The sequence below is a fragment of the Lolium perenne genome, chromosome 2, assembly GCF_019359855.2.
Source record: "Lolium perenne isolate Kyuss_39 chromosome 2, Kyuss_2.0, whole genome shotgun sequence".
Lineage (NCBI taxonomy): Eukaryota > Viridiplantae > Streptophyta > Magnoliopsida > Poales > Poaceae > Lolium > Lolium perenne.
In genome coordinates, this window is record NC_067245.2 from 279,114,936 (window position 1) to 279,187,024 (window position 72,089).

At 43.8% G+C, this 72,089-nt stretch overlaps 3 protein-coding genes and 1 long non-coding RNA gene across 5 annotated transcripts; 2 read left to right on the forward strand and 2 right to left on the reverse strand.

The window, feature by feature from the left end:
* Positions 1-18,144: 18,144 nt before the first annotated feature.
* LOC127336501 (aspartate--tRNA ligase 1, cytoplasmic) lies at positions 18,145-23,554 on the reverse strand. The gene is made up of 16 exons (XM_051363316.2): positions 23,320-23,554; positions 23,174-23,239; positions 22,906-23,094; positions 22,662-22,790; positions 22,136-22,275; positions 21,297-21,380; positions 20,329-20,739; positions 20,135-20,239; positions 19,939-20,052; positions 19,565-19,861; positions 19,375-19,485; positions 19,233-19,286; positions 19,067-19,146; positions 18,845-18,978; positions 18,628-18,742; positions 18,145-18,534 (listed from the first exon to the last, which is right to left on the reverse strand). The coding sequence occupies exons 1-16, from the start codon at positions 23,351-23,353 to the stop codon at positions 18,408-18,410; spliced, it is 2,190 nt and encodes a 729-aa protein (XP_051219276.1). The 5' UTR covers positions 23,354-23,554; the 3' UTR covers positions 18,145-18,407.
* A 15,876-nt stretch (positions 23,555-39,430) lies between these two features.
* Positions 39,431-45,798, forward strand: LOC127336500 (uncharacterized). Its single transcript, XM_051363314.2, has 9 exons — positions 39,431-41,104; positions 41,213-41,323; positions 42,332-42,613; positions 42,686-42,796; positions 43,015-43,068; positions 44,640-44,719; positions 44,801-44,916; positions 45,063-45,177; positions 45,435-45,798. The coding sequence occupies exons 1-9, from the start codon at positions 39,734-39,736 to the stop codon at positions 45,514-45,516; spliced, it is 2,322 nt and encodes a 773-aa protein (XP_051219274.1). The 5' UTR covers positions 39,431-39,733; the 3' UTR covers positions 45,517-45,798.
* Positions 45,799-47,650: 1,852 nt separating this feature from the next.
* On the forward strand, positions 47,651-50,417 carry LOC127336503 (uncharacterized). 2 transcript variants are annotated; one of them, XR_007873347.2, is made up of 6 exons: positions 47,651-48,145; positions 48,300-48,494; positions 48,698-48,782; positions 49,620-49,705; positions 49,845-49,945; positions 50,033-50,417. It is a non-coding gene; the product is annotated as an uncharacterized lncRNA (long non-coding RNA). The 2 variants fall into 2 exon arrangements; XR_007873348.2 differs by having other exon boundaries at positions 47,651-48,003.
* A 5,513-nt stretch (positions 50,418-55,930) lies between these two features.
* On the reverse strand, positions 55,931-57,027 carry LOC127336502 (probable E3 ubiquitin-protein ligase ATL44). Its single transcript, XM_051363317.2, has one exon. The coding sequence runs from the start codon at positions 56,793-56,795 to the stop codon at positions 56,202-56,204; it is 594 nt and encodes a 197-aa protein (XP_051219277.1). The 5' UTR covers positions 56,796-57,027; the 3' UTR covers positions 55,931-56,201.
* Between the last annotated feature and the right edge of the window lie 15,062 nt (positions 57,028-72,089).

Below are 72,089 nucleotides of genomic sequence, written 5' to 3' on the forward strand. Positions count from 1 at the left end.
TTGATTTCATCAGAGACGATGAAGAGGCTTGCATTTGCAAGAAATTAAGTGGGAGCGCTAAGACATATTTATAATACTTTATGTAGGTGACATATAGTTGGTTATAAATAATGTAATTAAATACTTGATTAAAAAGGTTTCATTGAGAAATTAACTTCAATGAAAAGATATGAACTGAAACAAATTTAGTGTCAAGATCTATGAAGATAGATTGAAACACAAAATAAGTTTAAGTCAAAGTACATAGAATGGATATTGAAATAGTTCAATATAGAAATATTAAGAAGATGTTCTTGTCATGTGAAGTTTTAACAAGACTTGAGTGTATCTGACACTCAATGAGTAAAAACACATGAGTGATTATAGATCACGAATAATATGTACACAATCAGATATCCTATGCTCTAAGAGTGTTATGAGCATGATTCATGTGATGATCACTGAAAAACAGTAAGAATATTCTTGAGTACTTAAGAAGAACCAAGTATATATATATATAGTTTTATATGGACAAAACAAATCGTTGTAAGGTGTTGCACCGATACTAATTTTGTCACATATGAAAATAAAATTTCAAATCTCAAATTAGACTAAGTGTTGTTTAAAAGGTAGCACAATGAGCTAGAAGTTGTCTATGCTAGATTTAGAAGAATTCTAAATATTGTGACGGATTCTACAAAAGAAGGCAGAGTATGTCATTGTTTTGACAATGACAAAGGCTGTTAAGTCAAGAAGTTCTTTGAGAACTTGGTGTAGTTCCGATAATGTCAGAACTTTGAAGCTATATTGTGTGTGACAATATTAGTGACATATTTCAGACCGCGGAATTAAGGTTCCACCAGAAGACCAAACATATTTAAATGCCGACTCATTTGGAAATGAGTGATGCGTTGAGACGCAAATGAATTACAAAATACATACGTTTCTGAGCGTGTCAAATCCGTTGACTAAAAACCTCTCCCGTGAGCAATACATGATAAAGCACCATAAGGCCAAGGTGTTATATCTTTACAAATGTAAACTAGATTATTGACTCTAGTGCAAGTGGGAGACTGAAGGAGATATGCCCTAGAGGCAATAATAAAGTGGTTATTATTTATATCTTTATGTTTATGATAAATGTTTATATATCATGCTATAATTGTATTAACCGAAACATTTGTACATGTGTGATATGTAGACAAACAAGAAGTCCCTAGTATGCCTCTTAAACTAGCTTGTTGATTAATGGATAATTAGTTTCATAATCATGAACATTGGATGTTATTAATAACAAGGTTATATCATTATATGAATGATGTAATGGACACACCCAATTAAGCGTAGCATAAGATCTCGTCATTAAGTTATTTGCTATAAGCTTTCGATACATAGTTACCTAGTCCTTATGACCATGAGATCATGTAAATCACTTATACCGGAAAGGTACTTTGATTACACCAAACACCACTGCGTAAATGGGTGGCTATAAAGGTGGGATTAAGTATCCGGAAAGTATGAGTTGAGGCATATGGATCAACAGTGGGATTTGTCCATCCCGATGACGGATAGATATACTCTGGGCCCTCTCGGTGGAATGTCGTCTAATGTCTTGCAAGCATATGAATGAGTTCATAAGAGACCACATACCACGGTACGAGTAAAGAGTACTTGTCAGGAGACGAGGTTGAACAAGGTATAGAGTGATACCGAAGATCAAACCTCGGACAAGTAAAATATCGCGAGACAAAGGGAATTGGTAATGTATGTGAATGGTTCATTCGATCACTAAAGTCATCGTTGAATATGTGGGAGCCATTATGGATCTCCAGATCCCGCTATTGGTTATTGGTCGGAGTGAGTACTCAACCATGTCCGCATAGTTCACGAACCGTAGGGTGACACACTTAAAGTTGGATGTTAAAATGGTAGTACTTGAATATGGAATGGAGTTCGAATATTTGTTCGGAGTCCCGGATGAGATCCCGGACATCACGAGGAGTTCCGGAATGGTCCGGAGAATAAGATTCATATATAGGATGTCATTTTATGTGAAATAAAATGTCGCGGAAGGTTCTATGGAAGGTTCTAGAAGGTTCTAGAAAAGTCCGGAAGAAACCACCAAGGAAGGTGGAGTCCACATGGGACTCCACCTCCATGGCCGGCCAGCCCTAGATGGGGTGGAGTCCCAAGTGGACTCCACCATAGGGGCCGACCACCCCACATGGGAGGTGGAAATCCCACCTTTGGGTGGGAGTCCTAGTTGGGCTAGGTTTCCCCCTCTTATGGAAGGTTTTGGTTTCGGGTCTTATTCGAAGACTTGGACACCAACACTTGGGATCCACCTATATAATGAGGGGCCAAGGGAGGGGGCCGGCCACCCCAAGACCACAAGCTGGCCGCCCCATTGAAGTGGCCGGCCACCCCCTCCCAAACCCTAGCCGCCCCCTTCTCCTCCATATCTCCCGCGTAGCTTAGCGAAGCTCCGCCGGACTTCTTCACCGCCACCGACACCACGCCGTCGTGCTGTCGGATTCAAGAGGAGCTACTACTTCCGCTGCCCGCTGGAACGGGGAGGTGGACGTCATCTTCATCAACAACCGAACGTGTGACCGAGTACGGAGGTGCTGCCCGTTCGTGGCGCCGGAAGCGATCGTGATCAAGATCTTCTACGCGCTTTTGCAAGCGGCAAGTGATCGTCTACCGCGGCAATAAGAGCCTACTCTTATAGGCTTTGGAATCTCTTCAAGGGTTAGTCTTGATCATCCCCTCGTTGCTACCGTCTTCTAGATTGCATCTTGGCTTGGATTGCGTGTTCGCGATAGGAAAATTTTTGTTTTCTATGCAACGTTTTCCTACAGTGACATAGGCTGCAAGTTAATTTCTTGCCCTTGAACTCCAAGTGATATGTATTGGCACGGCCATTGTGTTGCACAGAACGGTCATAGAGCCATGGTCGATCCAACAGTAGGTGACAAACCGTCATAGGAACCACATCAAAATCAATGGAATCCTTATACGGTCCAATCTCAAACTCAACACGCACCATGTGGTTTACCTTCATCTCACCATTGTCACTCAACCACTGAATATAATATGGATGTTGGTGTGGTAGATACTTCAACTTCAGCTTGGTACACAACTCCTTGCTTGCTAAATTGTGGTAACTCCCGCCATCAATAATGACCTTGCAAGCCTTGTCAGGACCAACTAAAGCCTTTATTTGGAACAAATTGCAGCGCTGAGTAGATGCACTTGGAAACACATTAAGAGCACGCTGAGACACAACAATAGTGTGAGCTTCAGACGGAAAAGCATCTACACCATCACTGTCATGTAGTCATCATCATCTGGAGAATATGGATCCACATCATCTCCAGTCTCATACTCATTGTCCTCATTAATAATCATGACCTTGCGGTTAGGACAATCTCTCTTGAAGTGACCCTTGCCACCACATGTATGGCAATTCATATCGCGGTTGCGCGCAGTAGACATGCTAGAACCACTCGTACTTGCAGCAGGTTCGGGCTTCTTTGTGTTGGACACATTGGAGACCGGCTTGCTAGACAGAGTAGAATAAGGTGCGGAGTGCGAAGATGGCGTCGGCGCCATAGATAGAGGCTCCCGAGGCGTGTAGCGCCCAGCTCTCATAGCACGACCTTTGATTTGCGCTTCTTCAGCCAACTGTGATTCAGCTTCTCTTGCATGATGTAGCAACTCATTCATAGTGGTGTAATTGTGATGAAGAACAATGCCTTTGATATCATACTTCAGACCATGTAGAAAACGATGCATTGTCATCTCAAGTGACTCACGGACATGGCCACGCTGTATAAGCATCTCCATCTCCATGAAATAAGTATCAACAGTCTTCACACCTTGTCTCGAGAGGGTCAACTTATCATATATTGTTCGCAAATAATTAGTGGGGACAAAACGAGCTTGCATAATGGCCTTCATCTCGCGCCATGTAAGAACTAGAAACTCGTTGTCTTCTTGACGAGCACGTGTAACTCCATCCCACCAACGCAAAACATAACCATCAAATTCTGAGGAAGCGAGTTTCACCTTCCTATCTTAAGTATAATCATGTAAGCGCGATAACTTCTCAATCTTCAACTCCCAAGTGAGGTATTCTTCAACATCAGCTCCTCCTTCAAACTTGGGTATGGAGAACTTGGGCTTACCCAAACCATCGTCTTGTTGTTGTGGAGGACACGGCGAGCTCCGAGTTCAACAAAGCCACGACCATGGTTACCACGTCCAACACCATTACCAACACCGCGTGCTTCATCCTAAAGCTCAGGGTCTTCTTCTTCTGGTTGTTGTTGTTGAGTGAGATTATCAACAGCTAGTTGCAAAACTTGAAGACTGCGTTGGATATCCATCATTTGATCTGTCATAGTAGTGACGGTCTCATTAGTAGCATCCAGCTTCTGGGAGATCTCCTGAACAGACCCCCTAAGCTCATCATCCTGAGTGTGGAATTCACGTTGCATCTCATTACGAAGAGCTTCATACTCCCTCCATGTCATCACATTAGCGGAGTTCTTGCCTTTTCTGGTTAACAATTTTCTCATCACTAGCAGATATGGTTAGTAGATTAGTGCACTAAATCAAAAATATATATGGTGGTACTCTCACAACTCACTCAAAACTGATAAGAAAAGGAAATCTTACCGCTCCAAAGTGAATTAGTATTGCTTACCACTTGTAATGACAACTAGTGCATGGATGTAGCAAAGCGAATATGAAGGGTATAAGAACAATCACACGACAAAGTAGGATATATGTGGGGCTGTAGGTAGGCTACCTATTTGCACCAATAACAAGCTCTAGCGTTGACCGTAGACAACCAATGATACTCACACAAGGCGATAAATGTGGCAATGCAACTATATGGGTGAAAGGTTGCAATGCACTGGAGAGACACTAGCAAAGCTCAACGAAACAGTCACAAGATTGCTCAACTACAAGTGTAGAAAAGTAAACAAGGCCTTCACTTGAATCTTACTAGCACTTCACTTTTATTTTTGGATTTTCTTTTTGTAACACACGCAGCTATGTAGCTCTTTTTGCTTCTTTTCTGTTTTCTCTTTTTTTTTCCTTTTTTTATGCCTCAACTCGTTGATAACACGGCCAACAGAAATTGCAAAGCACCAAAACCCTAACGAGCAGCCTGTCGAGCGGTAAAACTAGTCTCTTCTGGGGAAGTTCCTAGTCACTTTATATTGAAAGGTTGTGTCTATGGTTGGGACAAGCACACTGTACGCTATATAGACTCGGAGAAACAAAAACTGAAACTAGATGATAGCGGAGACTCAAACCCTAACAATACTAGATGGAAGAAAAAGATACGCAAAAACAACTACGAAAAGCAACTAAAACTCGAAATTAGTGCAATCTAAGGCTATGGCAAACCCTAACTTTTTATGGCTTTTTCTGGATAGGAAACACTCACAACTCAACTATGGGGTGGATTGCGGATGGCTTACCGAGGAAACACTGAAATCTGATACCAAGTTGATAAGGGGTGGCCCGATCTTCTCAGTAAGCAACGGTGGTGATGATGATCACGAAATGAACACAGCGGAGATAACTTGATGATAAAGTGGATGATAAGTTGTATGACGCAACGAGATCTCTCGATTCGTCCATGTCGCCAATGCACCAGCTCTCAACCCTGCAAGATATTTGCAACTCCACACACCTGCGCACGTAGCCACCGACCACGAAGCGGTAAGTTGCAACCGTCTAATTCCCAATGGAACAGCAGATCACACAAGACTTTTCAGGGGTTCAACACCAAATCAATGCAATATGGTGTAGAGATTAAATAGAGTTGCAAAGCAATCAACTATGAACTAGGTTTTATCTTAAACGTGGTCTAAACCTAATTTGGGGGCGTCCTGGGCACTTATATAGGGGTTCAGGACGACCAGGGGTCGAAAAAGTACATAGAAAACCGACCCAGATCGGATCTGGTCGAGACAGACTCGGAGTCGGCCGGTCATATGGCCGGTCGACCGGGCCTGGGACCGGGCTGGTCCGGTTGGAACCGGGCCTGGCACCGGGTGGTGACCGGGCTAAGCCTCCAGGCTTACTGGATGGTGTCCGGTTGGCACCAGTCGTGGATCCGGTCGGTGCCAAGCTGGCCTGGCGTGGCGTCCAGTTGGATCGGACCTAGGAGCGGACGCGCCGGCGTGGCGGCCGGTCAAACCGGGTCTGGAGCCGGCCTGAACTTCTGCTTCTTCCCTCGTGCATGTGATACGTCTCTAACGTATCTATAATTTCTGATGTCCATGCTTGTTTTATGATAATACCTACATGTTTTGCTCGCACTTTATAATGTTTTTATGCGTTTTCCGGAACTAACCTATTAACAAGATGCCGAAGTGCCAGTTCCTGTTTTCTGTTGTTTTTGGTTCCAGAAAGGCTATTCGGCAATATTCTCGGAATTCGACGAAACAAAGACCCAATATCTTATTTTTCCCGGAAGATTCCAGAACACCGAAGGAGAGTCGGAGGCGGGCAGCAGGGGCCCACACCATAAGGCGGCGCGGGCCCAGGCCTAGCCGCGCCAGCCAATGGTGAGGGGGCCCCAGGCGCCTCCTTGCGCCGCCTCTTCGCCTATAAGACCCCTTTCGACCTAAAAACGCGATACGAATTGAAGAAACTCCAGAAAGACTCCAGGGGCGCCGCCGCCATCGTGAAACTCCAATTCGGGGGACAGAATCTCTATTCCGGCACGCCGCCGGGACGGGGAAGTGCCCCCGGAAGCCATCTCCATCGACGCCACCGCCTCCATCATGCTCCGTGAGTAGTTCCCCCATGGACTACGGGTTCTAGCAGTAGCTAGTTGGTACTCTCTATCCCATGTACTTCAATACAATGATCTCATGAGCTGCCTTACATGATTGAGATCCATCTGATGTAATCGGTGTTGTGTTTGTTGGGATCCGTTGGATGATACATTATGATTAGTCTATCTATAAAGTTTGTGAAGTTATTGTTGCTGCAATCTTGTTATGCTTAATGCTTGTCACTAGGGCCCGAGTGGCATGATCTTAGATTTAAGCTCTATAATTATTGCTTGGATTGTATCTACAAGTTGTTTGCACATATTGTTGTCCGGAACACGAGGCCCCAAAGTGACAGAAATTGGGACAACCGGAGGGGAAGGCTGTGATATGAGGATCACATGTTTTCACCAAGTGTTAATGCTTTGCTCCGGTGCTCTATTAAAAGGAGTACCTTAATAGCCAGTAGATTCCCTTGAGGCCCGGCTGCCACCGGCTGGTAGGACAAAAGATGTCATGCAAGTTTCTCATTGCGAGCACGTATGACTATATATGGAAAACATGCCTACATGATTAATAATCTTGATGTTCTGTCTTAATGCTTTCAATCCTATCAATTGCCCAACTGTAATTTCTTCACCCAACACTTGTCACTTGTTATTAGAGAGTTACCACTACTGTAGATCGCTGGGAACCCCGGTCCATCTTTCATCACCATATACTCGTTTCTATATGACATTGGAAGTAGTATCAACTATTTTCTGGTGCCATCGCCTCTGTGTTATTGCTACTGCTGCTGTGCTACTGTTACTATTGCTCTCATATTACTGCTGCTTTCACATCACCCCTGTTACTAGTGCTTTTCCAGGTGCAGCTGAATTGACAGCTGAATTGACAACTCAGTTGTTAAGGCTTATAATTATTCTTTACCTCCCCTTGTGTCGAATCAATAAATTTGGGTTTTACTTCCCTCGAAGACTGTTGCGATCCCCTATACTTGTGGGTTATCAAGACTATTTTCTGGCGCCGTTGCCGGGGAGGCATAGCTCTACTCATAAGTTCACCTAGGGAGTACACTCTACCTCTCTCTCTGTTTTTATTTTATTTTGTTTTGTTTTTCTTAGTTTACTTTTGTCTAGTTTATTTGTTCTTAGTTTATTTCTGTCTAGTATTATTTTGCGTAGTTTATTTTTGTCTAGTTTCTTTTTGTTTTGTTTTGTTTCTCTCATATACCCAAAAATCCATAAAAATTTGAAAAACCAAAAAATTAAAAACTGTTGTTATGGGAGAACCCACAACCTATTTGGAGCTTATTGAAATATATAATAACTATAGAGAATCAAGAACGGGTAAAGTCATGAGTGTTGTGATAGAAAAATTGAATACAATTGCTATAATCTTGCTTAAACGCCATGATATAAACTGTTGCTCTCAACAGGATACTAAACATCTGAAATTCCAATGTGGCTTTAGTGAAGAAGTTTTAATTATGAACTACAATTGGAATAACTATATTCATCTTGGGTTCGAAGAAGTAGAACAATTTGTCTTATTTATGGGAGCCTCTGAGATAGAATCCTTCATGGCTAAAAATTATGAAACTTGTGTTGTTTGTAAGGACCTTAAAGATTATGTCTCTTCTATCCTTAATTTTTGCGTAGAAATTTACAGTGATAATCCTTATATCATTGATTATAAAGAGAGACTCATTAATGCACAAGAATGCACTCACAATTTGCAGGAACCTGTGAAAGAAGAAATTGATGAACCTGAAAGCTCATTGGATGAAAAAGAGGAGAAAATTGATGAACCTGAAAGCTCATTGGATGAAAAAGAAGAGGAGAGTGATGAACAAAAGGAGGAAGAATGGATTAGCTACCCATGCCAACCTTCTAATGAGAGTAACTCTTTATCTCTTACACTATTTGATTGTCCTCCATGCTTACCAAAGGAGGTTGAATGTTATGTTCATGTGGATTCTCTTGAAATATTTCCTATGAGTAAAACTTGTGAGAATAATTATGCTACTGTTATCTATGATAATCCGTGTTATTTTGATAAATCTTATGATAATGCTTTGTTTGTGCCTGATGTCGAAATGCATGGTACTAAAGAATTTTGCGTAGCAAATATTTATGATAAAGCTCTAGATGATGGTCCTATGTTACTTGATAGTATTAACTGTACTACTAATGAAAATGGGATTGGAGAGTTCTTGACTTTATGTAGGAGTCCCATATCTTTTGAGATTGATCAATCATCTTGTTATATTATTGATAAAAGTGGGTTTGAAAGTTTTAATCCCACTATTTTTGAGCTTGATAAAAATTATGTGTTTATGGATCATGAAAAACATGATTTATGTTATAGTTATATTGTTGAGTTTGTTCATGAAGCTACTGAAAATTATTATGAGAGAGGAAAATATGGTTGTAGAAATTTGCATGGTACTAAAACACCTGTGTGTACGCTGAAAATTTGGAGGTTACTCTTGTTTTATCTTCCTATGCTTGCCACTTTGTTCTTCATGAATTTATTTGTGTACAAGATTCCTATGCATAGGAAGTGGGTTAGACTTAAATGTGTTTTGAATTTGCTTTTTGATGCTCTATTTTGCTTCAACTCTTATTTCTTGCGAGTGCATCATTAAAATTACTGAGCCCATCTTAATGGCTATAAAGAAAGCACTTCTTGGGAGATAACCCATATCTTTATTTTTCTACTGTTTTGTTGTGTCTTGGAAGTTGTTACTACTGTAGCAACCTCTCCTTAACTTTATTTTATTGCAATGTTGTGCCAAGTGAAGTCTCTAATAGAAGGTTGATACTAGATTTGGATTTCTGCGCAGAAACAGATTTCTATCTGTCACGAATTTGGGCAGAGCTCTCTGTACATAACTCAGAAAAATCTGCCAATTTACGTGCGTGTTCCTCAGATATGTACGCAACTTTTATTAGTTTTGATTTTTCTGATTTGAGCAATGGAAGTACCTCTTAAAAATTCGTCTTTACTGGCTGTTCTATTTTGACAGATTCTATCTCTATTTTTTGCATTGTCTCTTGTGGACTTTAAGTGAGGCTTTCTAGACGTGGAGAGCTGTAGCTAATGTTTTATTGAGTTCTTGCAATGTGTCACTATAGGACTAAAGTGGATTAAAGTTTTTTGAGTACTAACCCCTCTAATGAAATTTATGAGAAGTTTGGTGTGGCAGAAGTTTTCAAGGGTCAAGAGAGGAGGATGATATATGATCAAGAAGAGTGAAGAGTCTAAGCTTGGGGATGCCCCCGTGGTTCATCCCTGCATATTTCAAGAAGACTCAAGCATCTAAGCTTGGGGATACCCAAGGCGTCCCCTTCTTCATCAACAACTTATCAGGTCACCTCTAGTGAAACTATATTTTTATTCGGTCACATCTTATGTGCTTTACTTGGAGCGTCCGTGTGTTTTTATTTTTGTTTGTGTTTGAATAAATTCAGATCCTATCAATCCTTGTGTGGGAGAGAGACACGCTCCGCTTTTTCATATGAACACTGGTGTTCTTCGTTTCACTTTTAATGTTCATGATAAAAGTTGGAAGCTATTGCACTTATTGTTATTTGGTTGGAAACAGAAAATGCTTCATATTATCTTGAATAATTTGATACTTGGCAATTGTTTTGAGCTCTCAAGTAGATCATGATTAAGCTCTTGCACCATGTAGTTTAAACCTATTAGTGGAGAACTACCGTAGAGCTTGTTGAAATTGGTTTGCATGATTGGTCTCTCTAAGGTCTAGATATTTTCTGGTAAAAGTGTTTGAGCAACAAGGAAGATAGTGTAGAGTCTTATAATGCTTGCAATATGTTCTTATGTGAGTTTTGCTGTACCGGTTCATACTTGTGTTTGCTTCAAATAACCTTTCTAGCCAAAGCCTTGTACTGAGAGGGAATGCTTCTCGTGCATCCAAAACCTTGAGCCAAAACCTATGCCATGTGTGTCCACCATAACTACCTACTATGTGGTATTTTTCTGCCATTCCAAGTAAATACTTCATGTGCTACCTTTGAACAATTCAAAATTTATCATCTTTTATTTGTGTCAATGTTTTATAGCTCATGAGGACGTATGTGGTGTTTTATCTTTCAATCTTGTTGGGCAGATTTTCACCAATGGACTAGTGGCTTCATCCGCTTATCCAATAATTTTGCGAAAAGAGCCGGCAATGGGGTTCCCAGCCCCAATTAATCAACTTTCATTAATAATTCTCTTCACGTGTTTTGCTCTGATTCATCAGTAAGCAACTTAATTTTGCAAATAGACACTTCTCCATGGTGTGTGAAATGTTGGAAGGCACCCGAGGATTCGGTTAGCCATGGCTTGAGAAAGTAAAGGTTGGGAGGAGTGTCATCTCCAAATAAAACTAAAATAAATAGACACTCCTTCATGGTATGTGAATGTTGGAAGGCACCCGAGGATTCGGTTAGCCATGGCTTGAGAAAGCAAAGGTTGGAAGGAGTGTCACCCAAAAATAAAAATAAACTAAACTAAAGTACATGTGTAAAAAAAGAGAAGAGGGATGATCTACCTTGGTGGTAGAGATAACGTCCTTCATGGGAGCCGCTCTTTGAAAGTCTGTTTGGCAAGGGGGTTAGAGTGCCCACTACCATTCGTTGACAACAACAAACACCTCTCAAAACTTTAATTTTATGCTCTCTATATGATTTCAAAACTTAAAAAGCTCTAGCACATGATTTAATCCCTGCTTCCCTCTGCGAAGGGCCATTCTTTTACTTTATGTTGAGTCAGTTTACCTACTTCCTTCCATCTTAGAAGCAAACACTTGTGTCAACTGTGCATTGATTCTTACATACTTGCTTATTTGCACTTATTATATTACTTTGCGCTGACAATTATCCATGAGATATGCATGTTGAAAGTTGAAAGCAACTGCTGAAACTTATATCTTCCTTTGTGTTGCTTCGATGCCTTTACTTTGAATTTATTGCTTTATGAGTTAACTCTGATGCAAGACTTTTGATGCTTTTCTTGAAAGTACTATTCATGAAAAGTTTTGCTATATGTTATCTATTTGTTAGCAAATATAGATCGTTGCCTTGAGTCACTGCATTCATCTCATATGCTTTACAATAGTATGATCAAGATTATGTAAGTAGCATGTCACTACAGAAATTATTCTTTTTATCGTTTACCTACTCGAGGGCGAGTAGGAACTAAACTTGGGGATGCTGATACGTCTCCAACGTATCTATAATTTCTGATGTTCCATGCTTGTTTTATGATAATACCTACATGTTTTGCTCGCACTTTATAATGTTTTTATGCGTTTTCCGGAACTAACCTATTAACAAGATGCTGAAGTGCCAGTTCCTGTTTTCTGTTGTTTTTGGTTTCAGAAAGGTTGTTCGGGCAATATTCTCGAAATTCGACGAAACAAAGACCCAATATCTTATTTTTCCCGGAAGATTCCAGAACACCGAAGGAGAGTCGGAGGCGGGCAGCAGGGGGCCCACACCATAAGGCGGCGCGGGCCGAGGCCTGGCCGCGCCAGCCTATGGTGAGGGGGCCCCAGGCGCCTCCTTGCGCCGCCTCCTCGCCTATAAGACCCCTTTCGACCTAAAAACGCGATACGAATTGACGAAACTCCAGAAAGACTCCAGGGGCGCCGCCGCCATCGCGAAACTCCAATTCGTGGTACACAATCTCTGTTCCGGCACGCCGCCGGGACGGAGAAGTTCCCCGTAAGCCATCTCCATCGACGCCACCGCCTCCATCATGCTCCGTGAGTAGTTCCCCCATGGACTATGGGTTCTAGCAGTAGCTAGTTGGTACTCTCTACCCCATGTACTTCAATACAATGATCTCATGAGCTGCCTTACATGATTGAGATCCATCTGATGTAATCGGTGTTGTGTTTGTTGGGATCCGATGGATGATACATTATGATTAGTCTATCTATAAAGTTTGTGAAGTTATTGTTGCTGCAATCTTGTTATGCTTAATGCTTGTCACTAGGGCCCGAGTAGCATGATGTTAGATTTAAGCTCTATAATTATTGCTTATATTGTATCTACAAGTTGTTTGCACATATTGCTGTCCGGAACCCGAGGCCCCAAAGTGATAGAAATTGGGACAACCGGAGGGGAAGGCTGTGATATGAGGATCACATGTTTTCACCAAGTGTTGATGCTTTGCTCCAGTGCTCTATTAAAAGGAGTACCTTAATAGCCAATAGATTCCCTTGAGGCCCGGCTGCCACCGGCTGGTAGGACAAAAGATGTCATGCAAGTTTCTCATTGCGAGCACGTATGACTATATATGGAAAACATGCCTACATGATTAATAATCTTGATGTTCTGTCTTAATGCTTTCGATCCTATCAATTGCCCAACTGTAATTTGTTCACCCAACACTTGTCACTTGTTATTGGAGAGTTACCACTAGTGTAGATCGCTGGGAACCCCGGTCCATCTTTCATCATCATATACTCGTTTCTATATGACATTGGAAGTAGTATCAACTATTTTCTGGTGCCATCGCCTCTGTGTTATTGCTATTGCTGCTGTGTTACTGTTACTATTGCTCTCATATTACTGCTGCTTTCACATCACCCCTGTTACTAGTGCTTTTCCAGGTGCAGCTGAATTGACAACTCAGTTGTTAAGGCTTATAAGTATTCTTTACCTCCCCTTGTGTCGAATCAATAAATTTGGGTTTTACCTCCCTCGAAGACTGTTGCGATCCCCTATACTTGTGGGTTATCAGCATGCCTCCCTCCCCTCCCTCGCGCTTCCATGGGATATCTTCATGTTCAGCTTCTTGGCCAGCTCCATGTCCAGCTTCACGTCCAGCTTCTTGTCCAGATGTTCCTTTCCTCCTCGTGCGATGCTTTCTCCTTCTTCATACCTGATCATACATAAGTAATAGGACTTAGGCAGTATAAAGTTCTCGTCAATCAAAGTATCACTTAGGAACAATTTCACCTGTTGTTTGAGTAGCTTCGCACGAGCTCGTGTCATTGGTCCAATCATGACTTCGTTGGACTTGAGCTTCACAACAACATCGTCTTCATCTTGCAATGATGGAGGTAGTAGTATAGTAGTAGGGATGTCCTCATCACTAAGCTTTTCAACCTCATTTTTCGGTCAAACAAGATGCCTGAAGAATGAAAGTGGAGTATTTTAGTAGCAATCTTCAAGAATATGGGGGATTTTCAAAGTTGTAGTAATTACCGTGGAATCAAGCTAATGAGCCATACTATGAAGCTATGGGAGAGAGTCATTGAGGACCGCTTAAGAAGGTTGACAAGCGTGACCAAAAACCAATTTGGTTTCATGCCTGGGAGGTCTACCATGGAAGCTATTTTCTTGGTACGACAGCTGATGGAGAGATACAGGGAGCAAAAGAAGGACCTTCATATGGTGTTCATTGATTTGGAGAAGGCCTATGATAAGATACCTCATAATATCATGTGGTGGGCCTTGGAGAAACACAAAGTCCCAATAAAGTACATTGCCCTCATCAAGGATATGTATGATAATGTTGTGACAAGTGTTCGAACAAGTGATGGCGACACTGATGACTTTCCAATTAGAATAGGGCTACACCAAGGTCAGCTTTGAGCCCTTTTCTTTTTGATTTGGTCATGGATGAGGTCACAAGGGATATACAAGGATATATCCCATGGTGTATGCTCTTTGTGGATGATGTAGTGCTAGTCGATGATAGCCAAACGGGGGTTAATAGAAAATTAGAGTTGTGGAGGCGAACTCTAGAATCGAAAGGTTTGAGGCTTAGTAGAACTAAAACTGAATACATGAGGTGCAATTTCAGTTCTACTAGGCACGAGGAGGGAGAGGTTAGCCTTGATGGGCAGGTGGTACCGGAGAGAGAGAGACTTTTCGATATTTGGGGTCCATGTTGCAGAAGGATGACGATATTGATGAAGATGTGGGCCCCGAATCAAGGCTGGTTGGATGAAGTGGCGCCAAGCTTCTGGTGTACTCTGTGACAAGAGAGTGCCATAAAAGTTAAAAGGCAGGTTTTATAGGACAGTTATCCGACCTGCGATGTTGTATGACGCGGAGTGTTGACCAACGAAGGGACGACATATCCAACAGTTAAGTGTAGCAAAGATTCGCATGTTGAGATGGATATGTGGCCACACAAGAAAGGATCGGGTACGGAATGACGATATACGAGAGAGAGTTGGGGTAGCACCGATTGAAAAGAAGCTGGTCCAACATCGTCTCAGATGGTTTAACATATCCAACGGAGACCTCTGGAAGCGCCAGTGCATAGCGGACGGATAAAGCGTGTTGAGAATGTTAAGAGCATCTCCAGTCGCGTCCCCCAAATGAGGTTTGGGGGACCGCGGACAAGAAATGGGGAAAAAACTGTCCAGTCACGTCCTCCAAAGCTAATTAGTGCCTCATTTTGTGTCCGGCGTCATAGAGTCTCTACCGGGGACACCGGACACAAAAACAGCGTCCACATGCATGCATGCATGCAGCTCCTAGTCCCCACATATCATTCTCTTTCCCCACACTTTCTCTCACCTACTTTTCCCACATGGGATGGTCCCCTCTATTAAAATGCATGCATCCGGATGCTGTTTGAGGGACGCGGCTGGGAAGGGCCTCTTTTTTATACAGATTTTTGGTATCTTTTTGTCCGGCACGGTCCCAAACATGCCCCAAATCATTTGTGCCGGACGCTTTTTGAGGGACGCGCTCTAAAAGGGTCGTGGTAGACCAAACTTGACATGGGAGAAATCCGTTAAGGGAGACATGAAGATTTGTAATATCGACAAAAATTTAGCCATGAATAAGGATGCGTGAAAGTTAGCTATCCACGTTCCGGAACCATGACTTAGGTTCGAAATTTTATACGCCGCACTGGGGAGCCAGCTTCCAACGTGCCGCGGCGGGATCGGGCCGCGCGCCACAGCGCTGGCAGCGCTCGCCGGCCGGCAGCCGGACGCCCAGTACAGGCACTTGTCGACGCAGAGGGCGTGGAAGGCGTGGCCGCACTGCGGCAGCACGCGCATGGCCTCCCCTTCCTCGAACTCGGCGAGGCAGATGTCGCACTCCGGCGCTGCGGCCTCTTCATCCGTTGCCGCCGCTTTGCCGGGTGGTCGGTCGGTGTAGCCAAAGACCGTGGGCGATGGCCCCTCGTCTGAATCCTCCTGAAACTAGTGAGTGGTAGGCAACTGCTAGCGTGTCTACCTACCTCTACCTGAACCTTTTCTTTTTCTCAAGATCAAGCACCAGCCTAATCATGAACTGAGCGGGCGCGGCTGCTGGCGCTGGAGGGCGATTGGTGGCGAGTGGCGCGGGGCGGAGCTGGGCCAGGGGCAGAGGGCGGCCGGCGCTGTGTAGGTCGTGGGCGAGCTGTCCGGTAGTGCCGGGTTCCTCGGTCGGTCGTAGCAGGTCGGGATGAACTCCACGAACTGCAGCAGAAATCCGAGTGGAAACTCATCGATTCACGTAGATATACAAGGAATTGGGGCTAGAAGTCTTGAGAGAGTGTAGATCAACACCTAAGAACACAGCTGTGGATCAAAACCATAAAAAACACAACAAATTCGGTGATCAAATTTCGAGCTATTTCTAAGGAAAAAATTAGACGAAATTGGCGGGTTTAATACATGTGCCCTGCTACTATGAAGAGGTCTTAAGTCTCGATTAGTGGCTCGATCTCACGAATTGATGAAAAACAAGAGGAGAGAGGGATGAACACCAACAACATGAAGAACACGGCGAAAATCACGATAAACGCACGTAACATAACCCGATATAATTCCGATTTACTCCCGATAGCCCGAACCACTATCTCGATAGAATCTCTCGATGTAAAGATACGAGGTTGAATCTTCGAGATAAAGACTGGTATACAATCTATAGAGTCACATGTGTGAGAGACCGGTGGTAGAATCACATGTGTGAAAGATAAATCATATAAAAAGTGTCTTGATACAACTCATAAATTTGTGTCTAAGAGAGGAGGGTGTTTCCCTAATCCCAAAGAAATGGTGGTGGCATAAACTCGAACATTTTTTAAGCGCGAATATTTTCTAAATGGGAACATTTTCTCGGTGCGAACATTTTTAAGCACGAACAATTTTTAAGCACGAACAATTTTTAAATGCTAAAAAAATTAAGCCCGGTAAATCTTTCAAACTCATGAGATATTAAAATCCATGAATATTTTTTAATAATCTATCCTTTTTATTTACCAAAAAAAATTAATAGAAAGTACCTAACATTTCTTTTCATAATAGCTGCAGCAAGCGAGCGGAAAAGTTAAAAAAGAACTAACATGATAGTTCTATTATACGAAGAAACAGCCAATGGACTAACCCCAAGCATCACGGAGGGTGCACCAACATCGTCACTTGACGCGAGAAGACGTGCCCAGGAAAACGCAGGCGCGAGCGCCAAGCGACGCCGTTTCACGTAGGCACATATTTTTTGCAGGTGGGGTAGGGAACAACTAATTATACACTGGGAAATAAATAATCTATGGTACTAATTTTGTAGAGTTAAAAGGAAGAAAGCTTTCTAAAGGAAAATTTAATATACACTATGGAACAACAAATTATTAACCGAAGAACAACTAATATTATACCAAGGGAAACAAAATTAGTGGAACTAAATTTGTAGAGTTAGAGTGGCAAAACTTTCCGCGTGAAGGAGCAAATAATTATTCACTGTGCAACAACTAATTATACACTCAGGAGTAAAAAAGAATTAATGTAACTAATTTTGTATAGTAAGAGGAACACAATTTTTTAAATGGAAGAACAAATAAAAATACACTGGAGAACTACTAATTGTAAACCATGGAACAAAAAACAAAACAGAAAACAGTTTAGAATAAAATATTACTCCATGGTTTATTCTAAACTTCCCACGCTCCATGCTCGGCGTAAAACGTTTACATTTTAGTCCTTCTAAATTCAGAAAACGTTGGATCCATGCTCCGCGTGACACGTGCGTCGCTTGGCATCGCGCCAGTCAATACGTGGGAAGTAACAGTTACGTACGCTGTTGGAGTACAATTTTTTTAAAAATGAAATAAGAAATAGAAATCAAACTTGAATTAGAACCCCAAGAAATAAAACAAAGAAACGTATATACAGGGTACACAACCAGACTGCGAGGAAAACAAATTAAAACGAAACCAAAAGGTTAAAATCATAAAACACGTAAACATAGTTTTAAAAAGATATGAAAATAGAAAAGGGGGGAAAAGTTGTTAGAAAACATAGCAAAAAAGTTAACAGCCAATTAAACATATATAGAAACAAATCTCGACCGGAACGAATGAACAATGCTACCCGAACCACATCTAGCAGAAGACATGCAAAAAAGTTCGTCTGAGGTGCTCAGATCTCACGCTGTAAAATACATCAAAAAGGCTGTTGCACATTACAAATCAACACAGAACCAGCGCAGCAGCAAGCTCCCCCTATTCCATGCTCGACAAGCAGACTTCAATTCCCAGCGCAGATCATAGCGGTATCGCAGTGGCAGAGCACAGGTACATTTTACAGTAAAGACTTAAGGTATATAGCTACACTAGAGCATTCCAGTTCAGACGGTTGCAAGGATTCTACTATGGGAGTTAGGGCACGAAGCGTTGGCAATCGCGTGGAAACATCGATGCCATCTTAATTTCTGGCAAGCCCAGGTAAAGCATAACGAGACGCTCCAGCCCAGCTCCAAACCCACCACGGGGTGGTGCACCACACCTGCAACAAAAGAACAAGATACTGCATTCAGTTATTGCCAATGCGGAAACAAGACTAGCACTACTGTATTGCATGCCAAGGAAATACACTTACATGAAACTTTCAGTGAACCAGAAAAACGAATCAGGGTCCAGCTTACATTGCGTCATCCTTTGAATAAGGAAATCATGGTTGTGGATCCTTTGAGATCCTGATAGGACCTCCTCACCTATATCAAACACAAAAAATTACTCATCTCAATTAGTATATAGCTAACATTTGCCAGTCCCTTTTATATGTGACTAATTTAGTCAATAAGCAGTTGGCATACCTCTTATAAATGCGTCAAAAGAGTTACTATATCTGTGACCAGGATCAATATCCACCTTCTCAGCACATGGCATTGTATAGAACGGCCTTAATGCGAGCGGATACTCATATAAAATGAAGAAGTCCGTGCCAAATCTACAATAATGCATTTGTTTGACAAGATAAATCAGCAACAGCATCCATTAACCAATAATTCCTGAAAACTGTGGCTGACATGATGTACCTATCCAGGACCAGCTTTCCAAGCTTTTTCTCAGCGATATTATTCAAATCATCGAATTCCTCAATCTTGAACCCAGAGTTCTGCAAAAGGAAGAACCAGAAAGTATGAAGATACTCATGAAAACTGATTCACCATAAAAACAAGTTTGAACTAGAATATGCCCCACCTTAAGCATCTGTATCCCCTCTCTGTACTTCAACATCACTGTTTTGGGAAGATACTGCAGAGGTAAGACATACTAAACTCAGCAACACATTAATATGACATCAAACAAGCAGATAATTGGTTATCTATATTAATACATTTACCTTAAGGTCTGTACAGGGATATTGTTCCCTTACATGATTTATTTCCTCTTGATAGTTGTGTTTTAGGTAATCAAAGACCCGAACAAATATCGAGCCAACCAAATAGCACACCTATAAACTCAGTAGCATAAATATCGACAATAATTAAGATAAGTAACGTGAAATAAGTGGTATTAACTAGTGGCTATACCTCAAGATAATTCTCATCAATTTCCATTTCTGCATGAAGCCCAATGTATTCACATAAATGTCGATGAGTTTTAGACTTCTCTGCCCGGAACACTGGCCCGATCTCAAACACTTTCTTGTAGCCACCATTAATGGCCATTTGCTTGTAAAGTTGCGGAGACTGTGCCAATGCTGCAGTCTTACCATTGGGATATAGCAGCTTGAAAACTGCTGATCCTCCCTTGCTGCTGATCTCTGATGTTATCTTAGGACTGTGCATCATCATAAAATCACTGCCTGCCATGATTTCAACGAATTTCTGCATAAAGAAATAATGTGAGTGTCCCACTCAGACAGAGTAGCATATGTACGTAAAATTGGCATCACAACACTTACTAATGTGACTGCGCTTTGGATACGAAAGATTGAGCGTGTAGGGTTGGTTCGCAAATCCAGGAACCTTTTGTCTAATCGATTGTTCAATGCAACATGTGGAAGCTTCCTCATATTCTGAACATTAAATATTGGTTTAGTGAGACTTCATTTCCAATAAAATAAGAACTTTAGCACATTTGGAGTAGCAATACATCACCTGGTCAAATTGCACATGAGCTCCTCTAGCAGCATCCTCAAGAGGGAAAGGTAATTTAGGTAAGGCCCTTGTGATACAGTAGAGGTTCCGCACACTCAACTCGATCTGTCAAATTCTCAAATTAAATAGAGCAGAGGATACAGATAACATGCTGACAAAAAAGGGCAGCCGTGGCAGTATGAGAATTCACCAACCTCATGGCTTGTATCATTCAGCCTGAGCTCGCCGTGTACCTCTACGTAACTTTCTCTTTCAAGTTTCCCAGCAAATGATACCATATAATCAGTTGCACCAACCGTATCTGCAGAGATGACGCACTTGAGGGTGCGCGGGCCATCACGCAAGACCACAAGCGCCAACTTCTTTCCCTTCTTACTAGCACTTTGGACAAAGCCTTGAACCATAACTATGCCTCCAGCTTCTGGGCTGAGCTCTGAAAGGTCTGCCCTTGGCCTTTTGAAGGCCCGCTGACGCTGGAATATCGCTTCTGGAAATTCCCCACAACACTCAGAGAAGATCTCTGAGTCCAGGGCCGCATTGTTGTCGGTGCCAGGCTCAAACAGGCGCTTCTTGGTATGGTCACTCCCCTTGGAGACCTCCTCCGCCTGAACATAAAAATGGTCTTGCTCACATTTCGATGACTGCATACTTGTGAGAATCTGAGCATCTATGTGCAGTATTAAAACAAAGAATTTACCGCCTAAATTGTCAACTAAAACTTCGTGATACCATGCTAACTACTGATATCAACATGCCACATTAATCTACCTACAGACAACCTCGCTAGCCTAGCAGTTTCCACCAGCCATACACATGAATGGGGAAGTCACACACTCCATCATAAATAAGATGTAAAATGGTATTGATTTTCTTCATTCACTTACCCATGCACATTTTTGGACACCATCTTAATACATAACCATGATATAAATTTGTTTCAAGTTTCAACTGATTTTGCTAATTGCATATGAAGGACATTGCTGCCAATCATGTAGTAGAGTTCTCTTTTGGAAAGAAAAAAAAAATGGTGAAGTTTCTACTGCAAGTGACAAATTGCAGCATCCTACGACCACGGCCAATGTTCACTAAACAAAACATAGCATAGGAAGGTAGCAAACGGACAATTAAGGGACATGGCAAGACTAAGATGAGTGAACAATACCCTTGATAGGAGAAGCATGCAGTCCGTTGAGCCAGCATCTCTAGCAGCTGCGAGAGGTGTCTTATCATTTACCATTATGCTGAACTGGTGAGAAACATTTAAGATATCAGCTCCTATAGTCAAAACATTATCAAGGGATAAAGGTACAAAGAGATGCATATATAGGTCAATAAATTTAAGCAGATTTCATTGCATGAGAAAATACAGAAGCACAGTTCAAACATATAGATACAAAATATTACTAACATTTGGTCAAGCCTTCAAATTTTGATAAGCACTTATAACTGAGCATCAGTACAAAAGAAAGAAGATAATATCATGGCAAATATGCAAAAAGGAAACTGCATAAAGAGGCCACGTTTAATGTACTGCTGTCGACATTTTACATTTTGGAGACCTGAAGTGGAAATATGTGCAGTGGTGTATAGCTTGCACTCCATAAAGAAAGTCAAGTATAAACGTATAATGTTGAATGCACTGCAAACAAGATAGATCCTAGATTGACAATATATTAATTTGAAAATATAGAAGTGGATGAACCACTTCAACACTGGATACAGTAGTGGTTACAGTAAAGCAGTCTGAACCATGGAACAGAGAAAGAAGCATGTATTCAAGATTTCAATAGCTCATTATGCTGAACAAGTTAGCTAACAGTGCTCAGTACCATGATTTAAAATGTGAAGATAACAAAACAGAATTAAGAAACATAGAAAAGAGAAGTTAATGGGGCATTAGATAGAGAGCTCATGGGTTTTCTTTAGCACACCAGGAGAAATTTAGTTTATTGTGTCCAGTGTGCAACTTTAGGCAAAAAGATATACATTTCAAAAACTTACATCTGCATTATAATTCAGCAAAATCATGATAGTGGCAGCATGGTTTTTGGTAGCAGCGCAGTGGAGTGGTGTCCCACAAGACCCTACTGCATCAACATCAGCAGTATACTCAAGCAAAAGTTCGACAGCTTCAGGATCTCCTGCAAGAATCCACAAATTAGCTGCATAAATGATATGTATTTATGTTACATTCTTCTTCTTAACAGAAAATCAATCCATGAATTTATTAGAGAAGAGGGAAGATTTCTGCCACATGTTTTTTGCAACAACATCTTACAAAAGAGGGAATTCGTTCACATTGACCATGAGACATAAACATCCTACTACTTTTATGGATAGGAAGGAACTAAAGTCACTGGCTAGATAATTAATTGCTATATGAAACAAAGGGAAACATAAATCCTAGTAAGAAAACAATATTATAGCACACCATATTACAAACTGAAAGAGAATTTAAGAAAAAAAATGCATGGCACGACAAATGGAAAACAGAGACATGGTCATGTTGCTTAAATTGAAGGTAGACCTGATCCGGCGGCCAAGTGCAAAGGAGAAATCCCATCCGTTGTAGCTTTATTTGGGTCAGCTCCTTGGGTAAGAAGATACTTGGCAGTATCTACACCCTTAAGTACCGCCAAAAACAGAGGGGTTCTACCTGTCAATCACATGAAAACGCAATGAGGTCTCCCCATTAACCTAGTGCAAATGCAAGATAGCACTTGCTTTAAATGCTTCCAAGACGGGTCCAGGTTTTAAGAGGGAAAATAAACCTTCATGGTCGATGGCATTAACATCAAATAGAAGATGCTCAATCAGGTACACGCAGACCTCCAGACTCCCAGTCGATGCAGCAGCGTGAAGGACCCCTAGGCCTTCCAATCCCTCTACCTCCTGGGACCTGAGCAATTCAATCGACTCTCTGGGGTGGCCCCTGCCATCGTCCAGCACCGTAACCAGCCCTGCAGGACAGAAATGGAGCAAATAATTAGCACCCGATGCCCCCGACCAAAGATCTGAAACAAGGATAGGGCTAAGTACCTTCGAAGAGGGAGAGATCGTCTTCTGCGGCGGCCTTGAATAGTACTTTGAGCATCGTCGCGCTGACTGCGGCATGGTGAAGAAAAGCATTGTTAGGGTTTTGGGTTGGGGTTGGGGTCAGATGTGGCCGACGGGTAGGGGGTTACCTCTGGAGGAGGCAGTTGGGTCGGGCGCCGCCATGGGGTCGATCGAAGGCAGCGGCTAGGGTTTCGGTGGGGAGATCGAGGAGCAGGACGAGAGGAGGCCTAGGGCTTTGCAAGGGGAAGGGGAGAAAGCTGCCGTACGCGGGAATGGGGAGATGAAGGGGAGGAGATGGTGCTTGTTCGGGACTCGGGACGGGAGCGCTGCCTATACACCGCCTCTTGCGGCGTTGAAGGAACTCATCGCGTTGGTTGGTCGCGAAGGCGAACCCTCTTTAATGGGCTCAGCCCAATTCCTGAAGAACTCCCCCGCACTGTTTCTGGTGATGCTTGATTTGGCCACAAGTGCCATAGTGAAATTAGGAACTATACGAAAATAGGCAAGTATTAGCCATATCGGGTAAACCAACATAGATCATTGTAACCAACCCGGGTACAGACTCTGAGACCTAGCCCACTATATAAGGGTTGGGAGGAGCCACCAGGAGGGCATCTAAACTCTTGTAACATCACGCATTGTTGCAAAACCTAATTCCAGTATAATCTCGGCGACTTTAGCCTCGAATATGTTTTTCATTTGATACCTAGTTTGTCAGACAAGTATTCAAAACCACCAGCTCTCTCTTTACTAAAAACTCAAGTCCATATTTATGGGCATTGTCGTTGTTAACCCTTGTCAATTGGCGCCGCCTGTGGGAAGCTTGAGCGCTGGAAGCATGGATTCGACGACTTCATCATCAAGCAACAACTCGACGACTTTGGGTAACCAGGTGCGCTTTAGATCAATAAATTTTCTTCCGCACCCACCCGCCCTTCTCCCGGCTTTCGGCAACTTTGGTTGGGGGTTGGATCTGGCAATCGGAAGCCTCGACTTCCACGTCGGCACTCAAGAAGCGCCAGGAGGCTGCCACACCATACCTGGGCGCGACCCAGCCCCTGGTCGCGCCTAGGGGTGGTGTGGGCCCCTCGGGCATCCAATAACATCGCTCTTCCGCCTATAAATTGTCTCCCAACGTGAAACCCCTAAATCAATCAGCTTCCATCCACGAAAAGTTTTGTAGCTCCGCCGTCATCGAAGACAAGTTTCGGGGAGCAGAAGTCTCTGTTCCGGCACCCTTCCGGGACGGGGAATTGCCCCTGGAGCCATCTCCATCGACTCCACCACCATCTTCATCGATGTTGCTAACTCCCATGATGAGGAGGGAGTAGTTCTCCCCCGAGGCTGAGGGCTTTACCAGTAGCTATGTGGTCTATCTCTCTCCCATGGTGTGATCTTTATGTGATCGTGAGCTTTGTAATCTAGTTGAATAGGTAGATGTTATTCTTCATCTATTATGATACTTGATACGTCTCCGACGTATCGATAATTTCTTATGTTCCATGCCACATTATTGATGTTATCTACATGTTTTATGCACACTTTATGTCATATTCGTGCATTTTCTGGAACTAACCTATTAACAAGATGCCGAAGTGCCAGTTGCTGTTTTCTGCTGTTTTTGGTTTCAGAAATCCTAGTAAGGAAATATTCTCGGAATTGGACGAAATCAAAGCCCAGGGGCCTATTTTTCCACGAAGCTTCCAGAAGTCCGAAGGAGAGACGAAGAGGGGCGACGAGGGGGCCACACCCTAGGGCGGCGCGGCCCCCCCCTTGGCCGCGCGGCCCTGTGGTGTGGGGCCCCCGTGCCGCCTCTTGACCTGCCCTTCCGCCTACAAATAGCCTCCGTGACGAAACCCCCAGAACCGAGAGCCACGATACGGAAAACCTTCCAGAGACGCCGCCGCCGCCGATCCCATCTCGGGGGATCCAGGAGATCGCCTCCGGCACCCTGCCGGAGAGGGGAATCATCTCCCGGAGGACTCTACGCCGCCATGGTCGCCTCCGGTGTGATGTGTGAGTAGTCTACCCCTGGACTATGGGTCCATAGCAGTAGCTAGATGGTTGTCTTCTCCCCATTGTGCTATCATTGTCGGATCTTGTGAGCTGCCTAACATGATCAAGATCATCTATCTGTAATTCTATATGTTGCGTTTGTTGGGATCCGATGAATAGAGAATACTTGTTATGTTGATTATCAAAGTTATACTTATGTGTTGTTTATGATCTTGCATGCTTTCCGTTACTAGTAGATGCTCTGGCCAAGTAGATGCTTGTAACTCCAAGAGGGAGTACTTATGCTCGATAGTGGGTTCATGCCTGCATTGACACCGGGACGGTGATGAAAGTTCTAAGGTTGTGTTGTGCTGTTGCCACTAGGGATAAAACATTGATGCTATGTCTAAGGATGTAGTTGTTGATTACATTACGCACCATACTTAATGCAATTGTTCTGTTGCTTTGCAACTTAATACTGGAGGGGTTCGGATGATAACTTTGAAGGTGGACTTTTTAGGCATAGATGCGGTTGGATGGCGGTCTATGTACTTTGTCGTAATGCCCAATTAAATCTCACTATACTCATCATGATATGTATGTGCATGGTCATGCTCTCTTTATTTGTCAATTGCCCAACTGTAATTTGTTCACCCAACATGCTGTTTGTCTTATGGGAGAGACACCTCTAGTGAACTGTGGACCCCGGTCCAATTCTCTTTCTTGAAATACAATCTACCGCAATACTTGTTCTACTTGTTTTCTCGCAAACAATCATCTTCCACACAATACGGTTAATCCTTTGTTACAGCAAGCCGGTGAGATTGACAACCTCACTGTTTCGTTGGGGCAAAGTACTTTGGTTGTGTTGTGCAGGTTCCACGTTGGCGCCGGAATCCCTGGTGTTGCGCCGCACTACATCCCGCCGCCATCAACCTTCAACGTGCTTCTTGGCTCCTCCTGGTTCGATAAACCTTGGTTTCTTTCTGAGGGAAAACTTGCTGCTGTGCGCATCATACCTTCCTCTTGGGGTTGCCCAACGAACGTGTGAAATACACGCCATCAAGCATATTTTCTCGGGCGCGCGTTGCTTGGGGAGATCAAGACACGCTGCAAGGGGAGTCTCCACTTCTCAATCTCTTTACTTTGTTTTTGTCTTGCTTACTTTTATTTACTACTTTGTTTGCTGCACTAAATCAAAATACAAAAAAATTAGTTGCTAGTTTTACTTTATTTGCTATCTTGTTTGCTATATCAAAAACACAAAAAAATTAGTTTACTTGCATTTACTTTATCTAGTTTGTTTTATTTACTGTTGCTAAAATGGCCAATGCTGAAAATACTAAGTTGTGTGACTTCACAACCACAAATAATAATGATTTCTTATGCACACCTATTGCTCCACCTGCTACTACAGCAGAATTCTTTGAAATTAAACTCGCTTTATCGAATCTTGTTATGCGAGAGCAATTTTCTCGTGTTAGTTCTGATGATGTAGCTGCCCATCTTAATAATTTTTTTTAACTATGTTAAATGCAAAAATATAAAGATGTAGATGGTGATATTATTAAACTAAAATTGTTCCCTTTCTCATTAAGAGGAAGAGCTAAAGATTGGTTGCTATCTCTGCCTAAGAATAGTATTGATTCATGGACTAAATGCAAGGATGCTTTTATTGGTAGATATTATCCCCCTGCTAAAATTATATCTTTGAGGAGTAGCATAATGAATTTTAAACAATTAGATACTGAACATGTTGCTCAAGCTTGGGAAAGAATGAAATCTCTGGTTAAAAATTCAACCCATGGACTGACTACTTGGATGATCATCCAAACCTTCTATGCAGGACTAAATTTTTCTTCACGGAATTTACTGGATTCAGCTGCTGGAGGTACCTTTATGTCCATCACTCTTGGTGAAGCAACAAAGCTTCTTGATAATATGATGATCAACTACTCTGAATGGCACACGGAAAGAGCTCCACAAGGTAAGAAGGTAAATTCTGTTAAGAAACCTCTTCCTTGAGTGATAAGATTGATGCTATTATGTCTATGCTTGTGAATGATAGGACTAATATTGATCCTAATAATGTTCCATTAGCTTCATTGGTTGCACAAGAAGAACATGTTGATGTAAACTTCATTAAAAATAATAATTTCAACAACAATGCTTACCGGAACAATTCTAGTAACAACTATAGGCCATATCCTTATAATAATGGCAACGGCTATGGTAATTCTTATGGGAATTCTTACAACAATAATAGGAGTTCACCCCCTGGACTTGAAGCCATGCTTAAAGAATTTATTAGTACACAAACTGCTTTTAACAAATCTGTTGAAGAAAAGCTTGGGAAAATTGATATACTTGCTTCTAAAGTTGATAGTCTTGCCTCTGATGTTGATCTTTTGAAATCAAAAGTTTTGCCTAATGAGAATCATCATAATAAAATTGTTACTACAGCAAATGCCATTCAAGTTAGAATTAATGAGAATATAAGATTAATGGCTGAACTGCGTGCTAGGTGGGATAGAGAAGAAAATGAAAAACTAGCTAAAGAGAAGAATGTAGCTAAAGTTTGGACTATTACCACCACTTGTAATGCTAATGCTACACATGTTGCTGCACCCACTACTAATACTAATAAAAGAATTGGTGTTAGCAATGTTTCCACTTCTAATGCAAAGCTAAATCATTGAAATCGCTGTGATAAAGCTGCTGAAATTTTTTCCAACATTGGGGATGATGATCCCATTGCTTTAGATTATAATGGTTTGAATTTTGATGATTGCCACATCTCTGAAGCTATAAAGTTCTTGCAAAAACTTGCTAAAAGTCCTAATGCTAGTGCTATAAATTTGGCTTTCACGCATCATATTACAAATGCTCTCATAAAAGCTAGAGAAGAGAAACTAGAGCGTGAAGCCTCTATTCCTAAAAAGCTAGAGGATGGTTGGGAGCCCATCATTAAGATGAAAGTTAAAGATTTTGATTGTAATGCTTTATGTGATCTTGGTGCAAGTATTTCTGTTATGCCTAAGAAAATTTATAATATGCTTGACTTGCCACCGCTGAAAAATTGTTATTTGGATGTTAATCTTGCTAATCATTCTACAAAGAAACCTTTGGGTAAAGTTGATAATGTTCGCATTACCGTTAACAATAACCTTGTTCCCGTTGATTTTGTTGTCTTGGATATTGAATGCAATGCATCTTGTCCCATTATATTGGGAAGACCTTTTCTTCGAACTGTTGGTGCTATCATTGATATGAGGGAAGGTAATATAAAATATCAATTTCCTCTCAAAAAAGGTATGGAACACTTTCCTAGAAAGAGAATGAAGGTACCTTTTGATTCTATTATGAGAACAAATTATGATGTTGACACTTCGTCTCTTGATAATACTTGATACACACTTTCTGCGCCTAGCTGAAAGGCGTTAAAGAAAAGCGCTTATGGGAGACAACCCATGTTTTTACCTACAGTACTTTGTTTTTATTTTGTGTCTTGGAAGTTGTTTACTATTGTAGCAACCTCTCCTTATCTTAGTTTTGTGTTTTGTTGTGCCAAGTTAAGCCGTTGATAGAAAAGTAAGTACTAGATTTGGATTACTGCACAGTTCCAGATTTCTTTGCTGTCACGAATCTGGGTCCACCTCCCTGTAGGTAGCTCAGAAAATTAAGCCAATTTACGTGCATGATCCTCAGATATGTACGCAACTTTCATTCAATTTGAGCATTTTCATTTGAGCAAGTCTGGTGCCATTTTAAAATTCGTCAATACGAACTGTTCTGTTTTGACAGATTCTGCCTTTTATTTCGCATTGCCTCTTTTGCTATGTTGGATGAATTTCTTTGATCCACTAATGTCCAGTAGCATTATGCAATGTCCAGAAGTGTTAAGAATGATTGTGTCACCTCTGAATATGTCAATTTATATTGTGCACTAACCCTCTAATGAGTTGTTTCGAGTTTGGTGTGGAGGAAGTTTTCAAGGATCAAGAGAGGAGTATGATGCAACATGATCAAGGAGAGTGAAAGCTCTAAGCTCGGGGATGTCCCGGTGGTTCACCCCTGCATATATCAAGAAGACTCAAGCGTCTAAGCTTGGGGATGCCCAAGGCATCCCCTTCTTCATCGACAACATTATCAGGTTCCTCCCCTGAAACTATATTTTTATTCCATCACATCTTATGTGCTTTTTCTTGGAGCGTCGGTTTGTTTTTGTTTTTTGTTTTGTTTGAATAAAATGGATCCTAGCATTCACTTTATGGGAGAGAGACACGCTCCGCTGTAGCATATGGACAAGTATGTCCTTGGTTTCTACTCATAGTATTCATGGCGAAGTTTCTCCTTCGTTAAATTGTTATATGGTTGGAATTGGAAAATGATACATGTAGTAATTGCTATAAATGTCTTGGGTAATGTGATACTTGGCAATTGTTGTGCTCATGTTTAAGCTCTTGCATCATATGCTTTGCACCCATTAATGAAGAAATACATAGAGCATGCTAAAATTTGGTTTGCATATTTGGTTTCTCTAAGGTCTAGATAATTTCTAGTATTGAGTTTGAACAACAAGGAAGACGGTGTAGAGTCTTATAATGTTTTCAATATGTCTTTTATGTGAGTTTTGCTGCACCGGTTCATCCTTGTGTTTGTTTCAAATAAGCCTTGTTAGCCTAAACCTTGTATCGAGAGGGAATACTTCTCATGCATCCAAAATACTTGAGCCAACCACTATGCCATTTGTGTCCACCATACCAACCTACTACATGGTATTTTCCGCCATTCCAAAGTAAATTGCTTGAGTGCTACCTTTAAAATTCCATCATTCACTTTTGCAATATATAGCTCATGGGACAAATAGCTTAAAAACTATTGTGGTATTGAATATGTAATTATGCACTTTATCTCTTATTAAGTTGCTTGTTGTGCGATAACCATGTTCACTGGGGACGCCATCAACTATTCATTGTTGAATTTCATGTGAGTTGCTATGCATGTCCGTCTTGTCTGAAGTAAGAGAGATCTACCACCATATGGTTAAGCATGCATATGTTAGAGAAGAACATTGGGCCGCTAACTAAAGCCATGATCCATGGTGGAAGTTTCAGTTTTGGACAAAGAATCCTCAAATCTCAAATGAGAAAATTATTAATTGTTGTTATATGCTTATGCATAAAAGAGGAGTCCATTATCTGTTGTCTATGTTGTCCCGGTATGGATGTCTAAGTTGAAGAATAATCAATAGCGAGAAATGCAATGCGAGCTTTCTCCTTAGACCTTTGTACAAAGGCATAGAGGTACCCCTTTGTGACACTTGGTAAAAACAATGCATTGTGATGATCCGGTAGTCCAAGCTAATTAGGACAAGGTGCGGGCACTATTAGTACACTATGCATGAGGCTTGCAACTTATAAGATATAATTTACATGATGCATATGCTTTATTACTACCGTTGACAAAATTGTTTCATGTTTTCAAAATCAAAGCTCTAGCACAAATATAGCAATCGATGCTTTTCCTCTATGGAGGACCATTCTTTTACTTTCAATGTTGAGTCAGTTCACCTATTTCTCTCCACCTCAAGAAGCAAACACTTGTGTGAACTGTGCATTGATTCCTACATATTTGCATATTGCACTTATTATATTACTCTATGTTGACAATATCCATGAGATATACATGTTACAAGTTGAAAGCAACCGCTGAAACTTAATCTTCTTTTGTGTTGCTTCAATGCCTTTACTTTGAATTATTGCTTTATGAGTTAACTCTTATGCAAGACTAATTGATGCTTGTCTTGAAGTGCTATTCATGAAAAGTCTTTGCTTTATGGTTCACTTGTTTACTCATGTCATATACATTGTTTTGATCGCTGCATTCACTACATATGCTTTACAAATAGTATGATCAAGGTTATGATGGCATGTCACTCCAGAAATTATCCGTGTTATCGTTTTACCTCGCTCGGGACGAGCAGAATTAAGCTTGGGGATGCTGATACGTCTCCGACGTATCGATAATTTCTTATGTTCCATGCCACATTATTGATGTTATCTACATGTTTTATGCACACTTTATGTCATATTCGTGCATTTTCTCGGAACTAACCTATTAACAAGATGCCGAAGTGCCGATTCTCGTTTCTGCTGTTTTTGGTTTCAGAAATCCTAGTAAGGAAATATTCTCGGAATTGGACGAAATCAAAGCCCAGGGGCCTATTTTTCCACGAAGCTTCCAAGTCCGAAGGAGAGACGAAGAGGGGCGACGAGGGGGCCACACCCTAGGCGGCGCGGCCCCCTTGGCCGCGCGGCCCCGTGGTGTGGGGCCCCGTGCCGCCTCTTGACCTGCCCTTCCGCCTACAAATAGCCTCCGTGACGAAACCCCCGTAACCGAGAGCCACGATACGGAAAACCTTCCAGAGACGCCGCCGCCGCCGATCCCATCTCGGGGGATCCAGAGATCGCCTCCGCACCCCGCCGGAGAGGGGAATCATCTCCCAGGAGGACTCTACGCCGCCATGGTCGCCTCCGGTGTGATGTGTGAGTAGTCTACCCCTGGACTATGGGTCCATAGCAGTAGCTAGATGGTTGTCTTCTCCCCATTGTGCTATCATTGTCGGATCTTGTGAGCTGCCTAACATGATCAAGATCATCTATCTGTAATTCTATATGTTGCGTTTGTTGGGATCCGATGAATAGAGAATACTTGTTATGTTGATTATCAAAGTTATACTTATGTGTTGTTTATGATCTTGCATGCTTTCCGTTACTAGTAGATGCTCTGGCCAAGTAGATGCTTGTAACTCCAAGAGGGAGTACTTATGCTCGATAGTGGGTTCATGCCCGCATTGACACAGGACGATGTGATGTAAAGTTCTAAGGTTGTGTTGTGCTGTTGCCACTAGGGATAAAACATTGATGCTATGTCTAAGGATGTAGTTGTTGATTACATTACGCACCATACTTAATGCAATTGTCTGTTGCTTTGCAACTTAATACTGGAGGGGGTTCGGATGATAACCTGAAGGTGGACTTTTTAGGCATAGATGCAGTTGGATGGCGGTCTATGTACTTTGTCGTAATGCCCAATTAAATCTCACTATACTCATCATGATATGTATGTGCATGGTCATGCTCTCTTTATTTGTCAATTGCCCAACTGTAATTTGTTCACCCAACATGCTGTTTGTCTTATGGGAGAGACACCTCTAGTGAACTGTGGACCCCGGTCCAATTCTCTTTACTGAAATACAATCTACTGCAATACTTGTTCTACTGTTTTCTGCAAACAATCATCTTCGACACAATACGGTTAATCCTTTGTTACAGCAAGCCGGTGAGATTGACAACCTCACTGTTTCGTTGGGGCAAAGTACTTTGGTTGTGTTGTGCAGGTTCCACGTTGGCGCCGGAATCCCTGGTGTTGCGCCGCACTACATCCCGCCGCCATCAACCTTCAACGTGCTTCTTGGCTCCTCCTGGTTCGATAAACCTTGGTTTCTTTCTGAGGGAAAACTTGCTGCTGTGCGCATCATACCTTCCTCTTGGGGTTGCCCAACGAACGTGTGAAATACACGCCATCAAGCATATTTTCTGGCGCCGTTGCCGGGGAGATCAAGACACGCTGCAATGGGAGTCTCCACTTCTCAATCTCTTTACTTTGTTTTTGTCTTGCTTACTTTTATTTACTACTTCTCAATCATACCTTCCTCTTGGGGTTGCCCAACGAACGTGTGAAATACACGCCATCAATACTCAAGTGGTTTTATTATGTGATCTCCGGAGATACCTTGTGCCACGGTGTGAAGGTGACAGTGTGCACCCCATGTGTGTCTCTTAGGCTAAACTTTATAAAAATACTTATAAATTGTGGTGTTTTATTACTACTAACTTTTGATGCTCAAAGTGACAGCATGGGGCGTCCCTAGATTTGGAATGCAAACTTTAAGGAGTGCTTTTATAGCCCTACACGGTGACTTTGTGTTCGTCATCCAACCGGAGAGTGGTTTAGAGTAGAAGAGTGAAAAGATGATATTTATGTATTCAATTATGATATCATTGTTGAGAGTGTCCACTAGTGAAAGTATGATCCCTAGGCCTTATTTTTAAGCATTGAAACACCGTTTACAACCAGTTATGCTACTTGTTTGCTTGCTATCATTTTTATTTCAGATTGCAATTACCACTTATAATTAATCATCCATATTACTTATATTTCATTACCTCTTCGCCGAACTAGTGCACCTATACACCTGACAAGTGTATTGGGTGTGTTGGGGACACAAGCTTGTGTTGGAGATATGCCCAAGATGCAATAATAAAGTGGTTATTATTATATCTTTGTGTTTATGATAAATGTTTGCATCCCATGCTATAATTGTATTAACCGGAAACATTAATACTTGTGTGTTATGTAAACAGAAAAGAGTCCCTAGTAAGCCTCTTGTTAAACTAGCTTGTTGATTAATAGATGATCATGGTTTCTTGATCATGAACATTGGATGTTGTTAATAACAATGTTATGTCATTGGGAGAATGATATAATGGACACACACCCATAATGAGCATAGCATAAGATCAAGTCATTAAGTTCATCTTGCTATAGCTTTCGATACATAGTAACCTAGTCCTTCGACCATGAGATCATGTAAATCACTTACACCGGATGGGTACTTTGATTACATCAAACACCACTGCGTAATTGGGTGGTTATAAAGATGGGATTAAGTATTCGGAAAGTATGAGTTGAGGCATATGGACCAAGAGTGGGATTTGTCCATCCTGATGAAGGATAGATATGCTCTGGGCCCTCTCGGTGGAATGTCGTGTAATTAGCTTGCAAGCATGCGACAAGGTCACAAGAGATGACATACCATGGTACGAGTAAAGAGTACTTGTCATCAACGAGGTTGAACTAGGTATAGAGATACCAATGATCAAACCTCGGACAAGTAAAGTATCGCGCGACAAAGGAATCTGTATCGTATGTTAATGGTTCAATCGATCACTAAGTTATCGCTGAATATGTGGGAGCCATTATGGATCTCCAGGTCCCGCTATTGGTTATTGATCGGAGAGGAGTCTCGATCATGTCCGCATAGTTCACGAACCGTAGGGTGATGCGCTTAAGGTTCGATGTCGTATAGTAGATTTAGAATATGAGATGGAGACCGAATGTTTTTTGGAGTCTCGGATGGGATCCAGGACATCACGAGGAGGTCTGGAATGGTCCGGGGAATAAGATACATATAAGGGAAGTCAATTTCTAAGGTTCGGAAAAGTTCGGGATTTTTCCGGTGGAAGACCGAGAAGGTTCTAGAAGGTTCCGAAGGGTCCACCAGTGGGCCCATGACCCCGGGATGGGCCACATGACCTGAGGGGGTGCACCCCAGCCCTAATCGGCCAGGAGCACCAGCCCCTCAAGGCCCAGGCCAGCCACCCCTTTAGGGTTTCCCCAAAAACCATATGGGGAAAGACTTGGGCGGCAAGTCTCCCCCCTCCCTTTTTTGACCGCCGGCCCTACGGCTTGGAGGAGGGGCCAAGGCAACCCTGTCCGGCCTCCACCCTATATAAAGAGGGGAGGGGCAGGGGCGCAGCTCTGCTTCACCCTCCAACCCTAGCCGCCCCTCTCCTCGTCCACCATAGTTTTGCTCCGGCTTGGTGAAGCCCTGCAGGATCTTCTCATCCACCACCACCACCACGCCGTCGTGCTGCTGGGATTCCGAGGAGATATACCACGCCTGCATTGCCTGCTGGAACGGGGAGAGGAAGGACTTCATCGACACCATACGTGCGACCGAGTACGAAAGTGTTGCCGGATTGCAGCACCGGAACGATCGTCTACATCAACCACGAGATTTGATCTCGTTAAGGCTTTGGATCTTCGAGGGTTAGTCTCTCGTCTCTCTCGTTGCTCCGATCTCATAGATTAGATCTTGGATTTTCCATAGATTGGATATTGGATTTATTCGTCTTTGCGGTATAAACTTTTTGTTTTCCATGCAACGAACCCATAAGTGATATCAGAGCCGTGTCTATGCATATATCTGTTGCACGAGTAGAACACAATGGTCTTATGGGCGTTGATGCTTTTGTTATCGCTTGCTTTTCGTGTACTTTGCATCTTACGGGATGGGGGGATGAAGCGGCCCGGGCTAACCTTACATGACCGCGTTCATGAGAATTGCTCCACGCTTGACATGCAACTTGTATTGTGATGTCTACGCACGCTTCTATTCGTGTAGACAGTGTTGGGCCTCCAAGAGCAGAGGTTTGTAGAACAGCAGCAAGTTTCCCTTAAGTGAATCACCCAAGGTTTATCGAACTCGGGGAGGTAGAGGTCAAAGATATCCCTCTCAAGCAACCCTGCAATTACGATACAAGAAGTCTCTTGTGTCCCCAACACACCTAATACACTTGTCAGATGTATAGGTGCACTAGTTCGGCGAAGAGATAGTGAAATACAAGTAATATGGATGATTGTAAGTAGTAATTGCAATCTGAAATAAAGATGGCAGCAAGCAAACATGTAACAGAACTTGTTGGAAACGGTGTTTCAATGCTTAGAAACAAGGCCTAGGGATCATACTTTCACTAGTGGACACTCTCAACATTGCAATCATAATTGAATATAAATATAAGCATTTCATCATACTACTCTCTTATTGGATAGAGAACTCAAATTCATTGGGCAAGTGTGCAAAAGCACACCTCAAAGGCGTATTCCCAAGTACTAATAAACACCCCACACTGTCACCGTGAGCATTCATAGGAGGTACTAACACACCACAATTCATAAGGGAGTTACACACGGCGCACACACTGTCACCATTACACCGAGGTCACAGTAACCCCAAAGTTCACATAATTAAGCACTTGAATAACATATGACATCTAGATTACAAAGCTCATCATATGGATATCAATCATGTAAGGCAGCTCATGAGATCATTGTATTGAAGTACATGGGAGAGACAGATGAACCACATAGCTACCGGTAGAGCCCTTAGCCTCGGGAGAGAACTACTCCCTCCTCATCATGGGAGACAGCGATGGCGATGAAGATGGCGGTGGTGTCGATGGAGATGACTCCCGGGGGCACTTCCCCGTTCCGGCGGCGTGCCGGAACAGAGACTTATGTCCCCCGAAACGGAGTTTCGCGATGGCGGCGGCGCCCCTGAAGTCTTTCTGGAGTTTCGTCAATTGGTATCAACTTTTTAGGTCACGAGGGGTTATATAGGCGAAGAGGCGGAGTCGGAAGGGCACCAGGGCACCCTCCCCACCTGGTGGTGCGACCAGGCTTGGGCCCGCGTCCAGGTGTGGTGTGGGGGCCCCCTGGCCCATCTTCGTCTCCCCTTCGGACTTCTGGAACCTTCCCGGTGAAATAAGATATTTGGTCTTTGTTTCGTCGAATTCCGAGAATATTGCCCGAACAGCCTTTCTGGAACCAAAAACAACAGAAAACAGGAACTGGCACTGTGGCATCTTGTTAATAGGTTAGTTCCGGAAAATGCATAATAATGACATAAAGTGTGTATAAAACATGTGAGTATCATCATAAAAGTAGCATGGAACATAAGAAATTATAGATACGTTTGAGACGTATCATATTGCATAAGTGGCTCAGCGGGTGTCAGTTTCTCCCTTCATAGTTAAGATCCAATTTACAGTCTGCACTTAACAACACTTGTATCACCGCTGTGATTCTTGTTCGTAGGTAGATCGGATCTTACTTGAAAGCCACAAACCACGTAAAACATGCAAACACTTTTTAGAGGCGTCTAACTTGTTTTTGCAGGGGGCATGTGATGCGATATGGCTATGTGATTGTGACTATATTTGATGTATGAGATGATCATTATTGTATTGTGGCAACCGGCAGGAGCCAAATGGTTGTCTTTGAATTTGTTAAGACATGTGTGTCTATTCATCATGTAATAGCTTTATTTCAAGTAGTTGTTATAGTAGCTATAAGTGATGGACAACCATGAAGCGGCGCCACTGACCTTGAAGCCATGCTGGTGATGATGGAGATCATGTCCGTGCTTTGGAGATGGAGATCAAAAGCACAAGAAGAAAGGCCATGTCATTTTTGCTTAAATATCACATATTATGAATTGCATGCGATGTTAATCCTTTATGCATCTTATTTTGCTTAGATCGTGACGGTAGCATTATAAGATGATCCCTCTCACTAAATATCAAGATAATAAAGTGTTCTTCCTTAGTATGCACCGTTGCTAAGACTTGTCGTTTCGAAGCATCACGTGATGATCGGGTGTTATAGATTCTACAATGTGCATACAACGGGTGCGAGCCAGATTTGCACATGCGGATACTAAGGTTAACCTTGATGAGCCTAGCATGTACAGACATGGTCTCGGAACACGGGATACCGGAAGGTACAACATGAGCCATATGAATGATATGATGAGAGATATATGAGCGAACTTTAACCATATGAATGAAATGATACCGAAAGGTACAACATGTACAGACGCTGTCCTACAGGGCGATCTTTTGAAGAACACACCTATATGAGCGACACTACTGGTCATAGTGTGGGAGATTTGGGTGAATCTCTAGTAAGCTCACGAAGGGCCGATGAGTATGACTTATAAGCTCCACCTGAGGGGAAGGCTAAGGTAGCCTAGTACCGTGCCGACATTGAGCGAAACTTGCTGCACAAAGACTGAATTCAAGGCATAGTCCATTGTTCAGTTGTAGTCAAGCGTAACTCCTTGTCTAGGTGGAAGTTCAACTTAACAGTCTCCACTTAAGTGTAGGTATATTAAACAGTCAATGGAACTAATGTGTCATCTGATGTGCATATGAGATCTGGTGGGGGATTGTTGAATGTAGATGGGTTGCAGCCCAATAAGGCAGCCCATGTGGTCTACAATTCCTGAAATCTCAAGGCCCATCACGTTGGCAGCTTGGGGCAGCCTTGGGGGACAAAGTTTAGTCCCACATTGCTAGTTGGGAGTGAGTTGGAGTGGTATATAAGGGCTGTTGTTCTACTCCTTCCAAGTGAGTGAGAATAGAAGGAGCCCTCGCACACTCCTCCTCCTCCGCCCGCCCCGCCTCGGCTCGGCACGCACGCACGTCGCGTTTCGTGACTCGAGTTCGAGTTCGAGACACACTAAAGGAAGCCTAAATTTTTTCTTGGTGCACCAACTGTGTTGGGTACGTGTCGACCTGCATGTGCATGCTCACCGCGTGTCCCTGGCTTCCTACACGTGGCAACGCGGTCGGGTCGGCTTCTCAGGCTATACAAGGAGACCGACCAGATCTGGAAAATAGTGCTCTTAGATCTCTCTCGTCCCTCGTGAAGTTCCTTTTGCTGTGCTACTCTCTAGTCTTCCCCATCCCAGCGACTGCGTGCACAGCCGTCCGGGAGAGCAGGCCTCCGAAACCCCGTCCGTTGAGATCCTGCACCGGGAGACGGGAGATAAGGTTTTTGAGGAGCGTCTCGGCGCGACTGCTCGCTGCTGTTCGTGCTCTTCTTCGTCGGTCCGACTGCTTCATCGACAGATCCGACTACACCATGGGCGACATCAACAACTCCCATGGTGGTGCTGGTGCTGCTGCTGGTGCGACCTTCCCGGTCGCGATGTACGTGCTTTTCCTCTCCTACCTTGCACTACTACTTTTTCCATGTTTAGATCTAATGCATGTGCTTAGTTTGATGTATGTGGTTAAGTATGCTTGTGCATCTATAATGTTGCTTTCGGTAATTAAACTCACACGGAAATTGCCTAATAATCCAACACACACTCCAGCAACTCACTTGTATCAGACGCACAAATGGTCATAACATCGACCAAGTCAAAGGGAAGCGGGAAACAAAAGGAAATAACAAAAATAATACCTTTTCTTACCGAGGATGATATATGCCATGGATGGAAAGAATCTGAAAAAACAAGTTATTATATTATTGAAACTTAATTATCTTCTGACGAGAGATATGCATTATTTATTCTTTTCTGTGGCGAAGCACAGGTATTCACCTAGTGTGTGGTATAGATGGAAATAAATGTTCCCGCACCAGAGATTGTTCTATACGTGGGCCTTAGTCTACCAATGTGGGCCTTGCAGGCCTTTGGTGAACGTGGTTGTGGCTCCAAATCAACGGGCTAGCCCAGTCGGGTTGTCCTCTTCAGGCCATGGCTCCCCTGAACGACCCCCCCCCCCCCCCTTCCCCACCCTTTAATATTCCTCGCCCGGCGCCGCCCCCGCCACGCGCCGCCGCCGCCCCCCGCCCCCCGCCCCAGCAGGTTTACGAAATCTGCACCTCGTAGGAGTCTCTGGTTTCCGATTATTCATACAGCAGAAGGCTTAGGGTTACTAGATCTGCTGCCGGCGGGGTAGGAGTCGGTTTCGATTCATATACAGCAGCAGCAGGCTTTCTAGGGTTACGAAATCTGCTCCTGGTAGGAGTCCGGTTCCGATTCATACATCCTCTCCCGATTCCGTGAAATCTTGTATAAATTCCCTCCCCCCTCGACATAGGCTGCTTGAATTCAGGGCGGTTCTCAAGATGTCGATGTCGACCGAGCAGCAGCAGCAGCAGCAGACCGCCGTTACCAAGAAGCACAGCGTAAGCAGGGAGGGGAGGAGAGCCAAGTCCAAGAAAAAAACAGCACAGGATCCATACGATTCGTTGTACGGCCGCGTCCCCTTGAAGATGTTCCACGAGAGGCCATGGACGTACGCTGGATGGCTCGATGGATCCAAGGTGGGCAATTACGTGCTGCTCTTTGGCAATGTGATGCGGGTCCGGCCACTGAGCAAGACGAGCACCATTGTGGTGCTGCTCAGCAGGTGTAGAACGGTGCGCTGTATGGTCGTCGCCAGTGCCGATGAGGGGGTGACCACGCGCATGGTGCGCTTTGCTGCCACCCTGCGCAGAGGAACCTACCTTGAAGTTGAGGGCGTTGTCTCCCCCCCTGGGATGGAGACGGATATGCTGCTTCGCACAACACAACAGGTGGAGATTCAGGTGAGGAAGCTCTATACCATCGCAACAAATAAAGATGGCAGTCTGGTTGATGGGGTCACCACAACGGAGGAAGATGATGACGGTGCAGTTGATGGGGTCACCACGATGGAAGATGGCAATCCGGTTGATGGAGTCGTCGCCACAATGGAAAATAGCAGTCTGGTTCATGGGGTCATCATTGATGGCGTCACCACGATGGAAGATATTAGTCTGGTTGGTAGGGCCACCACAGCGGAAGATGGCAGTCTGGTTCATGGGGTCGCCACGATGGAAGATGACATTCTGGTTGATAGTGTCGCCACGATGGAAGATGACAGTCAAGTTGATGGGGCATCACAGAGTTCTTCCATCAGCATCCCCACAAGGCCTTCAATCATGCTTCCAGAGAACCCAGTTGGACGAGAAGGGGAGACTCAGGTGAGGAAGGACCATACCATCGTGAAATATGGCAGTCCGGTTGATGCTGTCGCAGCCATGGAAAATTGCAATCCGGTTGATGAGCTATCACAGAGTTCTTCCATCAGCATCACCACAAGGCCAATCATGCTGCCAGAGAACATGGTGGGACGAAAGGGGGCGATTCAGGTGAGAACAGTCCATACCATCACAACTATGAAAGATGGCAGTCCGGTTGATGGTGTCGCAATGATGTCAGATGATGGCAGCCAGGTTGATGGGGTATCACAGAGTTCTATCAGCATCACCACAAGGCCTTCAATCATGCTGCAGGACAATCTGGTGGGACGAGAGGCGAAGTTGAGGAACCTCCATACCATTGCAACGATGCAAGATGGCAGTACGATTCATGGGGCATCAAATAGTTCTTCCATCAGCATCACCACAAGGCCTTCAATCATGCTGGAGGAGAATCTGGTCGGACGAGAGGGTGAACCTCGGTGGGTTGGACAAGTAGGTCCCCTCACCATGGTTTTCGCCCATCTTAGCTCTGTTAACCAATTTCACTAGAATTTTCACTAGAATAATGACTATTCTCTGTTACGACTTATGTGATTTCAGGCTGGATGGGGCCTTGCTCATGCTGATGAAAGGCCATCTTTGAATTATGACTATGCCAATCCCTTACCTGTGTGCCATGCAATCTTCCGCATCCACTCTGAAGTTGAATATGTCAGTACTTTGTATTGTTTTTTTTTTTACTTACTACTATAATGCACATAGTATGTATCATTATGTCAGTACTTCGTTATTATCACCTGTGACAACATGTTTATGGTTAAGTTGTTATGTGGGTCGAACCTACAACCTTTGTCATAGCGAGGATCAGAGCGAATACAGCTTACTCCCTGATGTTCACCACACAATTATGTTTCACTGCAATAATTATATATCAATATTCAGCATGAGTTCTCTATTTTTTTAGAATCGTAGCTTGAATCCACTTATCTTGTTAGACTCATATATGTAGGTTGGCATGCATAGTATCATTTTCTTACAGCGAAAGGCACTTCTATATTGGCTTTAGGGGTATTTTACTGTAAGTAAGCTGTTGCTACTTTATGTGACACGATTCCATATGGATTACTGTGTGGTATATAACAGACTTCTTTGTTCCATTTGCAACAATCAAAGTCTCACATTCGGCGTAAATTCTCGTTAACCTACTCATATGTAGGTTGAGATGCATAATATCATTTCTTAGCATAAAATGCACTTCTATAATAGGCAGTCTTGAGCTTTGTATTGTATTTTGATTAAGCATTTGCAACTGTTTAGTGATACTATTCCATGTAGATTACCCTGTGATATGTGCCACAGAATTCGCTTCCGTTGCAATAATCAAATACCTATATTCAGCAGATCTGTTGACTGTTTGTATGTAGGTTGAATATATCGTATCAATTTCTTGAGCAGAGGGCACTTCTCTGTTAGGCTTGCGCTTTTGTATTGTATCTTAAATAGGCTGCCTCTCCCGCATGGCGATACTATTTATTGCAGATTGCCCTGTGATGTGCCACATAACACTGTTTGTTTGCATCAATCATATATGAATATTTAACATAAATTCCACTGCAGCACACTTGTTTTATGCACACCACCTTTTTTTTTATTATACGAATTGGTACTATATACCAGACATGAAATGCCTTTTCTAATTTTCTGAAATATGAACTGTAGAAAATCATGGAATTTTTGAGGTCAATGCATTTTGTTGGGATACATACCCATGGCACATTTGCTGGATCAGTTGAAGGTGGGTTAGCTGTCGTCAATCCAGAGGACATCACTGGCCAACGAACTTTCTTAGCACAATCTCCCTTGCTATACAAGCAAATGGCTACTTGTGAGGTTAAACGTGTGTTTGAGTTTGGTCCCATGTTCAGACATGAGAATTCAAACTGTAAAATGCACACCTGTGATTTAGCTGCTGAAATGGAGATCAAGGACCATTATCTCGAGGTACGCCAGAAGCATAATGTTTTCCAATAAATAACTGATGATGAGTTAATACTAAGGGTTTTATTTGCACAGGTTTGTGATATTGTCAATGCCTTGTTGGTAGATTTGTTTAAGCATTTAAACAAGAATTGCAAGAAAGAGCTCGAGGCAATAAGTCAGAGGTATCCTGCCGAGCCTCCTAAGGTAAAATTGTTTTATCCTGTTTTTACGTGCCATGTTGTTATCTTCTTGTTTGTTAAATATATGAAACACTTTGAGATAATCAAATGAGAACATGAAATACTTTGAGATAATAAGAATACACTGTGCATTCAAATTTATAAAATATTATAAAATCCTGTGCCCTGCTATCTGATTATTGTACATCAATCTACTAACTCGTATTGGGCTAATTCATGTAGTACCTAGAGGAAACCTTAATGCTCAAATATGATGATGGAATTCAGATGTTGAAGGTATGGACTCAGTGGCTATTTTGCTCTATCTTGATGTTGCTCCTGTTTTATACACTTCCTTGTTTCTTTCTCACTGCATGATGAGATCCATAGGTCTGGATTACCTTATATTTCAATTTGTGTCATTTTTTTCAATTTTTTTCAATTTTTTCAGCAACTATGGTATACATACAAAATTGGTGACGTGTCCTATGTTCTAGTAAATATTGTATACAGAGGACTAACTATTATGATATGTTCATTAGTGCTCTAAATTCTTGAATATCGTGGACAACAAAATATGGCCTCTATTTGCAAGGAAGTATTGGGAAAAATCACGGTATTTGAATATCACGGTTTTTGATGTCCAGGCATCAAATACCAATTATAAACAACACTGGTTTTTAACCATATGGTGTGTTTGGCAACCATGGCATTAGTATTTTTTTTTATCAATCGCTAATTCATATTTATTGACTGAATCGACTCATCCTCCATAATTCATATTTATTTTTTTGTCAATCGCTAATTCATATTTACCACAAACCTAAGGTGAATCAAATAAACAAGTATGCCTATGGCCTCTTTGATTCAAAGAAATTCCAAAGAAATTTTCGAGGATTTTAATCTGAATTCGTAAGATTACCGTCCATGCGAACTTTCTGTAGGACTCATTTGCGTTAGGTTCATAGGTTGTGAATCTTGTGCTTAACTCCGCCATTGGCTATAGTGCTTAGAACCCGCAAATTACGAGCAAATAATAATTAATATGCAACGATCGCCTCTGATCAAATTGCCTCATGAAGATGTTTGAAGATCGAGCTGCTGCTCCACTCTAAACCCTCTACATGAGAAGATGCCATGCTACTCCAGTCGGTCTGTCATCAAGTGCAAGTCCTTGACCATATCATGCACTACCTCAACCATCTCTTTGCTGGCAATCTTTCGGGTTAAGCATTCTTCCCGTATCCCCCCTGATTCATGCTTCCACATGGCTGTGTGATCTGCAAACAATATAGGAAAGTATAGTAAGACTAACATGCAGTAGAAGATGCATAGCGGAATATGATTTGCAAAACTTCGGATCAGCAGCTCGATCTTCAAACATCTTCATATATGGTTTACACTTAACTGTAGAAGGGGATATCACAAGTGTTAACATTTGTACCTAGACCTGAATTTTCCTTTGAAACTAACCAAGTATATCCAAAATTGAATAGTTCATTACACCCTTTTATCATGGTTTATTGGATTTGCTTGAAATTTAAACAAGTTATTGATTCCCTATGTGTGATGCTGGAGTAGAATAGTGTGTTGTTTTGTAGTCTAAGCCAATTAGGTTAGTACCACTGAATGACGGAGGCAAGCAAACCTCCTGAGTACTATTGAATTTTATAATGTTCAAATGTATTTGATGTTCGGTTGCATGAAATTGGAAATCAATTAGTATAAAAGTTCACAATCTATTTTTTTTATGCCAGTATACCAAATGACTGACCAAAAGCATGCAGTTTATAGTAGCCATCAGTATGCTGCATGAAGGATGTGCCTGCTGTCAAGAACTAAACGTTGCCGGGTTTTTTTTTGGACAGGAAGCTGGAACAGAAGTAAAGCATATGACTGACCTTACCGGCAAACATCAGCAAGAACTCTGCCGACTTGTTCGGGAGAAGTATGTGTGTTTTGCTGTTCTTGTAGATGTACTTTTAGTACTTTTATACTAAGCAGCATAAAGTTATTGCATATTTTGCAGGTATGGTACTGATCTGTTCGTCCTTCATCAACATCCTTCGGCCATATGCCCTTTATACACCATGCCTTGTGTTGGAAATCCTGCCTACAGTAATTCTTTTGATGTCTTCTTTCGAGGTGAAATAACATTGCTCTTGTTTCTGACTGACACATTTCTTAAACTTGTATGCATGGTCACTTTAGAGCAAAAATGTATATATGCTTTTAAATCTGAACTTCAGGGCCAACAGATGTTTGGTAATCGCATTTCTTTGACATGACAGGTGAGCAGGTAATTTCTGGATCACAGAGAATTCATGAGCGTGGGTTTTTCGTGAAGCGGGCAGCTGAGTATGGTATTGATATTGATCATTTGTTGGATAACTTTCGCTTCTGGAGGTTTGTTTGTTTCACCTCAATAAAAGTGCATCCATCATTGTTGTTACAACATGTTAGCTTGTTTTCTAAGTACTATATTTTCCTCTTATATGCCATAATAACTGAGATGCATATGCACCTGAGATCAAAAGTGAATTTCCACGTAAATAACAAACATACTTTAATTTAACTGCATTATTATTTTTACCTGGAATAAGTTGAGATAAAATTAGTTAAGATTTCCTAACAGGACTATGTTTGATCTTACTCTTTCATAGGTATGGTGTGCCCCCTCATGGGGGATTTCGTGCCTGCTTATCTCGAGTGGTTATGCTCTTCTGTGGGATTGACCATTTTTGAACAAGGGCATTGTCCGATATTTTCTTGAGTGATGTTTGCTGGGATGACAAAATCAAGACGGAATGAAGCCCTAGCATGGTTAATGTGGATGAGTTGAATACTTATTGAAGATACTTGGATGATGTAATTATATATGCTCCCTAATTTAATTAGCCGGAGTGCCCACTTGCATGATGTACAGATGCGTTATTTATGAAGATATTTTTAATGCACTAATTTGATTACTCCTTCAGTCTGGTGTAATGGAATTGGGTGTGAAAATGTACGTCTTCTTGCATTTTATGAATGGTTACCTTTGCTAAGGTCGTGGACTGAATATATACATATGAAATGCGCGCACGCACAAGAAACTAGCATAAGAGCATCTCCTCCGGTAGCCGTTTTTTACATCGGGTGGCGTTATTCGACCCAGCCGTGCCCTCGGCTACTCGTTTTTTCTTGGATTTGGTCTTTAATCCATCCGGAGAGCTCATGCCATCCCCGCCCCCCGGGGTGCGTTGGATCCGCTCTGTCGGTGAGAGAACACACGAACCCGACCACTTTGTCGACGCCAATCCGTTGGCCGGTTGCCTCAACTCCGCTGTTTCTCCACTCAGCAGCCTATATTCTGCCGCTCGTCGTGCCCTCTGCCTATTTTCCGCCGCTGGGCAACTCCCTCGCGTCACTCCTCGTCGACACGCCCGGCAGATATTCGTCCAATTGCCTGGCCGGACATAGACTACGACGAGGAGGAGCATATGTTTGCCGAGTTTTTTGAAGAAGAAATGGCAGCCGCTGCCCAAGACGAGGAGCACATGTTGATATAGCTTGCATGGGCTTGTACGCCGAGTCGGCCATTGGTCGCCGTGGTGGGTCGGCACCAGGTCGCCGGAAGTGCAAGCCGAGGCAGCGAATGGAGGGCTACTGCATGCTCTACGCCGACTACTTCGCCGACGATCCATTGCAAGGTGAGGCTGTTTTTAGGCGTCGTTTTAGGATGAGCCGGAAGCTCTTCTTGAAAATTGTGTATGCCCTTCGAGAGTACAACTCCTACTTCAGATGCATGTTGGATCACACCTGCATGGCAGGGTTTTCCGCCCTCCAAAAGTGCACGGTGGCTATGCAGATGCTGGCATATGGAGCTCCTGGTGATTCTGCCGATGACTATCTTCGGATGACGGAGTCCACCGCTCTTGATTGTTTATACCGGTTTTGCAGGGCGGTGATAGCAGTGTTCGGGGACATCTACTTGAGATCATCCACTCTCGAAGACACTGCTAAGATCCTCGCTGTCAAGGAACAAGCTGCTTGAAAGCATTGACTGCATGCATTGGAAATGGAAAAACTGTCCGTTTGCCTGGCAGGAAATGTACAAGGGTCACAAAAAAGGCTAGCATGATTATCGAGAATGAGCGGAAGTATCCGGTTCCTCTGAGCGAACAAGCTGCACCATATGATAGAGAGGGTCCTCTTGCACAGCCTAACCACCATGTGCCGACATCGCGGGCTGCGTTTATCAATGTGCGTGAGGAGATTCGAGACTCCACAATGCATCAACAACTGCATGATGATCTGGTGGAGCACATATGGACGCTTCGAGGCAACACCAACTAGTTTCCATTTCATTTGTTTGAAAACTTGTCTTGTTTTGTGGAACTGTAATGTTTATTTATAAAAAAATAAGCCAAATGTTGGTAAAACTGGTCAAATTCTGGATATTTGATTTTGGTCATTTTCAGGGACGTTTTTTTTTCTGAAAAACGCCAAACACCGACTGTCTACCGGGAAGACGGCTGAAACTTCAGCGGTCCCCGGTTGAAACTTTCGTCCAATCCAACGCTATTTAGCACCGAATTTGGCCGTGGAAAGCGTCAATGCTTGGAGATGCTCTAACGATGCTTTCTACATCTCCCCTACTTTAAAAGAGGGAGAGCGACCCATCCAACAAATCTCAGCCTTACAGAGCAGATATCCAACGCCTCAAATCGCTCACGTCTTTGAAGGGAGCGGACCAGCGGACCAGGACTGCCTCCACTAATCCACGACAAAACAGGATCGTACTGAACTAACCGTTCGAAACGCCCCGCAGCCTGCCGTCCTCTCGCCCCGCAGCCTGCCGTCTCTCGCCATCACCCCCACCCCGCCGCCCCCAACCGCCCCGCCCCGCCCCACCCCACCTTGCCCGATCTTTCTGCCACCGCCGCCTTCCCTTTCCCACCACAACGTCATTCCCCCGTACGCCGTCGCAGTGTCCGTCTTCTCCCCGTAGCCGACTGTCGCAGGCTGCAGCCCTCGCCCAGTGCCTATGATGCTTGAAGGCATAGGCGTTGCTGCCCTGCTCTATCCGCCGCTGAGGTCGCCACCAGAGGAACGCCCCCATCTGAACCAACGAGTGGGACGCGGGCTTCCGCCGCCGGCTGCAGCCTTCGCTTGCCGCCGATGCCGCTCGAAGATGGAGGAAGATGCGCTGATGCCCGACACGATCCCACGCCGAGGCCGCCACCAGAGGTCCGTCCCCCACCGATCCTCAAACTCGCCCACCCGTCGCCCGAAGCCATCCACCCTCTCCGTTTGCTGCTGCAGGCAGTACATCTGCTATTCTGTTCTTCCTGTCGACTCTGGATCTATGTATTGTTCATAAATGTGAACTGTAAGTGGCTGATGTTCATCTATTCTTGCATGTTACAATCGTTAACTGTATATGCTTTAGATCCCTCTTCGATGTTCACAAATTATTTGCATTTTTGTTAATTATTATACTCAATAAGGTATAGGAACTTACAAGTCTGATTATTGTTACCCAGGGATGTCAAAGAGAAGTTGCAGAGGCTGAACTAACAGAAAGATGATAGCATCATAAGCTATTCTGCGCCCTTGTCCATTCTAAGTAGAGGATGAAGTGAACCATGGGTAGGATGAGTGAAGTTCAGATAAAAAATTTGTTCGCATGATTGGCAGGGACGGAGCTGCTTCATTGGCACTGGTGTCAGCTGATGCCGGTAATTCTTACAAATCCCTCACTAAATCTGCACTAATCACTTTTTATTAATGAAACTGAAACCATTGAACATTGAGCTGACACTGTTGGGTCAACTTTCTAGCTTCGTCCTGATTATTGCATATTTACTTCTTGCCACTTAATGCCTTACTTTCCATCTATTCTTCTACAAATTATCTCAATAAATATTTGTGCCCACTGCAGACTAGAAGTTGCATTTGTTGATGTTGGACACTACAGAAATGGTAACTTTGCAAGAAGCCAGAAACTTGTGAAACGTCGGTTGGAGGTATTCTTGCAATATTTCTATCTTTTAAAGTATCATCTGGCTAATTTTATATGACGTAATTTTAAATTGATGTGCACAAATGGTGATAGGAAAGTAATGGCAGAATACATAACACCACAATTAGTACAAGATGGTATTCTTGGATTAAATGTAAATACTGCAGTAACATAGACCATGAGAATTTTGCATCAGGTTTAAACATCATATACTGACAGGTTTGGTAACAAACGATCATAGTAGGCTATCAAACAACCTATTTTCGAAGCATTATTTATTTGAGTTTCTATCTTGGTGTTGCATACACTAATTATGCCTCTGTCAATATTTTTTTAAAGTTGAAGTTATGAAACCTGGTTCGACCATCTTGGACAAGCATGATCGTGTCAAACTTTTTGTTTTTTTAGTAATTGTAGCATATAGTAACAACATTGTTGTAGCATACTAGCATGTACACAGTACACCTTGCTGTGCTGACCAGTTTTTTCTTCTGAATGTATTAAGCAGATTTGCTTTTGTCATGCTACCTTTTTTGTTTGAAGTTCTCATGCTATTTACAGAGAAGGCAACATTCATCTCCTCAAATCCCGGTGTTAGACATATTAATTGTTGGTTCTGTTTATCTTTATTTGTCCATGAGACATGAACTGCTTATGTTATAAATATCCGATGGTAGTAGCTGGATTGATATTTCAAGTTTCACAACTGTTATCACTGTGTATTAGGCTAGGTTATCAGATCTGACCTACAAATTACACACCGCATAATTTTAATTAGCCAACTACATTAGACTATGCCTATTTCTTATTAAATTTGCATACATTATCTCGGTTGGGGCAGATGCCTTATGAGGTTTGGGGGACAAAGAACTTGTCTCCGCCGCAGCTACCATGGTTGTTGATGACCATGTCGAGGATCTTTACAGGGTAAGCTAATTTGATTTTGCAACTCATTGTACTTGTTTACACATTTATCATCTGCAACTTTTTGTGTTGAACTATGAGATGGTACTGTGGCCTTATGGGTCCATATTTACTACACCGTTTTTTTTTTGTGTGTGTTCAGGTGGCCCTTTCTGTCCAGGCTTAGATATGTAGAGGGCTGCAAATATAAGAATGTAGAACTTTGTTATTTGACTTATTTCTGGATGCTACAAAAATAGTTAGGTATGAGATTCCCCCTCAACTGAAAAGATGTTCACTTTGCTACAAACTTTTTTTTGTGAAGTATAAAATGTTTGGCTTGCTGTGCAGCGATGAACCTATCTCAGCATCCAGGTGCATGGATGAAGCCGCACTTGGTTTTCGAGAAGATACGAGGATAAGGAGCTGCCTTATATTACCAGGATAAATTGTCGGAGGCACTGGCTTTGACAACGGATGGGTCTGGGTCTTCCATGTTACTATTAGTGACATTGGTTTTATGAAGGCAAGCTTGAGATTTGAGACAATTGTGCCCAATATCTACTCACATCGTCATGAGTTTGTTTCCTTAATGCTTGAGGTAGTTTAGAGCCAATTAAGGTTTTCCAAATTACATTGTTGCGATGTTGAACACAGAAAAGCTTTAAGCATAGTGTTGTTCGCTTGACCGAAACAAAAGTTGCTTATATGAGCCATGTTCCTGTTCCCGTTGAAACTCCATGGTTTTTGCTCACATTTTTCATCTTATAAACATAGGAAACATGCCTGTGCACGTGCAATAAATGATTAGAATTGAATTTGCATTAGTTGAAACGTGCGTGTGCACGTGCAATCTTACTAGTGTGGAAATAAAACATGAGACTTATGTGCTAACTGGTGTCTATATGGCAAATGCACGTGTGGTGCAACAGAAGTTTGTTCACTGATACTACCTCCATTTCAAGAAATAAGGCGCACGCGTATTTCAAGACGAACTTTAACCATAAAAATTGAGCAACAAAATCTTAATTATATTATATGTATATAGAATCGTTGGATTCGTATTGAAAAACAATTTTTAATGATACTAACTTTATACAAATAATCTTTATCTATTTGAAGTAATTTTTGGTCAAACAAAAAACTCGTAAAACGAGGACGCCTTATTCCTTGAAACGGAGGTCAAACTTCGTAGTAACCCCACTTTTCAAGATTCGCATGTATCATATTTGGGACAGTTACTTTAAAAGGGATGAAGTATTTTATCGATATATGAATATTTGTTATGTATCTTTTTGACAACTTATATAAATATGAATATTTCCTAACCCACATACGTCATTCATGCATGATCATACGAACCGTGATAAGCTTGTCAAAAGCGGGCACCAATTGATCGCACGTCCTCGGTTGTTGAACGCTCGATACGGAGATTTACACAAAAATAACTCAAAACTGAAAGAAAAGCACAGACTGACCCTCCGGCGAAACTATTTCACGGATCTAACCCTTTTGTGTGGCGCCCCTCTCATGGGCGCCACACATGCCCATGTGGCGCCCCTGGCGCTGGCACCACACACCCATCCGACGTGGCCCGTCGACGCTGAGCTGGTGACCCCGATCCGACGTGGCAGCACGTGTGGCGCCTTTCTCGCCGGCGCCACACTTTCAAAGTGTGGCGCCCGTGGCAAGGGCGCCACACATCCACTTAAGTTTCGGCCGCGCGCGCCCCCAGCCCGACCCAGTTCTTTCTCCTCCCTCTCTTCTTCTTCTCTCCTCCAAAGGCGCCCGGTTTTCTCTCTCCCCCTCTCTCCCCCCACCAAATCAACCACCAAATCGTCAGATCTGTCCGTGGAGATCATTCCCAAGTCGTTGCTTGAGGTAATCTCCTCCGTTTCCCCTCTTTTCATCCATTGATTTTGTGTATTTGCTCCAATCAATATGTGAAACCCTAGATGTGGATTTGGTTGATTTGAGGGTGGAGATGGATTTGGTTGGATGTTAGGGTTGTTGAAGTTGGAGAGATGGTAGTGTGCTAGTTTGTATGGGTAGATTATGTTGATTATGGTAACTAATGAACACATGTGTGTATGTGTTGTTCCCATTATGCTAGGGGGATGGAAAGAATTGTTCATGTTCATCATGTGGAGAAGGATGCTTTCTTGAAGGGAAACATAGAGCCGGACCCGGAAGATGTTGACTTGGTGTTTGACGTTAGCCCTAGCTTTGCGGAGGTGGTAGCACAAGTTAGGGTTGAGTTGAATTGGAATGAGCCAAATGATGGTGTTGAGCTAGAGGGAAGGCATAATGTGGGGTTTGGAATGCACACCCGTTGGAAGATGGTAGGATTTTTCATGGTTTCAACACAAGTCAATGTGTGGCGCCCTTCCCACTGGCGCCACACATGCTAGTGTGGCGCCCGTGGCATCGGCGCCACACATGCCAACTTATATGAACTATTGGGTCGAAAACATCCAGGGGCTCCGGACGATAAGTCCTTAGCCGTTTTGGCGACCCTCTTTGTGTGGCGCCCGTGGCATCGGCGCCACACAAAGAGCCTCGCCAAAACGGCTAAGTCCCAGACGATTTGTCTTACAGTATGTTTTGGGCAATTAGACATGGATGTGTGGCGCCGATGCCACGGGCGCCACACAGTGCAGTGTGGCGCCAGTGGGAAGGGCGCCACACATTGACTTGTGTTAAAACCATGAAAAATCCTACCATATTCCAACAAAACTGCCATCATGTCAAAAGCTATGTCATACACACATCATATCAACAGCCATTTTGTACACACATCATGGACATAACATCATCATACCTAACATCGTAGCACATAGTTTCATACAATTTAAGATAGCATTCAAACAACACGAAGCAACGAAGATAGAGTTGACAACACTCGACGATCTAACTATCGGTGTCGGAGCCGGATTCGCCGGTGTGGTAGTGCACGCGGCAGGCGGTGTCGTCGAACACCTTGACGATCATCTCGCCGTCCCCCTCGTACAGGAAGGTGAGCTGGCAGCCGGGCTCGAGGTGGAGGTCACGGGCGAACTTGTCCCACCCCGTGTGCAGGTACATCTTGCCCTGCCCGTCGAACAGGACCTCCACGGACCAGCGGCAGAAGTTGCAGCTAGCCTCCCGTAGCTGCAAATGCGCCGGCTCGACGCCGTCGACGAACTCGGCGAACTTGTCCGGTAGCCGCTTGATGCCGAGTGGGTCGTCGTCGATGCGGAGGAGGAAATCGAAGCAGCGTTCCTCATGCGAAGACGAGGAGGATGCAGGTGACGGTGACCGTGGGGCCCTTGCTGCTCCACCGCGGCGGCCCCTTCCCCGGCGTATCATACGTCCGGCGCTCGCTGACGCCGGCCTGGTTGCGTCTACCTCGCCCGCGCGCGCGCGTCCACACCGCACCAACGATTCCGGCGGAAGACCGAGTCATTGCATTTGTCGGCAAACGTTCTTCAAGCGAGCGGAGGAAAGGAAGGAACATCCACTTCTCCCTTTCACCACGATCACGAGGTCACCGCATACCATCGCGAAAATTGTCGTTATCGCCCACAAGTCTCCAGTCGCTCGCGTCCCGACGTCCTGAAAAAACGTTGGATCGGAAACATTTGAAAATTATAAATTCAAACGATAATTCAATATTGTATTCAAATTTTACAAGAGTTGAATAAAACAATTATAGGTCTGACACGGCAGTCGTCATCGAATGAGGTCGACGAGTGGCTTGCTGGAGTCATGGATCGATATTGCGATCAAGTCCTCGATGTTCCTATCTCACGCATTTTGGTCGTTCACCGTGTCCATCCACGTGTGTTCTAGCCCGGCATGTAGTCTGAGTCATCGGCAATGGATAGAAGCCCCTGTCAACCTCCTATACTCCTTCAACCCCGACATCGGGCAGCGCAGGCAAACGAGTGTCGATTGCCGAGGCTCGCTGATGACGATGGCCCAAGACAGGTTGTGCCTCCTCGCCTGCATGGCAAACTCCTCCTTCGCCCTACATTTCGGTGCGAGGTAGGGGAAGATGGACGGCGTGAAGCGGGCCGGACTGTACGAGGAGCAGCGGGACGTCGTGTCCCTGGGATGCCCTGGCTTGGTGGCAAAGATGGTGGCGATGTCAGCATTTTCAGCAGACGATTGCCGGGCCAGATCCCCTGCAAGACGGTATCCACGGTGTGGCTAGGCACACCCAAGAAGAGGTGACCCCTAGTCGCATTGTAGAGTGTCGGCAGTCTTCAATCCGCGTCAACTCTTCCTCCTACCGCTGAAGTTGTTCCACCATGCGTCGTTGCCCGTGGGCGTCCACGTTGGGGAAGCCTGCTCCACCGCCGGTAACGTGCGGTGGTGGTCATGGATAAAATCACATATGTGGCTTTCCCTAAAAAAAACTACAAAATTATATGGTATAATACGGACAGGTTGATCTCAGCCAAAAAAAAAAAGGCTGAGAAAGGTATGAAGTTATATGATTTAATCCATCCAAGATACCAGAAAGGAAAAGCTCGTTCATTTGTGGTCGGTCACTGATATTTTGGGCGGGACAGCCAACTAACCAGGTGTATCTAACACACATACCATTCAGCCTTATCCGTTATCTCTCATTATCCAACAACTCAAGATGAAATCAGAACTTTTTTATATTGCTCCTATTTCAAAATAGAGTGCTAACTAAAAATAATTTAGCTAAAAGAGGTTGGAAGGGTGATAGTAATTGTGAGTTCTGTGGCGATAAAGAGAGCTTGAACCATTCATTTATTGATTTTCTTTTAGCTAAGTTTAATTAGAGTGTTATTGGAAGTGCTTTGAGGATTGGGATAAATCTGAGAATTTCAATGATCTATGTTAAAACTGGATTACTAGATCCACACACACCTCTATCTCTCCTCCAATCGATTTCAACGCAACCGAGGTCGCCCATCGCCTCCCTCCCTTCCCTCCTCCGATCGCCCGTCGCCGCCTCTCCTCTGTACCCTCCTCTGGTCGCCGGTCGCTTCTCCTCTTCAGTCGCACGCGAGCCCGGCCATCCTCCCGGCATACGTCATCAAGCGGGGCGAGAGCTCGCACCAACCGTCTTCATGTCGTGGTAAGGTCGCAGCGAACGGCCGCCTCAACCTGTGATGGTTGGTCGTGAGGCATAGGCCGATGCACGGAAAGTACTCATAGTAGCCCTGCCCCACGTTGGAGACCACCGGGCCCTGGATGTCAGCCACGGACGCGGAAAAGAGACGATCGGTGTTGGCTAAGAGGAGGAAGGTGGTAGAGATGCCGTTGGTGGAGAGGGCTGCGCAGGAGCGAGAGGATGAAGATTGCCACATTGGAGGCAAACGGCGTGTGATTCATCTGGGAAGAGAGCCCGGACATCGCCGTGTTGCCGGAGGGCCTGGAGGAGAGGGCTAGGACAAAGGACACGTCGTACGCGGTTGGATGCCCCAATGGACATCCTGCGCCTTGTAGCCGATGAAGGCCAGCCATCTCATCGACGTGCGCCTCGTCGTCAACGTGCACGATGCCGTGCAAAGCGAGAGCATTATGCCTGACCCGAGAACGCTGTCGCGGGTGTTTGGAGACGCGGTTGACGGAGCGGAATTGGCTGGGGTGAGGGCCAAAGCTATCACACTCGCTCGGCGTGGCTGCCGTGGAGGCTGTGCAGGAAGGCATGAGCTCCTTGATGGAATTGAAGAGGATGGTGAAGGAGTTGGAAGTTGTCGCGACAGCATAGGAGAATCAGTATCGTCCAACTCCGCGCCAACCGGCTTGACCTCAGACTTCCTCGTCGCCCTCAGCGGCGAACTAGTACTACTACAACATGCGGCGGTGAACTAGTACTACTACAACGTGCGGCGATGAACTAATATACGAGGCAAAGAGAAAAATTAAAGAAAAAAGACATAAAATTTGGGTCGACATGCGTTTGGGATCGCCGGCGGGCATAGACCATTCACGTGTCTTGATCCGGGAGATGACCCAAGTGTAAAAATAGGGACATGTTTTGTGTCTGGTTTAGGTCATTGCGTTGGAGATGGCCTCATCCATCAGCTTTAACGATAAGTATCGTGCACTCTTTCCATGGACAGAGATGCCCTATTGACACGTCTTTCGATCATTAGTGTGTTTTTAGGTGTTGGGCGGTGGCTTTGAGTTTTATGATGTATGTTCTTTATCAGTTTTTTATTAATTATTCTTTTAATAAATAATAATAAAGGTCGGCTACACCATGCAGGACGCATTTGAAAAAGATTTTTGGAAGGAATATACTCGGTTCTATGCATTTTGAAAGTCATGGTCCAGATAACCATCAGTGATACAGACATCTGACAAGCGTGAATCAAGTCAACTTACTCGAGATCGGGACATCTACAATGTCAACTAGAAGTGCAGAGCAATATTCACAGTTTCGCGTCATCCTAACCCAAGCTAATTGCATAGGACTAGTATTTCGATGCTTTACTATTTACAAATGTAGCAAGCTGGTAACTGGTAAGATGCAGCGGAGCACCTGCGGCGCCTGCTACGGCAAGAAGTTCGGCTTCTCGCCGCAGTGGGGAGCGGGCTTCCAGCGTGCCGCAGCGGGGTCGGGCCGCGCGCCGCAGCGCTGGCAGCGCTCGCCGGCCGGCAGCCGGACGGCCAGTATCCGGCGGCAGGAGGGGCAGGAGGAGTGGCCGCGCAGCCACTTGTCGACGCAGAGGGCGTGGAAGGCGTGGCCGCACTGCGGCAGCACGCGCATGGGCTCGCCGTCCTCGAACTCGGCGAGGCAGATGGCGCACTTCGGCGCTGCGGCCTCCTCATCCGGTGCCGCCGCTTTGCCAGTGCCGGTCTGGGGGACGGCGGCGACGTAGGCGACGGTGGGGATGGCGCGGAGCACAGACTTCTTGACGCCCCTGTTGGCGGCTGCGGCGTTGCCGGGGCCGACGCCGAGGCGGCGGGAGCAGGCGCAGCGCGCGACGAGGCCGATGCTGAGGACGCAGATGAGCGCGCAGAGGAGCGAGGCGAGGATGACGATGATGTCCCTGTCGTTGGCGATGGTGGGCGCCCCAGGCGCGGAGGAGGAGGTGGGCGCCTGCAGCAGCCTCCTCGCCGCCATCGTGGTTAGCTGCTGCTGCATCCTGACGGTCGTCGCGGGCTTATCGCAGCGCTGCGGGGAGGAAGGTGACAAGTTTGTGGTTGAAGCTAGCTTGGACTTGGAGTGGCAGCTCTTGGTCTTGGATTTTATAGAGCCATTCCGGCCGTTTTGCGAGGCGCGGATAAAGCCGCGCGGTGTTTCCGGTGTTGAGGGAGAAGAGTGGGGTGGTCGGTCGGTATGGCCAAAGACCGTGGGCGATCGCCCCTCGTCTCAGCTCTGAAAACCAGTGTATCGCAGGAAGCAACTACTAAGTGGTAGGCAACTGCTAGCGTGTCTACCTGAACCTTTTCTTTTTTCTCACGATCAAGCACCTGCCTGATCTGATCATGACGGCGCGCCTTTGCTGCACTCTTCGTGTTACACTCTCATACTCCTCGGTTCGCTGCATCTATCGATCCGATCAGAGAGACTTTGTTAGATATGATATGACCCAGGCGTGCACGTATGGGATCAAGCCCAGTGTAACTGAACCACGTGGAGGGAATATACTCGGAATCATACGATGAATAATCACGACGAATTAAAAGGTAATTGCCACATGCACGAACCATAGCGCTAAACAACGATAGCCGCTAATACTATTTAAATTTAACCTTGTCCTTGTTGATGGACAGGCACCCTTTTATGAATTAGGGGAGTAATATTTTACGAAGTTTCCCTTTAGCGAAACCTAAATTGCAATGTAGTTGCAATGGGGGCCCTCACCAGCCAATCCGAGCGAGAAAGTCTCAAGTCATCGATAGTCTTCCCTCGCCGGTCTCCTTGCCACCATCGTGGGGACATGGTGGCGGTGGGGCCTCTACCGAGGGGCAGCAAGGTGTCCTCTGCTGACAGGTCATGCTACGTGTGGGGCGTGAGCGGCCTAGGGCGGCAACCCCGTTGTTCGCGAACGAGAGATACGTCCTGGTGCTGCTAGCGACCGTCTCGCGGCGGCCAGCATCGGTATTCATGCGCACATCCTACCCCAGCCGAGCTATACATGTGTGTTGTGTAAACAACAAGGAGTCCCTAGTAAGCCTCTTGTATAACTAGCTTGTTGATTAATAGATGATCATGGTTTCGTGATCATGAACATTGGATGTTATTAATAACAGGTTATGTCATTGGATGAATGATATAATTGACACACACCCAATTAAGCGTAGCATAAGATCACGTTATTAAGTTCAATTTGCTATTTGCTTCCGATACATAGTTACCTAGTCCTTCGACCATGAGATCATGTAAATCACTTATACCGGAAGGGTACTTTGATTGCATCAAACGCCACTGCGTAAATGGGTGGTTATAAAGATGGGATTAAGTATTCGGAACGTATGAGTTGAGGCATATGGATCAAGAGTGGGATTTGTCCATCCCGATGACGGATAGATATACTTTGTTCCCTCTCGGTGGAATATCGTCTGATTAGCTTGCACGCATGTGAATAGTTCACCAGAGATGATATACCATGGTACGAGTAAAGAGTACTTGTCGGTGACGAGGTTGAACAAGGTATGGAGATACCGATGATCGAACCTCGGACAAGTAAAATATCGCGTGACAAAATGAATCGGTATTGTATGTAAATGGTTCAATCGATCACTAAGTTATCGTTGAATATGTGGGAGCCATTATGGATCTCCAGATCCCGCTACTGGTTATTGGTCGGAGAGGAGTCTCAACCATGTCTACATAGTTCACGAACCGTAGGGTGACACACTCAAGGTTTGATGTCGTTTTAAGTAGATATGGATTATGGAATGGAGTTCGAATATTGTTCGGAGTCTCAGATGGGATCCAGGACATCACGAGGAGATCCGGAATGGTCCGGAGAATAAGATTCATCTCCGGTGCATTTATGGAAGGCGCTAGAATGGTCTAGAACCTTCCGGATGAAATCACCATGGAAGGTGGAGTCCCGGTTGGACTCCACCAACCCTAACTTGCCAACCAAGTGGGAGGGTGGAGTCCATGGTGGACTCCACCACCCTTGGCCGGCCAACAAGGGGGGAAGGGGAGAGTCCCTGTCCCTCTAGGTTTCGTCCATAAGGCAGTTTTTGAATTGGGGTCTTATTCGAAGACTTTGGGCAAACCCTTGGGGTTCCACCTATATAATGAGGAAGAGAGGGAGGGGCAGCCTTGTACTTGGCCGCACCACCATAAGGGGGCCCCTGGCCGGCGCCCCTACCCCCTCTCCCAAACCCTAGCACACCTCCCTCCTCATACAACTCCCGCAGCACTTAGGCGAAGCCCTGCCGGAGATCTCCACCACCACCGCCACCACGCCGTCGTGCTGTCGGGATTCCGAAGAGGATATACTACTTGTGCTGCCCGCTGGAACGGGGAGAAGGACGTCGTCATCAACACTGAACGTGTGACCGAGTACAGAGGTGCTGCACGACTGTGGCACCGTCAAGATCTTCTACGCGCTTTTGAAAGCGGCAAGTGATCGACTACATCAACAACGAGATCTAATCTGGTAGGCTTTGGAAATCTTCGAGGGTTAGTCTCATGATCTTGTCGTTGCTACCATCTTCTAGATTGGATCTTGGTTTGTTATTCGTTCTTGCGGTAGGAAATTTTTTGTTTTCTATGCTACGAATCCCATCAGATACCATGCAAAGACCTTTGTTTTAAGAGGTATCTTCATCTTCCAGATGGATTTATTATTTAAGACCGGTTATGATGGGATACACAGAGCGTTGTACATGGAGCTCACCGAGAATACACCATTCTTGGTTAGACTCCAACGGAATTCACCCGTCCCCTAAACCAAGTGAATTGAATCCAACCACCGAAGCAGTTCGTTCCAAGCGACTAGTCGGGGACCGATGAGATCACGTCTGAACATCATAGAGGAAGGGGAAGATTACAACACCTTCTACAAGGTATCCCCTTTATAACGAATAATACTGTACAAAGTTGGATACTGTTCGCGAAGATTGGTTGTTCCCAGCCACTTATCCTCCCAGAACCGTATCTTCGCCCCATTCTTAATGGAGAAAGAACCAAAAGGGAAAATGTATTTTTTTAGTTGCCATGACGCCAGCCCAAAAATGTGAATCCCATGGTTTCCAAATAACCTGAGATATCGCCTTTGAGCCAACATACTTTTTTGCAGCAGTTGTTGCCACACACCATCCTCCGTTAACAACCTAGCCAGCCATTTACCAAGCAGGCCCCTGTTCTTAACTTCAAGATCATGGACACCAAGTCCACCTTGATATTTTGGACAGCAAACAACACTCCATTTAGTTAACCGATATGTTTTCTTCTCACTGTCCCCTTGCCAAAAGAATCTTGATCGGAAATAGTCCAATCTATGTAAGACTCCTTTCGGTAACTAGAAGAAAGAAATCATATACAGTACCATATTTATAAGTACTGAGTTTATGAGAACTAATCTTCCACCTAGGGATAGCAATTTCCCTTTCCATCTAGTGACATAGGCATCCCCAATGGGTCAGCCGAATATGGTACCCGGGGTTTATTGAAGGCCCACGACCCGAAATATATGAAGCCCGGAAGCCCAGCTGAAGAGATAGTTTGGAAAGATAGAGTTGTATTAGGAATAATGACTTGTAACTATTACGGAATGAGCTCAAAGGGTCTGCCGGTTTCTGTAACTTGTACATCATGAAACCTTCGGCTCCGCCTCCTATATAAGGGGGAGTCGAAGGACAAAGAGGAGATCGATTTCATTGTCAACACAACCCTAACTTTCTATCAGTCGAGTACTTTTTCCGGCTGAACCTTCGAGATCTACTTGCCCTCTAATTCCAACTAAACCCTAGTCTACAATCCGTAGGCATTGACAAATTAATACCTTGTCAATTGGCGCCGTCTGTGGGAACTAGAGGCGACAAGGAGCTGATCTCGATGGCACGCTCAACATCGTCGACGTCATCGGTGGCAAGCAACACGTTGGATAGAGGTAAACAGATCGAAACTGGTCTAGTCGATTTTGTTTCTCACCCACCCTCCTGTTTGGATGCATATGCACATCTGGAAGAGCCTATGGAGATGGCGTTCGGGAAGTTCTACTTCCGCGTCGGGAAAGATGGATCGCATCATCTCGAGATTCCGGTTTCGGATTCATCGTCATCGTTCGAGTCAGGTGCCGAGGAGATCTCACCACCACGCTCTAGCAAGGCTGCAACAAGCGAACAGCTTGTCAAACTCTTCGGCAACATATCCTTCGAGTCGTCTGCGAACTCAAGTATAAGCAGCGATTTCGACAGCAGCGACAATTTTGACTTCATCGACAAATCTACTTCTGTCCGGGAGGTCTTCGCCGATCTATACGACGGTGTTACCAACCTTGACAAAAGTCAAAATCTGAAACATCACCAAGTCTATGTAATTGGAGAAGCAAGCCGTACACAGCAAGAAACGTCAGAGGCTTTCGATGATGTGGGCAATCCATACGTCAATCCCGCTGATAAGCGTACAGCACGCGACCGTTGGGAACCCCAAGAGGAAGGTGTGATGCGTACAGCGGCAAGTTTTCCCTCAGTATGAAACCAAGGTTTAATCGAACCAGTAGGAGCCAAGAAGCACGTTGAAGGTTGATGGCGGCGAGATGTAGTGCGGCACAACACCAGGGATTCCGGCGCCAACGTGGAACCTGCACAACACAAACCAAGTACTTTGCCCCAACGAAACAGTGAGGTTGTCAATCTCACCGGCTTGCTGTAACAAAGGATTAGATGTATAGTGTGGATGATGATTGTTTGCAGAGAACAGTAGAACAATTGCAGTAGATTGTATTTCAGTATAAATAATTGGACCGGGGTCCACAGTTCACTAGAGGTGTCTCTCCCATAAGATAAATAGCATGTTGGGTGAACAAATTACAGTTGGGCAATTGACAAATAGAGAGGGCGTGACCATGCACATACATATTATGATGAGTATAGTGAGATTTAATTGGGCATTACGACAAAGTACATAGACCGCTATCCAGCATGCATCTATGCCTAAAAAGTCCACCTTCAGGTTATCATCCGAACCCCCTCCAGTATTAAGTTGCTAACAACAGACAATTGCATTAAGTATTGCGCGTAATGTAATCAATAACTACATCCTCGGACATAGCATCAATGTTTTATCCCTAGTGGCAACAGCACATCCATAACCTTAGAGGTTTCTGTCACTCCCCCAGATTCACGGAGACATGAACCCACTATCGAGCATAAATACCCCCTCTTGGAGTTACTAGCAAAAACTTGGCTAGAGCCTCTACTAATAACGGAGAGCATGCAAGATCATAAACAACACATAGGTATAAATTGATAATCAACATAACATAGTATTCTCTATTCATCGGATCCCAACAAACACAACATATAGCATTATAGATAGATGATCTTGATCATGTTCGGCAGCTCACAAGATCCGACAATGAAGCACATAAGGAGAAGACAACCATCTAGCTACTGCTATGGACCCATAGTCCAGGGGTGAACTACTCACTCATCACTCCGGAGGCGACCATGGCTGTGTAGAGTCCTCCGGGAGATGAATCCCCTCCTGGCAGTGGTGCCGGAGGCGATCTCCGAATCCCCCGAGATGGGATTGGCGGCGGCGGCGTCTCTCGGAAGGTTTTCCGTATCGTGGCTCTCTGCATCGGGGTTTCGCGACGAAGGCTATTTGTAGGCGGAAGGGCAGGTCAAGGGCGTCGCGAGGGCCCAGAGAGACAGGCCGGCGCGGCCAGGGCTTGGGCCGCGCCGCCTACCTCCCGGCCACCTCGTGGCCCCACTTCGTTGACTCTTCGGTCTTCCGGAAGCTTCGTGTGAAAATAGGCCCCCGGGCGTTGATTTCGTCCAATTCCGAGAATATTTCCTTACTAGGATTTCTGAAACCAAAAACAGCAGAAACAAAGAATCGGCTCTTCGGCATCTCATTAATAGGTTAGTTCCAGAAAATGCATAAATATGATGTAAAGTATGCATAAAACATGTAGATATCATCAATAATGTGGCATGGAACATAAGAAATTATCGATACGTCGGAGACGTATCAGCATCCCCAAGCTTAGTTTCTCGTCGTCCAGTGTGTAAACGATAACAAAGATAATTTCTGGAGTGACATGCCATCATAACCTTGATCATACTATTGTAAGCATATGTAATGAATGCAGCGGTCCAAACAATGTAAATGACATGAGTAAACAAATGAATCATATAGCAAAGACTTTTCATGAATAGTACTTCAAGACAAGCATCAATAAGTCTTGCATAAGAGTTAACTCATAAAGCAATAATTCAAAGTAAAGGTATTGAAGCAACACAAAGGAAGATGAAGTTTCAGCGGTTGCTTTCAACTTATAACATGTATATCTCATGGATATTGTCAACATAGAGTAATATAACAAGTGCAATATGCAAGTATGTAGGAATCAATGCACAGTTCACACAAGTGTTTGCTTCTTGAGGTGGAGAGAAATAGGTGAACAGACTCAACATAAAAGTAAAAGAAAGGTCCTTCAAAGAGGAAAGCATCGATTGCTATATTTGTGCTAGAGCTTTGATTTTGAAAACATATGGAGAGCATAAAAGTAAAATTTTGAGAGGTGTTTGTTGTTGTCAACGAATGGTAGTGGGCACTCTAACCCCCTTGCCAGACAAACCTTCAAAGAGCGGCTCCCATTTTATTTTTATTTTTGTGTGGCACTCCTTCCAACCTTTCTTTCACAAACCATGGCTAACCGAATCCTTCGGGTGCCTGCCAACAATCTCATACCATGAAGGAGTGCCTTTTTATTTTAGTTTTATTATGATGACACTCCTCCCCACCTTTGCTTTCTCAAGCCATGGCTAACCGAATCCTTCGGGTGCCATCCAACAATCACATACCATGGAGGAGTGTCTATTTTTATTAATTAATTTGGGATTGGGAATCCCATTGCCAGCTCTTTTTGCAAAATTATTGGATAAGCGGATGAAGCCACTAGTCCATTGGTGAAAGTTGCCCAACAAGATTGAAAGATAAACACCACATACTTCCTCATGAGCTATAAAACATTGACACAAATCAGAGGTAATAAATTTTGAATTGTTTAAAGGTAGCACTCAAGCAATTTACTTTGGAATGGCGGACAAATACCATGTAGTAGGTAGGTATGGTGGACACAAATGGCATAGTGGTTGGCTCAAGTATTTGGATGCATGAGAAGTATTCCCTCTCGATACAAGGTTTAGGCTAGCAAGGCTATTTCAAACAAACACAAGGATGAACCGGTGCAGCAAAACTCACATAAAAGACATATTGTAAGCATTATAAGACTCTACACCGTCTTCCTTGTTGTTCAAACTCAATACTAGAAATTATCTAGACCTTAGAGAGACCAATTATGCAAACCAAATTTTAGCATGCTCTATGTATTTCTTCATTAATGGGTGCAAAGTATATGATGCAAGAGCTTAAACATGAGCACAACAATTTCCAAGTATCACATTATCCAAGACATTTTAGCAATTACTACATGTATCATTTTCCAATTCCAACCATATAACAATTTAACGAAGAAGATACTTCGCCATGAATACTATGAGTAAAGCCTAAGGACATACTTGTCCATATGCAACAGCGGAGCGTGTCTCTCTCCCACACAAAGAATGCTAGGATCCATTTTATTCAAACAAAACAAAAGAACAAAAACAAACCGACGCTCCAAGCAAAGCACATAAGATGTGACGGAATAAAAATATAGTTTCAGGGGAGGAACCTGATAATGTTGTCGATGAAGAAGGGGATGCCTTGGGCATCCCCAAGCTTAGACGCTTGAGTCTTCTTGATATATGCAGGGGTGAACCACCGGGGCATCCCCAAGCTTAGAGCTTTCACTCTCCTTGATCATGTTGTATCATCTCCCTCTCTTGATCCTTGAAAACTTCCTCCACACCAAACTCAAAACAACTCATTAGAGAGTTAGTGCACAATCAAAATATACATGTTCAGAGGTGACATAATCATTCTTAACACTTCTGGACATTGCACAAAGCTACTGAAAGTCAATGGAATCGAAAAATCCATCGAACATATCAAAACAGGCAATGCGAAATAAAAGGCAGAATCTGTCAAAACAGAACAGTTCGTAAAGACGAATTTTATTGAGGCACCAGACTTGCTCAAATGAAAATGCTCAAATTGAACGAAAGTTGCGTACATATCTGAGGATCACTCACGTAAATTGGCATAATTTTCTGAGTTACCTACAAAGAATTTTGCCCAGATTCGTGACAGCAAAGAAATCTGTTTCTGCGCAGTAATCCAAATCTAGTATGAACCTTACTATCAATGACTTTACTTGGCACAACAATACACAAAACTAAGATAAGGAGAGGTTGCTACAGTAGTAAACAACTTCCAAGACTCAAAATAAAAACAAAGGTACTGTAGTAAAAACATGGGTTGTCTCCCATAAGCGCTTTTCGTTAACGTCTTTCAGCTAGGCGCAGAAAGTGTGTATCAAGTATTATCAAGAGACGAAGTGTCAACATCATAATTTGTTCTAATAATAGAATCAAAAGGTAACTTCATTCTCTTTCTAGGAAAGTGTTCCATACCTTTCTTGAGAGGAAATTGATATTTAATATTACCTTCCTTCATATCAATGATAGCACCAACAGTTCGAAGAAAAGGTCTTCCCAATATAATGGGACAAGATGCATTGCATTTAATATCCAAGACAACAAAATCAACGGGGACAAGGTTATTGTTAACGGTAATGCGAACATTATCAACTTTCCCCAAAGGTTTCTTTGTAGAATGATCAGCAAGATTAACATCCAAATAACAATTTTTCAGTGGTGGCAAGTTAAGCATATTATAGATTTTCTTAGGCATAACAGAAATACTTGCACCAAGATCACATAAAGCATTACAATCAAAGTCATTGACCTTCATCTTAATGATGGGCTCCCAACCATCCTCTAGCTTCCTAGGAATAGAAGTTTCGCGTTCTAGTTTCTCTTCTCTAGCTTTTATGAGAGCATTTGTAATATGTTTTGTGAAAGCCAAATTTATAGCACTAGCATTAGGACTCTTAGCAAGTTTTTGTAAGAACTTTATAACTTCAGAGATGTGACAATCATCAAAATCCAAACCATTATAATCTAAAGCAATGGGATCATCATCCCCAATGTTGGAAAAATTTCAGCAGTTTTATCACAGAGCTTTCAAAGTAGCTTTTAGCTTTAGCAGTTTCTCGCGCTTTGCATTTGAAGTGGAAACATTGCCGACACCAATTATTTTACCATTAATAGTAGGAGGTGCAGCAACATATGTAGCATTAGCATTACTAGTGGTGGTAATAGTCCAAACTTTAGCTATATTATCTTCTTTTTTATTTTCTTCTCTTTCCCACCTAGCACGCAATTCGGCCATCAATCTTATATTCTCATTAATTCTAACTTGGATGGCATTTGCTGTAGTAACAATTTTATTATTATGATTCTCATGAGGCATAATTTTCGATTTCAAAAGATCAACATCAGCAGCAAGACTATCGACTTTAGAAGCAAGTATATCAATTTTCCCAAGCTTTTCTTCAACAGATTTGTTAAAAGCAGTTTGTGTACTAATAAATTCTTTAAGAATGGCTTCAAGTCCAGGGGGTGAATTCCTATTATTGTTGTAAGAATTCCCATAAGAATTACCATAGCCGTTGCCAGTATTATAAGGATATGGCCTATAGTTGTTACTAGAATTGTTCCGGTAAGCATTGTTGTTGAAATTATTATTTTTAATGAAGTTTACATCAACATGTTCTTCTTGAGCAACCAATGAAGCTAACGGAACATTATTAGGATCAACATTAGTCCTACCATTCACAAGCATAGACATAATAGCATCAATCTTATCACTCAAGGAGGAGGTTTCTTCGACAGAATTTACCTTCTTACCTTGTGGAGCTCTTTCCGTGTGCCATTCAGAGTAATTGATCATCATATTATCAAGAAGCTTCGTTGCCTCACCAAGAGTGATGGACATAAAGGTACCTCCAGCAGCTGAATCCAATAGGTTCCGCGAAGAAAAATTCAGTCCTGCATAAAAGGTTTGGATGATCATCCAAGTAGTCAGTCCATGGGTTGGGCAGTTTTTAACCAAATATTTCATTCTTTCCCATGCTTGTGCAACATGCTCAGTATCCAATTGTTTAAAATTCATTATGCTACTCCTCAAAGATATAATTTTAGCAGGGGGATAATATCTACCAATAAAAGGATCCTTGCATTTAGTCCATGAATCAATACTATTCTTAGGCAGAGATAGCAACCAATCTTTAGCTCTTCCTCTTAATGAGAAAGGAAACAATTTTAATTTTATAATGTCACCATCTACATCTTTATACTTTTGCATTTCACAAAGTTCAACAAAGTTATTGAGATGGGCAGCAGCATCATCAGAACTAACACCAGAAAATTGCTCTCGCATAACAAGATTCAGTAAAGCAGGTTTAATTTCAAAGAATTCTACTGTAGTAGCAGGTGCAGCAATAGGTGTGCATAAGAAATCATTATTATTTGTGGTTGTGAAGTCACACAAATTAGTATTTTCAGGAGTACCCATTTTAGCAGCAGTAAAGAAAATAAACTAGATAAAGTAAATGCAAGTAACTAATTTTTTTGGGTTTTTAATATAGAGTGCAAGACAGTAAATAAAGTAAAACTAGCAACTAATTTTTTTGCATTTTAATATAATGCAGCAAACAAAGTAGTAAATAAAATAAAGCAAGACAAAAACAAAGTAAAGAGATTGGGATGTGGAGACTCCCCTTGCAGCGTGTCTCCCCGGCAACGGCGCCAGAAAACAGTCTTGATACGCGTACAGCACGCGACCGTTGGGAACCCCAAGAGGAAGGTGTGATGCGTACGGCGGCAAGTTTTTCCTCAGTATGAAACCAAGGTTTAATCGAACCAGTAGGAGCCAAGAAGCACGTTGAAGGTTGATGGCGGCGAGATGTAGTGCGGCGCAACACCAGGGATTCCGGCGCCAACGTGGAACCTGCACAACACAAACCAAGTACTTTGCGCCAACGAAACAGTGAGGTTGTCAATCTCACCGGCTTGCTGTAACAAAGGATTAGATGTATAGTGTGGATGATGATTGTTTGCAGAGAACAGTAGAACAATTGCAGTAGATTGTATTTCAGTATAAATAATTGGACCGGGGTCCACAGTTCACTAGAGGTGTCTCTCCCATAAGATAAATAGCATGTTGGGTGAACAAATTACAGTTGGGCAATTGACAAATAGAGAGGGCATGACCATGCACATACATATTATGATGAGTATAGTGAGATTTAATTGGGCATTACGACAAAGTACATAGACCGCTATCCAGCATGCATCTATGCCTAAAAAGTCCACCTTCAGGTTATCATCCGAACCCCCTCCAGTATTAAGTTGCTAACAACAGACAATTGCATTAAGTATTGCGCGTAATGTAATCAATAACTACATCCTCGGACATAGCATCAATGTTTTATCCCTAGTGGCAACAACACATCCATAACCTTAGAGGTTTCTGTCACTCCCCCAGATTGACATGAACCCACTATCGAGCATAAATACCCCCTCTTGGAGTTACTAGCAAAAACTTGGCCAGAGCCTCTACTAATAACGGAGAGCATGCAAGATCATAAACAACACATAGATATAAATTGATAATCAACATAACATAGTATTCTCTATTCATCGGATCCCAACAAACACAACATATAGCATTATAGATAGATGATCTTGATCATGTTCGGCAGCTCACAAGATCCGACAATGAAGCACATAAGGAGAAGACGACCATCTAGCTACTGCTATGGACCCATAGTCCAGGGGTGAACTACTCACTCATCACTCCGGAGGCGACCATGGCGGTGTAGAGTCCTCCGGGAGATGAATCCCCTCTCCGGCAGGGTGCCGGAGGCGATCTCCTGAATCCCCCGAGATGGGATTGGCGGCGGCGGCGTCTCTGGAAGGTTTTCCGTATCGTGGCTCTCGGTACTGGGGGTTTCGCGACGAAGGCTATTTGTAGGCAGAAGGGCAGGTTAAGGGGCGTCGCGAGGGGCCCAGGAGACAGGCCGGCGCGGCCAGGGCTTGGGCCGCGCCGCCCTACCTCCTGGCCACCTCGTGGCCCCACTTCGTTGACTCTTCGGTCTTCTGGAAGCTTCGTGTGAAAATAGGCCCCTGGGCGTTGATTTCGTCCAATTCCGAGAATATTTCCTTACTAGGATTTCTGAAACCAAAAACAGCAGAAAACAACCACTGGCTCTTCGGCATCTCATTAATAGGTTAGTTCCAGAAAATGCATAAATATGATGTAAAGTATGCATAAAACATGTAGATATCATCAATAATGTGGCATGGAACATAAGAAATTATCGATACGTCGGAGACGTATCACCCGCTGATCTTACGCGAGGATTAGGCACAAAATATGCGGGAACTGCAGCACGTCGGATGGTGTAGCTTTCGCAAGCAGCTTGGGACAGAGCCGCAAAAGCTATCGATGGCACGGAGCCAATGACTACTACTACTACGGCCGAGGAATTACAGGCGTACCAATATAGACTCGCCCGTGCTGGTCGAGAACTCGAAAAACAGAGAGCCGAGCTCGATAGGAGAAGGGATGCAGCTTCCGCGTCAAGCAGGCGAAGGGCTGAGCTAAGTCAACAATCAGTTACTTCGGGAGGAGATGGTCATAGAGCAGCTTGCAACAGAGCAAGATCTCAGTTGCAGCATATACCTGAAGCTGAGAGGGAGAACCTAGTTCAAAACCTCGATATGTCGTTTATGTCAATAGACACAAGGGGAAACATCATTCCCCAAACACCGGAGGCAGGTTATATGGCGACTCAAGCTTTCATATTGGCATTCAGGCCACCTCCTGGAGACCCGAGAGAAGCATTGTACAATATAGCGATGACAGGAGTTGGAGCCATGGGAACAGCATTCGCGAGTACTAGCACGCCCCCCGAAGGCGCAACAAGACACCACAGCCCACAGTGGTAATACAAGATCCTCCAAGATCAAGTGGCGCAAGAGACGCAGCAACACAGGCGCGAGTTGATAGAGCGCGGCAAGAAAGAAGAGAATGTCGGCATTCACCTGAGGTTGATGAGGAAGACATGTGCGGACTCCCTTGCTTCACCCGACGAGTTCGCAAAACTCGGTCCCATCTGGGTTTAAATTGCCCGACAACTACAAGAAATTCGATGACCTGCAAGATCCTGAGGATTGGTTAACCGATTACTTGGAGACGGTGAAGTTGATAGGAGGAACTAAAGCGACGGCCATGCAGAGCATCCAGGTGCACCTAAGTGGAGCAGCAAGATCATGGATAAAAAAGCTGCCACCTGGATCCATCGATAGCTGGGAAACTTTCGAGGCGGTATTTGTAAAAAAAATCTTATCCACATGCAAGAAACCTGCGTCTTTGAAGCAATTAAGGGCCTGCAGACAAAAGTAGGATGAACCTATGAGGACATATATCCAGAGGTGGAACATCATCAAAAACTCAGCAGAAAACATATCTGACGAGAGAGAAATAGATGCGTTTGTTGCCGGAATCCTAAGAAAAGGACCTGGTCGAAGATTTGGGAAGGACCAATCCAAAAACAATAGCGGCACTTATGGAAATAGCGAATCGCTGGGCGGATAGCGAAGATGCTGTTCACAACAAGCAACACAGGTCGCCGGAGGAGGACCGCAGCCGAAATAATCAAAATAGACGATGTTTTTCTCGACAGTTTTCTGATTATGATGCTCCTGGCCAAATATCGGCTGGTTTCCGAACAACTAGTGGCAGTAACAATAGAGATGATTATCAGAGGAGTAATAAGCAACGAGGTGATCAGCGGGATGGTCCACGTCCCAATAGGCAAGATAATGGACCAAGGTTTCAGAGGTCGTATGTATCACCCGAGGAACTCTTAAACGGACCATGTCAAATGCACTTTTTCGTCGACAATAATGGAAAGAGGCAATCAGGGCATCTGCAGAAGGACTGCCGGACGTTCCTAGCACTACATCGATATGCAGGGCATACCGGCATGCCGACAATACAAAGAAACCCTCAAGGGCCGAGGAGTGAGATCCACCATCCACCTCCACCCGCAATTACAGATGGAAATCGACACCACTTACAAATAGCGGCAGCTCCACAGCCGGGTCCTTATATCGACACCAATGGTGCGGTCTCGATGATTCAGAAAGGCAGGCCATCCAATAGAGCTCAGAAAGTAATCTCGCGACAAGTTTTTATGGCATAGAAGATGCCTCTGTCAACAATCGAGTACCTGAACTGGTCAGGACAAGACATTGATACGTCTCCGACGTATCGATAATTTCTTATGTTCCATGCAACATTATTGATGATATCTACATGTTTTATGCACACTTTATGTCATATTCATGCATTTTCTGGAACTAACCTATTAACAAGATGCCGAAGTGCCAGTTGCTGTTTTCTGCTGTTTTTGGTTTCGGAAATCCTAGTAACGAAATATTCTCGGAATCGGACGAAATCAACGCCCAGGTTCCTATTTTGCCCGGAAGCATCCAGAACACCCGAGAGCCGCCAGAGGGAAGCCCTGGGGGCCCCACACCACACCCTGGCGCGGCCAGAGGGGGGGCCGCGCTGCCCTATGGTGTGGTGGCCCCAGGCCCCCTCCGAGGCTGCCCTTCCGCCTATTTAAAGCCTCCGTCGCGAAAACCCTATCACGTTCGATGAAACCCACAGAAACCTTTCAGAGCCGCCGCCACCGCGACGCCAAGATCTGGGGGACAGGAGTCTCTGTTCCGGCACGCTGCCGGAACAGGGAAGTGCCCCCGGAAGGCTTCTCCATCGACACCGCTGCCATCTCCACCGCCATCTTCATCACCGCTGCTGCTCCCATGAGGAGGGAGTAGTTCTCCATCGAGGCTCGGGGCTGTACCGGTAGCTATGTGGTTCATCTCTCTCCTATGTACTTCAATACAATAATCTCATGAGCTGTCTTACATGATTGAGATTCATATGATGATGCTTGTAATCTAGATGTCGTTATGCTAGTCAAGTGAATTTTACTTATGTGATCTCCGGAGACTCCTTGTCCCACGTGTGTAAAGGTGACAGTGTGTGCACCGTGTGGGTCTCTTAGGCTATATTTCACAGAATACTTATTCACTGTTATGAATGGCATAGTGAAGTGCTTATTTATATCTCTTTATGATTGCAATGTATTTTGTATCACAATTTATCTATGTGCTACTCTAGTAATGTTATTAAAGTAGTTTTATTCCTCCTGCACGG

Excerpts from the sequence above, each read along its gene's own strand:
- LOC127336500 (XM_051363314.2), top strand. The coding sequence starts at position 39,734 with ATGTCGATGTCGACCGAGCAGCAGCAGCAGCAGCAGACCGCCGTTACC. Across the intron at positions 42,614-42,685 it reads TCAAGGACCATTATCTCGAG|GTTTGTGATATTGTCAATGC; the intron begins GTACGCCAGAAG and ends TTATTTGCACAG. Across the intron at positions 42,797-43,014 it reads ATCCTGCCGAGCCTCCTAAG|TACCTAGAGGAAACCTTAAT; the intron begins GTAAAATTGTTT and ends TAATTCATGTAG.
- LOC127336501 (XM_051363316.2), bottom strand. The coding sequence starts at position 23,353 with ATGGCGGCGCCCGACCCAACTGCCTCCTCCAGAG. Across the intron at positions 19,486-19,564 it reads TTGATGAGAATTATCTTGAG|GTGTGCTATTTGGTTGGCTC; the intron begins GTATAGCCACTA and ends CTGAGTTTATAG. Across the intron at positions 18,979-19,066 it reads GGAAAGCTGGTCCTGGATAG|ATTTGGCACGGACTTCTTCA; the intron begins GTACATCATGTC and ends GCATTATTGTAG.
- LOC127336502 (XM_051363317.2), bottom strand. The coding sequence starts at position 56,795 with ATGCAGCAGCAGCTAACCACGATGGCGGCGAGGAGGCTGCTGCAGGCG.